The 72089-nt window shown below is 36.4% G+C and overlaps 2 protein-coding genes and 1 non-coding gene across 3 annotated transcripts in view; all 3 read right to left on the reverse strand.

Moving 5' to 3' along the window:
- LOC141647555 (putative serine/threonine-protein kinase WNK5) overlaps positions 1 to 1371 on the reverse strand; it is an 8665-nt gene extending 7294 nt beyond the window's left edge. The window contains exon 1 of the mRNA XM_074455783.1: positions 622 to 1371. Coding sequence (XP_074311884.1) covers positions 622 to 711 — 90 coding nt within the window. The 5' untranslated portion in view covers positions 712 to 1371. The remainder of the gene's footprint in view (positions 1 to 621) is intronic.
- Positions 1372 to 17542: 16171 nt separating this feature from the next.
- Positions 17543 to 26390, reverse strand: LOC141647556 (uncharacterized). Its single transcript, XM_074455784.1, has 9 exons — positions 25562 to 26390; positions 24317 to 24502; positions 23106 to 23198; positions 21838 to 22020; positions 21660 to 21762; positions 21395 to 21580; positions 19731 to 20686; positions 18669 to 19030; positions 17543 to 18117 (listed from the first exon to the last, which is right to left on the reverse strand). The coding sequence occupies exons 1-9, from the start codon at positions 25757 to 25759 to the stop codon at positions 18057 to 18059; spliced, it is 2328 nt and encodes a 775-aa protein (XP_074311885.1). The 5' UTR covers positions 25760 to 26390; the 3' UTR covers positions 17543 to 18056.
- A 4317-nt stretch (positions 26391 to 30707) lies between these two features.
- LOC141650088 (small nucleolar RNA R71) lies at positions 30708 to 30814 on the reverse strand. The gene has a single exon (XR_012546150.1). It is a non-coding gene; the product is annotated as a small nucleolar RNA R71 (small nucleolar RNA).
- Positions 30815 to 72089: the final 41275 nt, after the last annotated feature.

The following is a 72089-nucleotide window of genomic DNA, read 5'->3' on the forward strand; positions in this document are numbered from 1 at the left end:
ATGTGCATAACCATGGTACCATACTACCACCCACTCTATGTCATCATCTTAGTTCTTAAAGTCAAGACATTACAAAAATTCAAACGCATGCCAAATAACCAAACAAATATCGTCCAGGATATTTTCATTGTTCCCTTACGTCCTCGACTTAAAGAGTGCAAGTCAATTTTGAGACCTACATACAACAAACAATCACAGTCCACAACACTATACGGAGTACTATTCTACATAACAATCACAGTCCACCACTCCCTTAGTCCCTATACGACTACTCCATCCAAACTGACTGAGACCACACGAACATACAATTATGAAAAATTCCCAAAATCACGACCATACGAGTCGACGAGTAATTACCAACTAGCATGACCGTAAAGTCAAGATAACAAACTATTGTTTCATTCCAACAACCAAATTCAGCCACAACCATTAACATCATCATTGACAAAACTACTACATCAACAATTGAATTAACCAAACCAAAAGGAATCACCAATAACAAACAATTGAGTGATAAACTAACAGCACCACAATCAAAGTACAGACAATCAAGTGTCTACGGGAAGGGGGTAGGAGATACAAAGAGGCTGTTTCTGAACGACGAAAATTGCATAAACTTACACGTCCATAGCGGCCAGAAGGATCCATTTCAGCATAAGACATGATGGAATTAACTCCAGTATGAGTCCTAACCCTCTTCATCTTCTCCATAACTTAATACCAAACAACAATAAACACAAACAATTGCAAACTAATTCCTTAAAACTACTGTTACAAGTACAATCTTCGTTGTTGTATGTATGTATAAACACTATAAAAACCTGGATTCTCCTTCATGATTTTCATAAGAGAAAGCACCAAACCACAACCAAAATAATCTACAATAATTAATCTTAAGCAAAATCCAAGTCATTTTAACAACAGAACGAAGATACTCGTGATTTTGAGTGATTAAATCAACAAAAGCCATTAATTAACCAAAATAAAAACATAAAAAAGACACAACTTTGTTGTTGTATGGAGTAAATAAGAACAACCCAAGTGATTAAAGTAGAAAACTTTGTCAAAAATGTAAGAATTTAAGGATCAGAAACGAAAAAGGTTTGGTGGGTCAATGCTAAAAAGAGGTAAAAATGCAAGAAAAGTAGGTGAAAATAGTTGGAATTCTGTATTTAAAAAACCTGTGACCTCGTTTAAAGAGTACCATTTGTGTACTAATGAACAAGGTTCAATTTAGAAGATGAACACAAAAATAAAGTTGTGGTTTTTTGAGGGATTTTTTGAGGAAATTGGAAAATTGGGAAGAAATGTTCTGTGGGTTGAAACTGAAGTTGTTGTTGCAGGAAGGTGTATAAAATCTGTAAAAGTAGTAGTGGAATACTCGGACTAGTACGAGTATGTTGAAAACGGCAGGTTGTGGGCTTGTGGCGTGGCAGGTGATTGATGATTTGGCATTTTTTGTGGGGCTGCCTTGCTTAAATTTAGATTTTGAGGCTTGACTTTTGGTTCCTCCTACCTTCAAACCAAACGGTTAATAACAGACCTATTTGGTGAACAGCGGATTATACGCATCACAAAATCTTATTATAAACGGCAATTATCCATCTATAATTAAAGACGGGCCAAATAGCATACCACATTACACATAAGACAAACAACAACTTGCGTGGTGGGGCCCAAAAATGTCACCACTTTAAGAGCAATAGTAATAGAAGAACTTTATATTCCATGTCATATTTGTCTATTTCCAATATTTAAGAATTTTAATCCATAATAGTGGAACTTATTTTCCTTGGAAATAGACAAAGTTTAAATACACTTCACATTTTCTATATCATGGTCATTGGTCATCACATTTTCATATGCTTAGCAACTTAGTTCTTATTTTAGAACTCAATTCTTAAAATTAAGAATCAACTTTATGATTTAGTAAATCAACTCTTTAACTAAAGTTCTTGGTAATAATCCCAAAAATAAGAACTACTATTGCTAATGCTCTAAGGGTATTTGACACGTCTCTTGCTATAGACGGATATATCCGTCTATATCAAGACTTGATGTATAGGCATTTGTGTTGGGATTCACTAATTCCATTACTTAACATATTCATATATGTTCAAATTATTTAGTCATAAAATAAATTCTAGATCTTATGCATGCAAACAAAAGAAAGACAAAAGAAGAAATCATCAATCTTACATTGAGGTTTCGGATATTAGGGCACCAACAAGATCTCCTTCTTGTTAGTTCTTGAGCTTTCCTAATAATGGATGAACAAAAGGTCCAAATTAGAACCTCTCCCAAAAGTGAATACCAAAGAAAATCCCCTAATAACTAATATTATTTTGTACTAGAAATAATATAAGTTTTACATAAAATTTGACACAATAAATTTTGTTCTCTCTTGTATATTTCGGCCAAGAGAGGAATGATTTAGAGAGGTTTTTATTTCTCTAAGTTTTCGCAAGGTTAGAGAGAATTTTATGATAATTTCTTACACTATAAATTATAGTGAAGTAGTGAATAATTAAGAGAGAAACTATTGGCATTTTTCACCTCTAAAACCAGTTGGCAAAGGAGAGTAGAGCCAATGCATGACCTAGTTTTTCTACCCAAGAAAGAATAGGTATGCAAGGCTACTAGTTAGATTTAATCATTTTGTTTTCCACTTAAGATAAAAATACAATATAAATCTTATACTCCCTCCATTATTTCGGCACACTTAAAATAAAATGGGTAGTCCATTTTATTTTGTCATTTGTCAATTTTGTCACATGTTACATGTTACATGACATGTCACAATGTAATGTATTTTTAACATATTAAAAATCAACATACTCATAAAATATGTCATTTACAAAATCGACTAGTAATTCGTAATTACTTGTACCAAAACGGCTTATCAAATTATAAATTACAACGTCTTGTATTTATAATAAATTATTCATTCAATTTCAATTTCAAATTGTTTCGTAAACAATAATTTTATCTAAGTAATAAAATAATTCAATTACTTAGACCGTAATTAATTTAATCGAATTATAATAAGACACGTTAATCTCACTCACAAATCATCCGTCAATTTTAAGCAATTTAATTAACTCATATCGGCATACGATTAATTAAATAATCAATTAAGGGTATTTTCCTATAGGTATGACCTAAGGGGATCAACTGATCACCACCGTCGCACGACAGTAATGTCAAACTCTAGTCAGCCAATCATTACCGATATGTGTGGACCAGTTGACTGTAAAATATTACATCCCACATGTATTCTTAAAATGAGATTTAAACATGTGATCATCATGATCAACAGTTATGATCGCATTATTGTCGGAGGACACATATTCCAACAATCTCCCACTTGTCCTCGACAAGTGTGCGTCACCAATTCTCTTGTCCTATTACTATCTCCCACTCAATGCAAGGTGTCTTTCAGGTCGTACTTGCAAGTGATCATATCGAGAGTGGTTTCCTCGATCTGGAGAATAACTGATTGACCGGAATTATCTACCATAGATACCTTCCGAGCGTGGTCACGCATTTCCAGTTCATTAATCCTCGAGTGGCCCTGAGATATTGTTATAACCCTGACAAGGGGTGGACAATTCCTATCGCACTTATTCCCTTCGACTAGCGACAGCCATCATAACCCAAAATATGCCCATTTGACCCCATTTACGAAGGTCGTAGTAACATAAATCAAAGTTAATCTGAAACTGTGCCACCTTAGGCGAACAGTCTTTAGTCAAAAGAATCGACTCATTAGAATACTATAGTAGCTCTTGCCACGACCAGGCTATATAAATTTGCCAGAACTCTATAAGCGGTCATTAGCCCGACAAAGTGTTCCTAACAGTTTGCCTATGTGATCGACTAGTCATTCTCATATGACTCTATGGCACTTGAACTCGCCATCAATCGCATCACACTCTAGTCACTTCGAGATGTCACCTCATATAAGTGACTATAGGCGAATACAATGCTAATCCGTGTTCACTTTAACGGGGTTCAATTGTCCTTACAACCTGTTTGGATGTAACAATGTATAAGATGAGTTAATAATAACTCAAACGACAAATGTGTGCATCACATTCGGGTAGTCAATACCATATTACCACCTTGTGATGTATATTGCAAGTGTGTAAACACTTAGTCGTTTGCAACATGAGTTTAACACACTATGTGTCCATGTGTTCAACTCTTTTGAATTGCATTTTCCTTTATTTTCATGTTTGTCTCACATGACATGAATCTCACCAAATACATATATAGTTTCCCAAACTAGTTTTAGGTTCTTTATTTTGAAAGAACTTTCTTATTGTTTATCACATAACAACCTTATTATGGTGGACGACATAACTCACACTAGTCAAGTGTTCTTCCAACTCATAATGTACTAGGTATATGTTTTGTAGGATCTTGCAACAATTGTCAAGATGATTAGCCTAGCACTTCTCATAAGTCCTAGCAAATTTTGAAAATACTATTTTTGAGTAACTTCTTACTATAACCAAGTATCTTTCCAACTTCTTATTTCTCTTTAAGCTTAATTAGCTTAGGATCTTCATAAATCCTTATATGTTTTTGAAAACTTCAATATGTGCAACTTCTAATCACATAACGGAGTATTCTTCTAAACACTAGAATAGCTCATTAGTTCTCCTCGAGAATTCATGACGATTCATATGTGGCTCACCAATGACTCATCATGCTCTTAATCATATGATTCATTATAGGACATATGCATGATTATTCTAATGGCGGAAACATTAGTGATCTTTAATCATGTAATCAACCATTCTTAGGTTCAATGAATGACCATGTCTGCTTATGGTAATTCCATTTTCATCGATAAGAATAACCTACGTTTCTCGTTGATTTGATGTGCATATCTCAATGCCTATCCAACATCCCATGATGTGATTGGATTCATCTTAATCCATTTTCATCCAGAATTGAAAATTCAAATACTTCTTTCTGAAGATAGTACTAGCTCGTCATTCTCAATGAGTAATGAGTTATAAATTTTACAAGATGATAGCTCCCACTAAATTTCATGTCTTCACATGATAATTTCAAACTCCCACTCAATTCCACATGTTTCGTAATTGACTACTCAATCGAAACATTTCAAGAATTGAAATACATTTTGCTTTGCCAAGTTATTAAGATAAAACCATATATGCTCCCAACATATCCTTTCAAAATACCCTTTTGAAAAGGTTTCAATCTTAAACTTATGGAAAGAGATTTTAATCTCTAACTCATTCATTTTTATAATGATGCGTAGCAATGTCATTATTTAAAGGCGAAAACCCATTTAATACACATCCTTCTCAAAATACCCTTTTCGGAAGAAGGTTTAACCATTTCATTTTCATAATGAGGTTAAGTAATGACACTAGCGTGGTTAACAATTAACTTAGCTCTTGTAGACATCGACATATCTTTCTTTGCAACTTTTAGTCATAAATCTCATTTATTTTCAAGGATGCAACTTTGTTTCATTTAGGCTCTTAAGTAAATATCAATATTGAAACTCTATTTATATCTAGGTCATAAACTAGCAAAATCTCTTGTTGCGACTTTTCTTTAGTCATTTTCTATCTTCTTTAGTCAATTTTTATCAAAACTTTGTTTTGGTCTCCTCGTGTAGTTATCTTAAGAACATATTCTTTTGATTACTTCACTTGGTCTTTTTTGTCATGTAGATCTCATCTATTCGAGACCTTAGATCTCATCTATTCGTGTATACTATCTATTTAGGTATACAAATCATTCTTTCTTTCGTAGATCTCATTTACTCAAGCATACAAATTATTCTTTGTATTCTTTGTGTCGTCATTTTTCTCCCACTCTATCTGTAGAATAAATACACTAAATATTCAAAGATAACTTATGAGACACAAATAATGATTTTTGAAGTAGAAGGAGGACTATCTCATAGATTGACTAATAGATTTTAGATTTGATGAGTGTACTTGGTAATTGACATCCCTTTAGAAGAGTTCATCAACTCAACATCACTTTATAATTGATCATACACAAGCCTTAAGCTTGTGGACATATAATTAATCCCATCATTATAGTTGTCTATTGGATCACTTTAAGTATATGATCATATGTTTCTATGTGCAAGCATATAAAGACGAATTATTAGAACACATAAATATGATAAAAGAGGTGACTTGGGTTGCAAGCCAAGTCACCATAATCCAAAATACAACCATTGTTTAGAAAGGATCAACCATTTCCATGTCGAACACGGAAATCAAAATAGTTCTAAAAATTCATAACATTAAAATAAAGACAATAAAAGCCAAGCTTCATCGGTAGCTACTCCTAGCTCCTTCATGATTTCTCAAGCTTGCTTCTCTTTTTCTTTGTCTTTGCTTGATGGAGGCCCTATTTACAATAAAAAAAAAGGATACATTATCACAACTTTGTATCAAAATACCATAGTTGAATTAGAAACATAAAAGAAAGGATAGTCATTTACCTACTGGAGTGATCTTTCCAGCTTTGATGTCACCAAGATACTTGGAACAATTCCTCTTCCAATGTCCAACACCATTACAATAATGGCATTTATCAAGAGGACCCTTCTTGGTTTTGGAAGTGCTAGCTTCAAAAGTCTTAGCCTTGGTGGACATGGGAGCTTGCCTCTTACCCTTTTTCCCATTCTTCTTTAACTTCCCCTTACTCTTAGTGCTTATATTAAGCACATCCTTAGGTGGGTTAACATTTAGCCCCATGTCTCTTTCGGCTTGAACAAGTAACTTGTGCAACTCTTCAAGAGACACGTCCTTATCTTGCATATTGAAATTCACCCGGAATTGTACATATGCTTTGACTTTGAATAAGGAGTGAAGAATCCTATCAACAATGAGCTCCTTGGGGATTTCAACCTTTTGAAGTTTTAATGTCTCGACTAGCTCCAACAATTTGAGCACGTGAGGGCTAACCTTTTGGCCCTCCTTAAAATCGAGATCAAAGAATGCCTAGGTCGCCTCATATTGGACGATTCTCGGTGTTTGTGAAAACATTGTCACAAGTTTGGAATAGATTTCATTAGCGGTGCCCATTTTAAAGGCTCTCCTTTTGAGATCCGCCTCCATAGAAAAAATCAACACATTTTTCATAGCGGCGGACTCTTTGTGGTAAGCCTCATATGCTTCCCTAGTGGCGGCACTCGACCTAGCATTAGGTTCGGGTGGAGAGGCCTCGGTGAGGTAACGAAGTTTGTCGTCACCTTGGGCGGCTAATTTGAGTTGGGCATCCCAATCGGAGAAATTTGACCCATTCTTTTCAAGTTTACAACGATCCATGAAAGATCGGAGCCATGAAATATTAGTGAGAGGTGCGGCGTTGGTGTTTGGTGCGGCCATTTGTTATGAGAAATAAAAGTGGTCTACAAAACAAAAATAGAAGGAATAAAACACTTGTCGTTTTAAAATAATAATAACACTCGTAAATTTTTAATTTAAACAAGTTTTATTTGCATTTATCTAGTGACATCTACCCAACTTGATAAATGATTCCAAGACCCAAATTCATATTAACTTAGGCATCGGTAAAGCCGAATACAACCCTCATCAATATAACTCGGTGGATTAACTCTTTAATCAATTCTACTCTTAGAACTCTTGGTCGATAAATTTACATTAATATTTATCTTTAGCCCGAAACACATCTGGCAACCGTCGAGAATACTTTCGTTGAGTTCAACCCAAATTTCGAAAAAATATGTCCATGATCCAAATTTACATCAACTTGGGCATCGGTAAAGCCGAATAACACCCTTATCTTTATAAATTCGGTGGGTAGACATTTATCACCCACTTCCCCTACGTAGCAAGGTTTGTTCCCCGGTAAGGCCGAGTGCACTCCCTCATGAAATAGGTTTTCATGGTTTATAATTTTTGGTAAGGCTAAGTCTCAATTGTTTATTTTAGTGATAGGTCATGTCAATTTATTATCTATCACGTTTTAAGTGAACTAAAGCGATGAACTACGATAATTTTAATTGACACGGTCGATTTACACGATTTAATGATAATGCATGTTTTAGTTATGGTGATTTAGCGATGCATGCAACATATAAATAAAATGCAAAGCATAAATAAAATCCTAGTATGACCTTCCTAAAATAGTAAATCTAATAAACTATTACAAATTCGGAAACCAACTCCTTTGGTCCCTTGAACTTCGGTCTTGGCACGCATTTCAAGGCAACACTTTCTTTGATGGATCGCCTTCTCGAGTGGCACCGTCTTCAAGGTACTCCGGAATAAATAAATTACAAAATGAATTACATAATTTCCTATTATACATTTGTAATTAAAATAAAATAAATCTATTAAATTACAAAACGGTGATACGAGATCACAATAATTACAACCGAATCGATATTCCCATACATTTCGGGTAATATCAATTAAAACTAAGGCCATACTAAGTAAAATTACATAATTCAAAAATTACATAAAATTAAAATATGACAATCATAAATAAAATGCAGCATTATAATATGTATGAACATGCCAAATTTTAAGCTAAATCGCCTTTAAGAGCCAATATCGTATATTAATCGCTTTTTACGGATTTGCGTGATTTAACTTATTAAAATCACAATAATTACATAAATTCATATTTATGTACAAGTTAATTACCCTAACCATCTTAGGACTCAAAATTAGTCTCCATTAACATTTGACAATAATTAAACTTGATTTCTTAACATTGTTCATAAATGGACCCAAAAATACAAAATTTATGCTATAAACTTCAAATTAAATTATAAAAATTTCAAATAAATTTGAAATTTGAAATTTAAACTCATGAACATTCTGGATAAATATCTTGACACTCATAATTTTCTAAACTTAGGTTAAAAATTTTGAAAATTTATCGAGAAAAACAATGTTGCGGTTTATCGATTATAACAATTATGACCATAAAAAATATGAGAAAAATTATTTTTATCAACTTTTCAATTTTATATCTGAAATATATGATAAAATGCAATATGTGACATTTTTCCTTTAGTCATGAAGTATGTTTTAGCATTATTACTAATTATAGTCACTATTTATGTGATTTTTCATCAAAAATTCATAAATCATGCATAAAGACTTCATTATAGCCAAATATTTTACACACATCTTGTAAAATTGCATGTGACAACATACTAAGTTTCCATGACCAGATTCAAAATATAACTCATATTAACCTATTTACCCATTTAAATACGATTTTAACTTGAAAAATCCATATTTCGAGCAATACAACTCATTTTGTCATGAAAATTTACAGGCTATTAGTAGATAATATATGTGAAAACAATCCAAAAACCACTGAAAAAATTGAAGTTTAGCTATTTTTCGTCCAAAAATAACATTTTTATCATAAAAATCACATTTTAATGCCAATATTATATAAAATGAACAATAAAATCCATAAATAAACCAAAATGTCCTAAAAATCACTTAGGACCAGAAACTTTTAACATGCAAGGTTATTTTTAGGTTTATCTTCATAAAACCAAATTAATTTATTTTGTATGTTAATCATATAACTCGGAAAAACTATAAACCGATTTGCATGGAAACAACCTAAGGCTCTTGATACCGCTTGTTAGGATTCACTAATTTCATTACTTAATATATTCATATATGTTCAAATTTATTTAGTCATAAAATAAATTCTAGATCTTATGCATGCAAACAAAAGAAAGACAAAAGAAGAAATCATCAATCTTACATTGAGGTTTCGGATATTAGGGCACCAACAAGATCTCCTTCTTGTTAGTTCTTGAGCTTTCCTAATAATGGATGAACAAAAGGTCCAAAATAGAACCTCTCCCAAAAGTGAATACCCAAGAAAATCCCCTAATAACTAATATTATTTTGTACTAGAAATAATATAAGTTTTACATAAAATTTGACACAAAATAAATTTTGTTCTCTCTTGTATATTTCGGCCAAGAGAGGAATGATTTAGAGAGGTTTTTATTTCTCTAAGTTTTCGCAAGGTTAGAGAGAATTTTATGATAATTTCTTACACTAGAAATTATAGTGAAGTAGTGAATAATTAAGAGAGAAACCATTGGCATTTTTCACCTCTAAAACCAGTTGGCAAAGGAGAGTAGAGCCAATGCATGACCTAGTTTTTCTACCCAAGAAAGAATAGGTATGCAAGGCTACTAGTTAGATTTAATCATTTTGTTTTCCACTTAAGATAAAAACACAATATAAATCTTATACTCCCTCCATTATTTCGGCACACTTAAAATAAAATGGGTAGTCCATTTTATTTTGTCATTTGTCAATTTTGTCACATGTTACATGTTACATGACATGTCACAATGTAATGTATTTTAACATATTAAAAATCAACATACTCATAAAATATGTCATTTATAAAATCGACTAGTAATTCGTAATTACTTGTACCAAAACGGTTTATCAAATTATAAATTACAACGTCTTGTATTTATAATAAATTATTCATTCAATTTCAATTTCAAATTATTTTGTAAACAATAATTTTATCTAAGTAATAAAACAATTCAATTACTTAGACCGTATCTAATTTAATCGAATTATAATAAGACACGTTAATCTCACTCACAAATCATCCGTCAATTTTAAGCAATTTAATTAACTCGTATCGGCATACGATTAATTAAATAATCAATTAAGGGTATTTCCCTATAGGTATGACCTAAGGGGATCAATTGATCACCACCGCCGCACGACGATAATGTCAAACTCTAGTCAGCCAATCATTACCGATATGTGTGGACCAGTTGACTGTAAAATATTACATCCCACATGTATTCTTAAAATGAGATTTAAACATGTGATCATCATAATCAACAGTTGTGATCGCATTATTGTCGGAGGACGCATATTCCAACAATTTGTCATGAAGATTGATTGGGATGTGGAAGTTTTAGGTTCGACTCTTTTTCTGGTAAATAATTCGATTAGTTTACGATTGCTTCTATTAGTTTAATACAACTAGTAATTCGTTATTCAAATTAATAATTCGTTTTTCGATTAAGTTGGTAGTAATTCGATTTTAGTTGTTAGTTTTGATTAGTTTAATTTCATTAGTAATCCGTTGTTTTGATTAGTAGGTTGTTTTTCGATTATAGTTGTTAGTTTCGCTTTGTCAATTTAGTTGTTTGCCGGTTAGTTAAATCGAAGTGTTTGGGGGGGGGGGTGTAAGAGGTATTTTGAGTAGTTCATTAAACTTGTCGACAACAATTAGTAATTTGTTGACAACGAATTGCAATTGAGCAGATTATAACTAGCAAAATTTATTGACATATTTGACTAACAAGTTCAATTAGCAAAATTTGTTGAATGTGTTTGATAATCAGAAGTTTAGATAAAGAGATTAAGTGTCTACAAAATGACGAATAAGGACATGTGTTGATTCTTGCAGTATGTATTTACTTATCTTAGTACATTTCTGACCAATCTATACCCCTCCTATTTCCCTCTCCAATGTACTACATCCAAAATAAAAGGAAAAAACACTAACTAATGTACAGTACACCACCCACCTCACCACACCATACACCCCCGGGTCCACCTTCGGACCACCGTCTGCCAGCCGACTACCACGCCAAGCCATTATCCCTCTTCTCTCATCAGACAAAACTTCCCCCACCCACCGGTCCCTGCACACAACCACCTCATTCACACAACTTCCCCTACTTGTACCCCGAATTCTCGCCAACAGCAACACGTCAATGTCTCCTTGTCATCGTCGGTGATAACTCCTTCTCCCCTTCTTGAACAATCTGCCTCATCCCTCTCCCTCGACTCGTTTTCACTAACCCATGAGCCGCCCTATGACGTTACTACTCTCCTCCACAATGGTCGTACAACAATTATTTTTGATAAACACATACCCTAATTTGAAAAGAATTCAAAAAAATAAATAAAAGATAACATTCATTATTTGTTCTAACGCAAATGATCATCCATAATTAAACAAATTTGTCTGTTAAAAAAAGTGATTGAGAAAATTAGGTTTAAAGTTTTTTGGGTTAGGGGTTGGTAATGGAAAGTAGTATGTAAAAGAAACTGTATTAAGTAAAAAAAAATGTATTGTGAAATACTACGTCATATTTGTTGAACTTTTTTCAAGGGTAAAAAAGGTAAAAGGGAAAAAAAATCCCTAGTTTACTCATTAAATAAGCTTGGGAATAATATATTGAGATAATACTCTCTCAGTCCCTCTCCCTCCCTTCAAATCTACTCTTCCCCTATTCCATTTCGCTCCATTCAAATCCCCTCTTCTATTTCCCTTTTAGGACATTTTTAGGACATACCTGTTCTCATTGTGTTTGTTTATATTTACAAAAGAAGTCATTGTCATGGCTCACTACCATGTACTTATATATTAATATTTAATTGCACTTTGGTTCATTACCAATTTACCATGTACTTCTACTAATATTTAAGTCAATCCATAAATTTTGTACAAAAGGAAAAGTGAAGAGTGAATTTAAAGGGAGGAAGTATATTATTGAAAACAATATACTATACCCCATGTCACTATTTCAATATATGGTTTACTAAACAACCATATAAACATATTTTCCATTAGATAAGTCAATTTTTCTAACATGTATTCTCATAAAAGAAGGGAACGCATTTGTGGGCTTTTGGATATACCTGGTAAACAGGTCAATTGAGTTGGGTGTAGCTCAACTTAGTTCAAATTAATGTCGTTTTCAGGTATGTTGTTAACTTGTTATCAATTTATTTAGGAATAATGGTCAAAATGGGATAATAAACATCTAATAAGGTCAAGCCAATTCGGGTTGTGGTGTCAAATTCGTGTCCTCTATTCGAATATGGATTAGGTATAAACCGGTCAATTTTGTCAAGTCTATTAGTAACCAGTGAGCAGAGACATTATATCTTTCATTGATAAATCAAGTTGGCTAAGTTTAGTTATATAAAAAAATAAATTTATTTAATATTCCCCCTAAACTTGTACTTTGCTTAAACATGGCGATTATGTTCAATTTATCCGTCACTTATATTTTCACTTCAAAGTCAAGCTCTTACAGCATTTTTACATAATTTGAAACCCCTCTTTATATGCTTTTAAAATGTAGCAAAAGGACTTGCTTTCAAAAAAAAATGTAGCAAAAGGACTTAAATAAAACGTAGATGATAAGACTACTTCTCATCCAAATAATAAGCACTAATAAAAACATTCAATAGTTGTGTATCCTATATTAATCATGATCGTTGATTAGACGTTTAAACCTCACTATATCTGCCAGAGAGATTTTATTATCCTCCAAGCCCCTTGTAGAAGATTTTATTACCTTTAAAGAAAAATCAAAAGTTTTGAAGAACAAAATCATTTAATCTTGATCATACATTCTGTCCAATATACATTCAATTCAAAGGGAAAAGAGGAATCTGTTGCTTTTTTTTTTTTTTTTTGGTATAGGGAATTTGTTGCTTTTAAAAGTAGTCATTTATACTACCTACTTTTATAATGTGACACTTGAAAAAAAAGTCTACATATTTTTCATTGAATTTCAATCTAATAGTTTCTTTTAGTAACCGGTTTACGACCATACACAATTCATTGGGTATTTGTTAGAACATATTGTGTTGATGATGCCAAGTCCCCTTTGTTATTTGATTGTTTGCTCTTAGTTGAATGATTAGTGACTGAAGCAATCAAATGGACTTTCAGTCGAAAAATGTAAGAGTAAGTGTAACATTCTCATTTAAGTCAAGTTATGCAAAACCATGCAACAATACGTTGTACTGTGGTTTCTGGTACTACCGTATGGAGGAGGTATTTTGACAAAATGTTTTAAGTGTTAAAACTTTGCAAATTTCAAACCTTAAACATTTGAATTTTCAAAAGCTTGAAAAACAATTTGAAATTTTGAAGTCACAAATCCACTTGACTAAGCTTCTAGATTTGTGCAAACACCTTTTACTAAAATGGTAAGGAAGACTTGTCAAACTTCTAAAGTAAGAAAAGCTTTTTACCATTTTGGTAAAATGTCACATGTTAAGTGTAGAAGCTTAAGTTTTCTGATTTCTTAAGCCCCAAGCCGATAGTCTAACACTTACCATCACTCAAGGCTACTATTTTTATATTGGGTTTAATTTTCCTAAGTTGTACTTACCTAAGATTAAGTCCACTATAAATAGAGTGTCTTAATCTCATTTATTTCCTAAGACTTCCAAAGCATTTATTGTAAAACTTTGCAAATCATTTGTGCATTTAAAGCTTTGTTCTTCAAGTGCTTGCAAAACGTTTTCAGATTTTTAAAGTCTTCAATTGTTTTCGAAAAAGCTGTAAAACCTCCAAGTATCAGTTCGCTGTACTGTGACATAATGAGTTTGTTCCATGATTCTTGTGTTAGATCTTAATTGTGATCTCCATGTTCATTTAGTGAACTCTTGAGATTCAAGATTCTGTAACACCTTGAGATAGAACCCATAGACTCTTGAAGCGGAGTAGCTTTAAGTTTGAATGCAACCGGAGTAGGTTGGCGAGTTATTTTCATTGTAAGGGGTTTAGTAAGTTTGAGTAAATTTCTAAAAAAGCAATAAAATAACGGTTGGACGTATAGGCCTCGGAGTAGAGGTTGAACCAATTTTTAAAATGTCGTTTGTTTGTTCATTTACTTTTACGTTCTTTCACTTTGCTATTTCTCGCATGTACCTAATCAAGTTCTGTGTCACAGTCACCTATATCTTTTGTGACATAATCATTGCATCTTCTTGTGAACTTACATTCAATTAAGTTTCTCAAGTTTTTGTACTTCAATATTCTTAACTTAAGTTAATCAATTTACTAAGTTAAAGATAAAATTTTTAAAAGGTACACCTAATTCACCCCCTCCCCCTCTTAGGTGTTTATCGTTCTTAACTCTTCAGTATTTCAACAACAAAAAAAAAACTTAAATTTAAAATAAAATACTTGAAGGCACTAAACCTTAAATATAAACTATTAGTGTGTCACATGAGGTCATCTATATGTAATACGGCCATACGGGTATACGCTATTAGAGGAACATTATAAAAATCAAGATAGAAGAAATTAATGACAATAAAATAACATGCACTACTTGAAAAAAGAAAATACCAGAAAAGGACAATTTTTTTTAAAACCAGAGTTCACCGTGACAACAGTGCATAATTCCCTCGTCGTGTGTGATCTCGCGAAGAGGTATTCGGCTAGTCAAAGAATTTGTTTCATTTCCATGGATACGAATAAATCTTCTGACCTCACTGTTAAATGATGAGGTGGACAACCATCAGACCAAACCATTTAATTAAAAAAAGAGAATTAATAAGTAGAATGATATAAGTAGCATATAATATAAATGGGATATTCTACCCTTATTCGTGTGCGTAACACAAGAAATGTAAACTAATGTTTAAGATTGATAAATGTGAACTAATTAGATGAATGATTGAGCTACTTTAAAGGTTATCAACCAATGATTTGATGCCATTATCATCACAAAATGCAGTTATCATCTAAAGATTCCATGGTTGATGTTGCCCATTATCAACTTTAGTGATTTATTGAAACGGAACAAACATCTGTTATTTTAATTGGATCACCATTTGATAACGAGAGCGACTCCTGAAAAGACACTCCTTAATTTGACGTCCAGTTGCCCTCTTTTGTGAATCATCACATGATTGTCAATTTATTCTTTTTTTTTGGACTTGCTATTTCCAACACAAAAATTTACTTAATCCTACATACATTTGGGACTTGTTCCAACATTACCCCTCTCACTTTTTTAAACCTAACTCTAACTAAACCCATCTCACTTCTCGAGTTCTCTCTACCCTCTTCTTGATAAACACATAAAAAACTATGCCAACAACCCAACCCACCCTTACCAACCAGCCTTCACCCATCATAGGACCGCCTGCATCGCCCCATCCTCACCCTTCCACCACCCTGCGCCTATGACCGTAGCTCCATCCCACATCCCCTCCATTGCCTATTGTCACGGTCCGGTACTTTAGCCGGATCGTGGCGCGCACTCTTGCCCGTCTCAAGGCAAGATGCAAGCGACAAGGCTCTTCGTACTAGTGAAGGATCGCTCACTAGCACGATACTAGGGTCTCGACAACACTCGACTGGATTGCAACGAGAGCGTCAAGCACTAGTGTTTGTCAAGCACTAGGCGTTCGTAATCGGTCTCGGGTGTGTGAGTCGGGATCCTAGTGTCGATCCCACAAACACGGCTTGTTAGAAAAGTGAAGGCTAAAAGTCGTTCATAACAAAGCAACAACAAGCAATACGAAGGCACAAGGTAGGAAGCATATTTTCATTCACTAGTACTCCCTAAAGAGGAAAATTTGATAGTTACATCCTGGTAGCAGGAAACATTGAAAATACAGAATAGTGATATACCTATTTATGGAAAGAAAAGCTATAAAGAAAAGCTATGCTAATTATGCTAAACTAGTAAAGTATTTACTACAAATGTACAAAGGAAATGAAATTACATAAGTATGAATAAATTTAAGGGTTCGAGTGTGCGGATCGTCACACCTATCCACTTTCGCCACATGTTGTTGCCCTACCAACCACCCTTCACCCACCACTGCAGCGCATTTCCACCCCCACCGGCGCCCAATCCTGGCGCGACATCTCTGCCCTACCGGCGCCCCACCACAGTGCCCCGCCCTTGTACAAACCAAGATTGAAATACAGTGTATATAAATTCAATCGATGGAGGAGTTCGTCAATTATATTTGATCGGCAAAGTTCGTAACTCCAATTCACAAAACATTTGATCGAAATTTATGTAAATCTAATCAATAAAATGAAGTAATTATCTGTTTAATTGACATCTACAATTCATAATTGAAAATTTGGGATAATTTTAATTAGGTTTTGGAAAAGGGGAAAAGAGAGTTTTTTTTTTTAGAGGAAGGGTAATTGTGGAAAAAGTTGACAAAATGTGTAGGATAAAGTAAAAGAGTGTGTAGAATTTAGCAATTACGTTTTTTTTTTTCTAGTGCCAACGAATGATGAATTTTTACGTTAATCGGTGAACAATTGCACATCACTTACTCAATGACATTACCAGTTATATTAGATAACATTTGCAATTTTAATGTATTATAACTAGACTTGGTAAATGGGTAAGTCAATCAATCAGGTGCTGATCAAGTAAATTCGGACAAGGTCATTTCAGACCGGCAAGAATTCGGGTCATACTTGGTTGAGTCGCATCATTACAGTTACAATTATTTTGAGGCATGTTATAATCAAGTTATTTAAGGATAATAATATGCAGCAACAATAAACATTTGGGTTAGATTTTATTCGTATTGATTAAGGTCAAATATACTTACAGGTCAAGTTCGGGTCCTCAGTTTGAGTATCAAGTCGGTCATTTGGGTCGTGTCAATTTGCCAAGTCTAATTGAAAAGCGTCCCATAACAGCTTAAAAAATCTAGGTGCCAAATTGCCAATACCACATAGCAATCTGTTCTTCTAATAAAGGTCATCCAGACAGCAATATTTTGACAGTTATTGATTTTGAGATTACGGTATCACAATTGATATCGATCACAACCGAGAACAATATTTAATACAATGGTTTAAAGCTTAAGAAAATCAAGAGAGTAAAGATTACACGGGGTTCAGTAAAGAACCCTCAGTTCCTCACTACATCGCTAGGCAACAAAAACTGATCCCAGTAGCAAAAATAATACACTGAAACATCCGCGCATTACACTAGCCATCTACTACAAGTTTCGCATTTCGAAATTTATCTACAGACACGAGATAAGATGACTCGAGAAAAAAAAGGTGTTAGAAACATTAACTTAGGTTTTGTATGTGTACTACTCGAAAACTTAAAAAGTATTATAAGTAATATGAGAGCTGGGCACTACAGAACACGGCATGGCGAAATGTACAAAAATGCCTCTAAACCCCTGCGAAAATGGCCAACTATCTAGCTATAATTATGTAGTTTCAAACCTTTCTTCTAGACTAGATGTCTTTCAAGTGCATAGAGGTGGAAAATCCTCGTCGTCTTTTAGCCGAAAAGACTGTACAGAGAGCCTACAAGAAAGCAGTTGAAAGACATGATGAATTCTTTGGCAGAAGAAATGTTAGTCGTTCAATTGTAAGCTGTTTTACTCAACAGTCTAAAAGTGTGTCCTAGTGTTAGACTCGACTGTTTTATAATGGTTTCACCTAAATGAAGTGTATAAGTGTCATAATACCCATGTTACGACTTGGCAAAACAGACCGATGTGAAGTGGCCTAACCCTACCTGAATTACACCCACCCAAAACAACCCAGAGTAGACCCAAGCCTGGCTTAACTGATCTGAAATGACTAGTCAACTAAACTTAACTTTATCCAAATTACAGACGGAAAGCCTTGATGCTAACCACCAAAAATGAGAGACATAGGCCCCGAAAGTGACCCGTACACAACCCCTCGGCAAAATAGCGGACATGAAACCAACCCGGTCAGACATCCGGACCTAATGCTGTAATAGTTTTACCCATGCCTAGTGTTGAGTGTGAGATGCAGGCACGTAAGATGATATGGCAAGTCGGAGTAAAATAGATTGTGAAAGACAAGACTATGGGAGTACTGAGTACCTGATATCATTAACGCCAACGACAGGTGGTGCATCATCGCTTCCAGAAGAAGGATCTGATTCTGGAGACTTGCACGTTTCTGTTTCTTGCATCACTGCTTCAGGTGGTATGTCCAGGGGACGGTCGTACTCAAAGACCTTATCAGGAGCTTGTATAAATCCATTGGTTTCTTTAAAGATCTTTCCCCTTGGGAAAGTGTCATGAAATCCATGAAATTTTGGTCTCCCAAAAGCGTGACGAAAAGGACCTTGCACCGGGATTCTTTCCAGAGGTGATGGACCTCGGCCATTGACACGAGGATATTTGAATTGCCCTTGGTACCTTTCCTTTGGCGAGGTCCTATCAATGTATGAGTGATAATTCTGCCAGATAATAAACAGAATAAATAGCTAAATGAAAAAAGAACATAGAAATGGCATTCTTTCGTTCAAACAGTAAGCAAGGTATAAAGAAGCATGAGAAAACAATGATATTGGAACTATAGCCTTGCACTTACACCTGAAAAACTAACCCAACAGAAAAACACAAATTGAATTGTTCTGACCCAAACCCGTCAAACTCCTGGAAAGAACAACTTGAAGTAGACCAGAAACCCCAAACAAATGACTCGTCAGCATGTGTGCGCAGTTGCAGCACACATTAAAATTTTAAACAGTGCCAAGAAAGAACAACTTGAAGTAGTCCAGAACCCCCAAATTGACCTGACCTAGAAGAGACTGACGCAAATGACTCGTCAGCATGTTTATTGCGCAGTTGCAGAACACATTTAAATTTTAAACAGTGCCAAGAAAGAACAACTTGAAGTAGTCCAGAACCCCCAAATTGACCTGACCAAGAACAGACTGACGCAAATGACTCGTCAGCATGTTTATTGCGCATTTGCAGCACACATTTAAATTTTAAACAGTGCCAAGAAAGAACAACTTGAAGTAGTCCAGAACCCCCAAATTAACCGACCTGGAACAACCTGGCCTGAATGACCTGTCAAGATGTTTGTTGCGCTGTTGCAAAGCACATTTCAATTTTAAACACAGTACCAAGATAATCAGAAAGTGTGCATACCATAACCGGAATAAATGTTCCTAATCCTCGTGCCTTGGGCGACTCATCTACTAATTGTGTTGCTGGAGGGTTACTGGAAAAGAACGCATGTCTTGGGATCATGCCATTGACATTCATTTGAGAGGCAACTTCCTGCCCCAACTGCAATGACTGATTTATTGTATTCCATGAGACATTAGGCTGGAAAATAGAAGGTTGATGTATGCCCATTGCCAATCCCTGATCATACCACCACCGACCATATTGTAAATTGTCCAGATGACAATCAACGTTACCCGCCAAATCAGGAGGAAGTTCTACAGTATCATGTATAGCTGTCCCTACTAAACTGCCATTCTCATACACAGAATGTAAATCTGGCTGAGTCAAACTAGAACTTTTATGTTGCTCCTCATCCAAATACCCATTTTCCATCTTACCGTTCTCCTTGTGGCGAGAAAAATAAATATGAGGTGCATGAAGTAAATCACAAGACGGCAACTTTTCATCGCCTCCTATTGAAGGGCAAGATTCATTATCTTTTTCCATTATTTTACTATCCCGAGTATCATAACTTGAAAGCTCATTTGCATCCCTAGATAGACAGTTTGATTTCTTCACATCATTTTTGTGTTCAACCATAGTTCCTTTGAAGTTTGTTCCAAGTTCCTTAGAGTCACTCATTATAGCATGCTCTGTATCGTCAGAAGTTACCCTATTTTCACGCGATTGGGTATTGAAATGGTCAGAATTTTCTTCATGAATCTGATTTTGATAAAGATCAGGAATAAAGCCATTGCACGTAGACAATTGCAGGTGTTCCTGAACATCAGGTCTCTGCCCAGTTCCATGTCTATCTAGTGTGTTTGTAAAGAACTTGCGGACTTCTTCAGCTATATTTTCCCGAGGCTGCAATAAGATTTGTCCAAGTTTCCGAGCCCCATATGAGAAAGCACTCCTTATGCGAAAGAAGTTGCCTGTACAGAAATGATTGGAAAATATTTTTAAGTATTACATTTATATGGGAGCCGTGTGGACGGAAGGGAGAGTGATAAGCAAACAGCTTGATTTAAGTTAAGCAATTCTCAAAATGGCTTTTCTCAATTCATGCAAAATATCCAAGGATCAAGAATTATCAAGCTCTTCAACAAAATGACATTCTTCAGTTAAGGCACCACTCCAAACCCTCATCAGCCTCGTGTGATGAATTAAAAGCTTCAGAATTTCACATCAAGTCACTCTGGAATGCCCTTGATATTACCCTTGTTTGGATGGAGGGATTTTAGAGGGGGTTTGGTTAGTAAAAATTTTGGGCATAAGAAATACATGTCCCGTATAATCATTACATTTTTTGTGCAGTCCCAGTTAATTTTTTACCTTTCCAATTTAAGTGACTTTTAGGCACGTGGAATTCGAATTTACTCATCCTTACCAACCCCCACCTCCCACACCAAGCCGAGCCACGCCTCAGCCCTCGATCCCGCAATACTAGCGGAACCCTCTATAGGAGCCCCCCCCCCCCCCCCCCCAAAACCACCACCACGAGTCACAACCACCACACATACACACAAATCATCTCCCAGCCTCCCCAGGAGAGCAAAATCAATATAGCAATTACAGACCTCAAAAAGAACCTAAATATGGTACATAAATAAGAAACCTGAATGAAAGAAAATATCTGCTACCTTTGCTGACGCTTCGACCAAGATTATTATTTTCCTTTAGAGGATCAACTATATTGAGATGCTTCATCATAAATGTCTTGTAATTCGCCTCTCCTCCTCTTGAAGGAACAGAGAATTTTCTCACACATTCCCTCATGAAATCATCGCTCAGCAATAATTGGCTGACATTGGTTTCTGGTTTCTCAGCTGAAAAATTCAAACGCCATAAGAATGTGCATAAAAAGGGGGGTGTAACACGTAAGCCAAGCTACAAAAGAGTTCTCACCCACAACTTCAGGCAATGAATCGACATGAATGGGGCCGCTTAAACTAACGCATAAGAGTTCCCAGTCAAATTTGCTGAAGTAATCCAGAAATTTATGTAGAACCTACAACATTCAAAATGATTCAGAATGCAGTACAAGGTAGTGCCCCCTAGTGATGTTAATCCAAAAATAACTTACTGCCAAAGGACCATTCAAGGATGAATGGAAGAGGTGGAATATATACAAAACCAGTGTTTCCAAAGCATATGTAGAGATTAGGCCATGATGTGCACCCAGTATACGGCTTTCATAGTAACACCAGGCCTTGATCAAAATGATACTGCGCTTAAAAAGGTGATCTTTGCCAATTAGACGATCAATCTGTGTGAAAAAAATTCAAGATGAGTGAAACTGAGAGTATCATATGAGACTCAACCATTACAAGGAAAAATAGTGGACAAAGAGATAATACAGCAAGGAAAAAAAGCTGAAAAGATAAAAGTATATAACCCAGTTTGTAATTCGGCATCCTCAATTTTACAACTACATCTCACTGGTAAATCAGTAATAGAGCAAAAAACAAAGTGGTGGTACTGGTAGAGAAAATGGAGTGGTGGAGAGCGTAATAGTTATCCCTGAAGTGCTTCCAAAAAAAAAAATATTTATTTCTGAACAGGGTAAAAAATATCCACCTCTCCCTTAAGGGTGTGTTTGGATTGAGAGTTTTGGAAGGAAAAGAAAGGGAGGGAGAATAAGGGATTTAAAATCCCTTGTTTGGATAACAAATGAGGGTGGAGGGAAATGGAGGGGGAGAGATTTAAAGGGATCCAATTTCTCTCCTCCAAGCCTAATCAAAATCTCTCCACAATAGGCAAGATTTGGAGGGAAATTGTATCCAAACAACCACACTCCATTCCCCCTCCCCTTCCCTTCTCTCCCTTTCTCTTCCCTCCTTCCCCCTCCTCTCCCTTTCCCTCCACTTTTGTTATCCAAACACACCCTAAGAGTAAAAGAACGCCATGTCACCATCTTACTAGCGGATCTTGATATTGAATGTTGGTCAAGACTTGATCTCTTAAAAAAAAAATTGTCTTGGGCAGATATCTTTAATAACACGTTCGTGATGCGGTTGCAGGGGCCGATGATGCAAATTGACAAGTTTAAAAGGAATATTGAAAGGAAAGGAATTACAGTACTTACCATGGAGCAACTCAAGAGGCACTTGATAAGTTTTGCAAATAAGCTTAAATTGAGAAGAAAAAACACATGCAAGTATACAACCTTTTAACTTATGGAGCACAGAATATGTTTTTAAACAGTAATAAAACATCCATAGTGTAATATCTTTGATGACCCTGAAGGTCTCACAATTTTATAATAACCAGATACACTCTTTTCTGCATAATATCATTTTAAACCATCTAAACTTTTTGCATATCTCAAGGATTGATTTGAAAGTATCGCACCTCCTCAAGAAAACAAAGCGTGCACAATCCTCCTATCTGATTGAAAGATATGTCTACAACGATATTTTGCACCAGGCATTTTACAAGCTTGACCTGCCAAAAAAAACCTTCAATGAGATCAATCTATAAATAAACCATGGGAAACGGACAACAACAACAAAAACAAGATTGCCCCAAAGCCTCAATGGGGTCCTACAAATTGTGGGATAAGAAAAGGGGGGGGGTTATGTACGCAGCCTTACCCTTGTGTTAGCAACACAAAGAGGTTATGAAAACCACATGAAACAGAAAGAAAAATATTTATGAAGTACAATATCACTTGAAGTTCTAGTTCTCAAAGATTGAAATACTTGAGGTTGCACCATTAGAGGAAAACCACAAATCAGATTATCAAAACCAAGATATGTAGATTTACCCACAAACACGGAGTTATAATCACAATAAAAGCATAGTCATGAAACATAAATCACAGGTCATCATTACCGTAGTGCCTATAAAGAGACTCCCTTTCAAGACGTTGAAAGGGTGGTTGGATGCACGCAACCTATCCCATGCGATAATTAAGAGGTGTTTCCTCGTGACTCTCAATTGAAAATAGGACAACCAACGACCATTTGACACTTCATGGAAAAAGCACAGGATTTTAACTTTTTAATAGCCATTTTGAGTAGGTAACATCGCACAGATAAAAGAAAGAACTTTGGGTATCTAATGACGGTGAACAGATTACTCGAGATGGTCAGTCTTGGTGAAGAAAAATATTGCGCAAAAATTCCCAATTATTCTGCATAATAGTGGTCTCAGTTTTAGTGAGCAATTTGCATTTGGCTGATAACATCCAACTGATCAATGATTGACAACATAAATCCAATCTAAAATTGATCACAAACAAGAGTGCAAAAGTTTCCACTTTCAACAAAAGTCAGAAATTCAGATTCACAACGGTGAAATCCAACATGAATCAATGAACCATGATACACAATATTCAGCAACAGAAAATATATGAAAGTAAGCTGTAATAGCAACAGACAGAAAATTCATACTTATACTAAGCTACAAGTACCCTATTCTCCCTTAAGCCTAACAGAATGGAGGCAAAACCTCAAATTGTTACATGATTCAATGTTCTGGGAAGTGAGCGAAGTACAAACAACTTCTCGCATGTGTAATTAAAAATTCATACATATATAAATAAAGGTCAGAAGATAAACCTCCGCACAAATATACTGCACGTCTTTTACAACAAATTTGGCAGCTGGGTTACGATCTTCTGCTGCTAGGACAGAGTATACCTCATTCGCAAAACTTTCCTCAAAGTTGAAACCACAAAATGCAGTAAGATCAATGTCTCCATCAGGAAGATATGTCTTCAACGGTACCGAGCCAAAAGGGAAAACCTGAGAAAAATGACACACATAAAGCATAATATTTGTAACTGAACAATGGCACCAAAAAACCATATAAAAAATCAACCCGAAATTAATAATTCCATGACCAACTAGGGAGAAAATCTTGTAAAGCCACTTGTGATAACAAAACCATAGATGATCATATAGTTTTAGCCAAATATATTCTGAACTTGTAACCGAACTGTACGTTATGGTATTTATTTTTAACAAGAGATATGCTCTTGAAGAAAATCAGGAGAACCTTTTCAAAATCAAGCATCAAATGACTTTATTTTTTGTACTCTTAACTTAAAACCAGGTGCAGAATGAAAAGCATGAAACTTTTATAGCTGTTTTTATATGACAGGTGTACTCAATCGATCAGATAATCAAAAGACTGTCAAAAGAACTTCGTAAAGAAATGGCGAAATACCAATCACGGGAAAATTCACCCTTCCTATTTAATCAGCTTGCTACACACAATCTACACTACATGAGCAGTCATTCGGTGCAAACTGCGCAATTACAACACTACTTTCATCAAGGGTAATTCAGAAACAATCTATTTGATTTAGCATAGGGTGTAAGTCTGCATAAATCTGATACCCTCACCCCACCATCAGTAAGAGGCTTTGAGATACTTGAGTAACACTGTTTTGTCATTGTTGCTACACACTTTATCTACTAGAGAAACATTCGGATTAGTATGCCATCAAGTCTCGGTAACTCAAACTTATCCAACAAAGTACAACGACAAATTACATAGCTATAATACTTGAATCCATACTGGTAGCGATAAGTCGATAACCATTGTTGTTGTCTATCAATCAATACATAACCATATCAGTTGCCAATAACCAAATCCAGTAATGCACAACTAATATACTGATTCTCTACATATACTAATAAAAATCTTCTACAAGCACCTTTTTAACACACAATTGAATAAACAAAAACAAATACACTAGCTCCAGTACCAAACTAAACTACAAATCAACCAAAACATATCAAATACAGAATGAAATAAACCAAAAAAAAAAAAACATTACAACCAATTAAAAATCTCACCTCACAACCAAGATATCCTTTTAAAAGCCAATGAACATATTCAATAACATCTTTCCTCCTTTCCTCAGAAACCACAGTTGGCTGCACCCTCCTGATTATCTCCCCCGTCGCCGCCTCGGCAACTTCCCACACTTCCTGGCCTATACAAGGCAGTTTTTCCTCTAAAACGACGCCGTTTGTTTCCCTAAGATCACCCATTTAGTACCTATCTCTTTTCCTCCCAAAAACTTCACACAAAAGCAAAAATTCCTCAAAAAAAACTTCACCCAAACACAAATACTAAGTTACAAAACTTCCCATCAAACTTTATTCCAACCAAAATTAATCAAATGGGTCTTCCCAAAATCCAAACTTTTGAAATGGGTTTTATTCAAAAAGTTGAAATTTCACCAGAATCGAATATGGGCACCAATTTGTTTCAACTTAAAACACCCAGAATAAAAAGATGGAATTTCGGAATCAATAAAATTGGGGAATTTCTTCCCTTTTTTCCTTTCTTTTTAATCAGTAGATGCTATATTCAAGCTCATCAACACCCAATAAAGATAGCGAATTAGAAAAATCAATTTCCAAAAATCCACCAATTTTTTTCTCAAATTGTAAACCCTTATTTTTTTAATTTTTTTTGCCCTTCTTCACTCTTCTCAATTTGATTTTTTTTTTTTAATTTTATTTCGTGGGTTTTGCTTAGGGTATGTAAATAAGTAATTTGTAACAGATGATGATGAGTAATAACTGTTTAATTAGGGCATCTGTTTTGTTTCGTTGTCTTACCAAATACCAACCCCATCCTTTTTCGATATAATTCTTGTTTCGTATGTATGGGTCCTTTTTGGGTTAATATTTTTCCAATTTTATATTGTTGATGTGTGATGCCTCCATCTGCTATGGTCATAATTCGTGGGATGTTGACGGATCTAATTAGGTTTACATTAAAAGTCCATACCCATGGTTTGATAATACGGAGTAATTAGATTGGATTTGACTTATTAGTTGGGAGTTCACAAGTGACAAAGGAAGAACCCCTCACTTCTAGATTAATTGATAAACGCTGTTATTTCGGGTAAAAATTACACAATGCTCAAGGTATATTATGCGAGACTGATGATAATGAGATTATGCTAAGATAAGACTCTTGATTGATTTTGTACGAACGTGAGATTGTTGTTTCTGCTCCGCCTCTTTAAGGAGTCCTTTACCTGCCTCGTCTGCCCCATTTCCCCGATCGTGAATCGGTCGGGGATGAGTTCTATAATTAGTAAGTTGGGATGAGTTAACGAGTACATTTCACCAAAAGGGACGAGTTTGACGAGTATTAGTGACTCTTAAGGCTATTTGAGTCGAGAAAGACGTAGGGCCCTGAAGTCTTTGTAAATCTTATGGTTTTGGAAATTTTCGAGGTTGTGTTGAGTGCTTGAGATAAAGGAATAACGTTATACTTGAGTAATATTTCCACCCTCGGGAGTCCGTAAGATGTGAAAGGGTAGAAGAACTTGGGATCTAGTCGATTTGTCGTGTATAGGTGAGTGTGTATCTTTTCTTGAAAACTTGTGATATAGTGATTCATTTCAATTGGCCTTTTTTTAAGAGTAATAGATCGACTTGTCATCGTGCTATGTTTGTAAATAGGACTCTTGTGAAATTGTAAGGGACTTGTTTTGGGAATTTAAAGGTTTTCTTTTAATTTAAGATCTTGTATTTGTTCACTCTTAGCTTTGTTATCCTCCCAGGTTTTCTTTTAATTTAAGATCTTGTTGCGTTGTTGCTTCCTCTTTGGGATTTCTTAACATTTCCTTTCCTCTAATGGAGTGGCTGTCTTGTTCGCTAGGTATGGAGAGTTAGTAAAATGTGTTTGAGGATTATTGAAACTTTTTATTTACCTATCTTATCTTATATTCTTATATATATATATATATATATATATATATATATATATATATATATATATATATATATATATATATATATATATATATAAAAATGGGTTGAAACGTTGTGGATGCGCCACGTGTCATATACAGCCTTAATGATAAGCATTAATTACATCTAATTATTTAATATGAGCATAATAAATGCTGTATAAATCTCAGCAAGATATTAACTATAGTTTAATAAATTTATTATAAAATTATATAAATAAATAACGGTAATTTGATTCTAAATTCAGTAAAAAATTATTTTGATAAAAATTCTAAAATGTAAATAATTACGTTCATTGCGAAAAATGCTTTCAATTGAGTATAATTTTGATTATATTTATTGAAATATTTTGATATGTAGAGATGATTAAAGTGAGTGTCTCATAGTATTTTACATTTATGTAAAAAAATATTTTGAGAAAGTGATAAAACTTAGACTATTAAATCTGGCAAGAAAAATATATTTGGGAGAGTCATTGTGTTTATTAAAAATAGAACTTAAAGAAAACTACTAACAGACAAGTTTTTATAGTGTGAGAATGAAAAAAATTATATTGCAAGAAATTGAATACATATGAGATTTTGATAACTTTTAATAGTGTGATAAGGAGTATGTATGTATGTACACAGTAACACATTGATCGCGAGTACATTTAAATAATCAAAACAAAAGTAATGATTATTAAGTAATATAGTATTATAAACGATATGAAAAAGTAGAAAATACGTTACATTTTTCTTTAATATCTTCAATTAAATATGTATGCGTCAACTATAAAATATTGATTATGACTAACTAAATATTACTTTTAGTTAAATATTTTATATGTTATCTTTTAAATACTTTGAAGTTAAACCTCAAAAAATAATATTTGAGAAATTTCAACCTATTTTATTTACATGTAATTTATTAAACATCATTGTAGAAAAATAATATAATTGATAGCTGTCTAAAAAAACAAAATGTGCAAATTTCTTATAGATATGTTTGACAAATAACACTTGCAACACAAAATCAAAAGAATTGAATAAATTGAGTTTGGATGATATATGTTTGATACATAAATATCACACGTTATACCAAAAAAAATATAAATTACATAAAATTGTATTCACATCATTTGAACAAATATTAACTGATTCGGGACATAATGTATCGTTAAATAATATAATTTTAGAACTCAATGTTAATCGTTGCGTTATTCGAATAAATTTTATTTTAATTAATATGATATTAGATAAGTAACAAATCTATTTATAAAATGATGATCATGCATAATTAATTATCACTTATTAGTTTTAATAATTAAAATTGTATGTATTTTATCTTAAAACATTGAAGTTAAACCTAAACAAATTAAATTTGAGAAAAATTAATTTTTTTTATAAGTAAAAATATTAAAGATCACATATGAATTATATTATTTTACTTCAATTATAATAATAATAAAATTTTAAAACAGGCCGCGCGAAGCGCGGGATACTACCTAGTTGATTAAGTGTTGGTATCTGATTACGTAAGATTGAGGTAGGCGGTAAATGGAGCCCTAATGGATGTGATATACTTTCTTGATGGTTTTAGGTTTACTGACTTGAAGTGTTATTTTGAGGTTATATTTGAGCATGAGGCTAGTATGACTATTATTATACTTTTGGTTAGTAAAATAATTGTTACTTTAGAGCCATTACATGAATCACTCGATATGAGAGTCTTAGTTAAGACTTAACTTTACGGTATTGAGTAGTGGTCAACTCAGGTTGTGGAAATTGTTGTAAGTGGAGGCCGGCGAATTTTGAGACAAGTTAAGTTAGATAATCTGAATGGTTGTCCTATTTCCCCTGTGCGATCAATGTGTTACTGTGTACATACATACATACTCTTTATCACACTATTTAAAGTTATCAAAATCTCATATGTATTCAATTTCTTGCAATATAATTTTTTTCATTCTCACACTATAAAAACTTGTCTGTTAGTAGTTTTCTTTAAGTTCTATTTTTAATAAACATAATGACTCTCCCAAATATATTTTTCTTGCCAGATTTAATAGTCTAAGTTTTATCACTTTCTCAAAATATTTTTTTACGTAAATGTAAAATACTATGAGACACTCATTTTAATCATCTCTACATATCAAAATATTTCAATAAATATAATCAAAATTATACTCAATTGAAAGCATTTTTCGCAATGAACGTAATTATTTACATTTTAGAATTTGTATCAAAATAATTTTTTACTAAATTTAGAATCAAATTACCGTAATTTATTTATATAATTTTAACCGGGGATTATAATTGTTCTTTATTGAGGTATTAAGTTGAAACGTCATAGAAATTCGAACGTATAGCTTGTTGCAAAATTTTGACAGTTGATCTTTAACCGGGGATTTTATCATATTGAGAGGCTCCTAATTTGATGTTAGTGGGAGATTAGTAACTTTGATCTTGAGATTTGTGGAAGATATTTGTAGGGGTATAATGAGTGGAAGTTGTTAAGTTATAATTGTGGTTTGTGGTGAATGACAATGTCTTGGGGACTAGTTTATAAATAGAGTTGAAGATATTTCACTTTGGAAAAATTCATGTTCCTTGTATGCCCAAACGAACTTCTCACAAGGAATGGTTGCCTATATATCGATCCCGAGATTAAAAGGACATTGAGGAGGCTTCGTAGAGTGTTTAGAGATATTGAGAAAGGTTCTACTTCAACAACGGAGGGACCTAATTCACTTGTAGTAGACAATTTAGTTGAAGTGGAAGTTGAGCAAGTTGAAGTTGATAATTTGGTAGAGCATAATGAAAAGTTTGTGAATCCATTAGTTAGTCAAGAAAGTAGAGCCAACCCTATTCCTAACTTGATTCCCCCGAATCAACCAAAGATGCCGACCAAAGAGACTCTTCCTAATGGATCTCCTATACCCGTTAACCTCACCGGAAATTTCATAAAAAAATCCGCTTTTATCCTACTAGTTAAGAGAGACCAATTTGGTGGGATGCAAAGTGAGGATCCCCACCAACATATGGAGACCTTTTGTGACTATACGATTACTCAAACGAGAGTGACGCAAGATCAAATTCGTTGGGTCCTATTCCCATTATCACTAATTGGAGCGGCAAAACAATGGTTAAAGAGCCTCAACAAGGCAATCCTAAGGATTGACTCATCATGGAAAAAGTTGGCATTTGCATTGTATCAAAAATTTTATCCATCAGAAAAAACCAATATGTTGAGAGCTCAAATTATCGGATTCAAGCAAAGTGATTATGAAACCCTTTATGAAGCCTTGGATGGTTTCAAAGCAATTTGTAGATCATGTCCCCTTCATAGCTTAAGTGAATGGTCTCAAGTCCAACAATTTTGGAATGACCTTTATGAAGAATTAAGGAGCATCTTGAACACGGTTCTAATGGAAGGTTTACCAAGGTGGATGATGACCAAACTTAGATTCGAATTGAAGAAATGGTGGTTCATAACACTCACAATTTAGCCGACCAAGGGAGCCAACTGAAGGTACTAGGCCCCTAATTAGACACTTCTAATTAGTTACTAAATTACTTGTTAATTTATTCTTAATGATCTAGTTACATGCAACCTTACAAGATGACTAAAATGATATAAGAAAAGTATTCCTTACAATGCTTAAGGAAAAATTTGGGCACAACACAAGGACTCCTTCCTTGTATTGTTCTTGAGCATAAAACATCATGGATGATCCTCCATCTTCAAATTTCCATAATAGGAAATCTCCTCTTAGTTGCACTCAAGATGTCACCCAAAATTCTACTAATATTAACTAGATATTATGTAGAATATTACCTTGAAATAATATTACAATTATTATTACTATAATAATAATTGATGTTTTATTATTTATATGAGTTTTGGATGAGTAATATGTGTAAAAATAAGAAGAGAAAATGAAGAACAACTCCTTGTTCTTAGAAGACCAAAACCGGCCCAAATGAGGAGAAAGAGCCAATTTTTCTTCTTATTTTTCTAACCATAAAAAAATGATCAAGTTAGGGGGTATATATAGTCCTCAAATGTAAACAAGTGAGAGACATTTGTTAGTGGGACTTTCCAAACCACATGTGATGACTATCATCATCAAAAGTGGCGGCACAAGTGTAATTATCGGGTCCATTTCGACTTCCGACATTTGTCCCACAAATGCTTATAAGTCGTATATTTAATTATCTTATATAATTAAATATTAATTTAATTATTTAACACTTAAATAATATAAATTAACAAATAATGTACACCCAACTTTGAAGTATTATTAGACCATTTTATCAATATAAAATGTGTCCCACAAAACTCTATTAGCTAATTTTACAATCTCTTGTAAATTCAATTAGCTAATTACCTTCGCCTTAAACTTAATAAACTCATAGTATTAAAACTAATACTTTATTAGTAAATAATACTAATTTAGTCAATTAACTATTAATTACTAAATTTTTATCTCATTTAATAACATTAACTAGGTTTGTGACCCGTGAAATTCACGGGTTTATCTGTTTTAGTTTTGATATTTTTATCGTATTGTTAATATTTGTTCGAGCAATTAGTTGTTGATCCATTTAAAAATATACAGTCTTGAAATACATAGAAATCAGTTAGTTAATATCTAATTTCTTTGACAATTTTGGTTTATTTTTTTAAATCGAATTCTGCAAGTGACAATGTGGTAGCTACTAATTTTGAGAAACTTGACAACGGAGCAATGACAAAGACGACTCATTATATATACGTGTGTTTTACTCCGCAATATAATTGTGGACAGCGGGGGCCCACGGGGGCGCTTGAGAGGAAAGAGAAACAAGCGTTTGCATTTTTGTATGGAGTCGCCACCAATTTTTATGGGAAATTGGAACCGTTCGAATACCTCGTGTCATGTCAAGACACAAAGTAGAGACATGAACACTAAGCAATCGTTACCCTTAGCATTCTATGTCTAGAATGACTCTCGTGGATGCCAATGAACACGGGTGTTCACGGAGATCTGGAGTAAGGGGTGAGGGTACGTATTAGGAAGCTCTTTTGATCGAACACCTAATCCCGCCCGCCTCGATAGCGGCCTCTACTAATGATTAGGGAAGTTGTCTATACTCGATATATCGTCGATTGTATGCATGCAATGCAACATCCAAGTTTTGATCCTAACATGTGAGAATTAATACTAAGTCGGTGAAACATGTAGTTTAGCAAACAATTAAGGTCGAAGTAAGGATTTAATGCTCAATTACATGTGAAGACATTCAAGCAATAAAAGAAATACGATAATTATAAATTACAATAATGAAAATTACAATAATTACAACGGATTAGGCGATTTATGTCGAAAATACCTTTAAAACGGATGTTTTGGAAAAAAGAATAAAAGAATAAAATTACGAATAGATCAGAAGGTGATAATACGGTTAATAGTCAATTATACGTAAGCTAAATAACTAAGTCAAAGCAACAACGGAGTTCAGAGGCAGAAATCAACCAGGAACAGGCGCAACAGAGCTGCGTCCTTTGGAATAGGCGCAACAGTTGCTGCGTCTGTTCCCTGGCTCAGTTCTGGTTGTGAAGCCGGAATTGCAAGTTATTAATATTCGTTGGTTAATTTAACGATGGATTTAAATTATTTACTCGGATGGAAGTGATTAATAGGTTATTGAACATATGAATGGGTCATGAAAACAGTAAAACATGGGTGAGACGGAAGTAAGACGGATTAATTACAGGAGTGAACGATATTAACAAACTAAACAAATTAATTGGACTAAACTAAACATGATGAATTAATGAATAACATATGACGAATATGCGATGAATATGACAAAAGACAGATGAAAGTATATCAAAGATCGAATTCCAGAAACTCAATATGAACAAATTGAATTTATACAACCCGGATTGAATTTAATGACGAAAACCCGCAGATATGAGATTATAAGGGACTTAAGTCGGATTAATGACGAATTATATGCTAATGAATGATGAACAATATACATATGAGATTATTAGACTATTATGACGAAGAATTAAAGAACAAACAAATAAAAAGCAAGCAACGGACGAGTTTACAGAGGACGAAGGAAGAAGAAAGGAAGCGAGAAGCTGCGGCCCTCACGAAGAGGCGCAGCAGTATCTGCGCTCCTTCAAGAGGCGCGGCGATTGCTGCGTCCTTTCTCGACGGTTAGTCTTCTGGAAATCCGTAAAAAAGAGGTTTTAAAGCATGGTTTAGAAATCGGTTTTAACGAGGTATTTTCGACATAAACCTTACAATTGTGATACAATAATTAAAATACAATAAATAAAAGAGAGATTATACACCCTCAGACTTACATGTTGACGAAACGAGAAGGACTAAGATATCGATTAGTGATGCTCGACGCGAATGCAAAGAAAGTGCCCTCGTAAGAGGAAAACGATTAAGTTAATTAAGTTGATTGATGTGGAGTTGGTCAAATTGGTCGGTCATGCAAACGAGGCTGGTACTCAGAAGGATCCGAGCTTACGTGGTTGAATGTTCAAGCACGTAGACGCCAAAAAGTAAGAACAAAGGTCTAGAATGCAAAGGGAGAAGAGAAGGACGGACACTCGCGTGAGAAATATGAGGAGAGAAGGCTCCTATTTATACTAATCACGTGGAGGAATTAGGGTTTCGGAGACTCTTTGGAAGTGAATCTCGGAAAGATATGAAAAAGATACGAGAAATACGCAGAAAAGGGCCTGGGAAGAGGCGCATCAGCCACTGCGTCTCTTGGAAGAGGCGCAGCACCTGCTGCGTCTGTTCCCAAGTGGTTTCCTCCTGCGGAAGAAAAATTTTCGTGTTTAAGTTATGGTAGGACGGAATAATTCGGTTTTCCTTAATATCTTATGTGAATATTACGGGAAATTGTTTACCAAAAGATAAAGATTGTGAAATATGGAATAGAAATATCCGGAACATCCAGAACATTCTGACTCGGGATTTTAACGGTTATCAGAAAATGAAGACGGTTTTAGGCCCGGACTCCAAATGTACTCTAATTACTGTCAAAACGACCGTATCGGGACGTAGATGACAACTAAGAGGTAGACATTAATATTTGAGCAATCACTTGACGATAATCTTACGAATTGTCACAAATCATTCCGCGTAGCAAACATGCGGCTCAATCATCACCCGGTGGTTTGCGAGAGGTGCAGAAACGAGGTATCTACAGAGCCCCCACTTTGACTGAGGCTTGGACAAGGCGAAAGTCAAAGTATAGCCATCAGGTCAATCGAAAATTACAACCTGACGACTATGGCGACGCGAGGCGGCTCAAGGGGTCTGAGCCAAGGACCTGTCGTCGGGAACATTTTAGAGTCTGTCGACTATCGGGGAGGGTCGTTTAAAGTCCATTAGACTACGTAAGGAGGCTCGCCAGCCATAAGAAGAGACCATACCTGAGACTTCTTCTCGAGATGCTTCCGGAGGCGCGTAGGAGCTAAGGTTAAGCATAGGAGCTAAGGTTAAGACCTAAAGGATATATAAGGATTGTGCTAGGGTGTGGGACCCTAAAGGAAAGCATCGACGGGAAGGAGGCCAAAAATAAGTTCAATTTAAGGGTAACTAAAGCTTGGGTATAGGAACTCTATTGGTTTGGGAACTTCTGGAGAACGACACCTTTGTCGAACTCCGCGGGGAAACACGAAATATTGTGAGTAGCAGGACACAAAGCGGGAAGCTGGCCGAGAGAAAACTCGCTTGGGTAGTCTTCGAGAAATAATTGCGAGTAGCAGGACACAAGCGGGAACTGCCGAGGGAAGTCTGCTTAGGTAGATGTTAATCCTCATGTCTTGAGAGGGACAGTACGTCCGCTTACTCTCGCTGGAGACGTGATTGGGAATTATTCTTCATGTCATGAGAGGGAAAGTGTATCCGCTTACTCTCGTCGGGAAACATAATGAAGGCGTGTCGAATTCTGTGAAGGAATAAATGCTCGTTGCGACAAGAAAAAGGTCTTGGAAGAAATAAATACTATGCGACAGTCTGCTGCTGGCTTGGAAATGCGGGTCGGAACGAAAGAAAATCGTCAAACGGACCAAAAGGATAAAATAGCATCGGGGAAGAGGCGCACCAAAGATGGGCCCACAAATAACGAATTCATAACGAATTTTTGAAAATACGTATGGAGGGAACACAAGGAAGAGGCGCAGCAAGATCTGCGTCTCTTGGAAGAGGCGCAGCGCCTGCTGCGTCTATTCCCCAAAGTGTTATTTCTGCGTAAAAACGCGATAATCAGAGGCTTATGTTCATTATTTCGAAACACAAATCACACAATTTCTCTCTCAAATCTTCACCATTTCCGCCAAGATATGATCCAAAAGCTTGTATTAATTATGACTAATCGAGGTATGTGTCTCATTCTTGCATTAATCGTCTATATTTGTCCAATTTTGAGCCGAAAAAATTAGGGTTTATGACCCATTTGATCGAAAATTTGGGGCTTTTCCCCCAAATGCATTTGCCTTGTCAAATTGACATTAGAAATGGATAATTGGTAATATTAGGAACATAACCATGTATTTGTCTCGAATTTTCGTTGAGTTTTGAGCCTTTGAATGAAATTTGAGACAGGTTTCTGACTAAGCAGTAAATTGCTTCGAAAATAGCCTTAGGATTGCCCATTTGCGATGAAACTTGATATTTGGGATCCTTGAACGATGGGTAAACTTTCTACCATCTCGGAATTTTGGTTTGTGATAGCTTTTTCAGGACACTTTTCTAGGGCATAATCGCTGTTATAACGAAATGCTGCCGAAATTTCGACTCGAACCCGGAACTTGGCTTCACATTAGGCTTGATTTGACCCAAATTACCACATGAGTGATCGGGTTTATGAGAATATGGCCAAAGATGGCGAGAAAAGAGCGATTTTAGGGCTTCGAAAGCTCGAAAATCCCTTAACCAAGGCTTGTCGTCACGTGACGCGGCCTAAATTTACTTTAATGTTGCAGGTGATGAGGCTTCTACTTCTGGGAGAGCTCCCATGGAGATAGACGCTGCTACTGTCGAGGAGGCTTTAGAGCAGGCCTTCACCGCTGCGGTGATGGCTGCTGGGGACGAGGTCCATGAGGAGGAGGCTGCTGAGGAGGAGGAGGCGCCGAGACGGGCCAACGTTTGGTGAGGAGGTCGTCAGCTGAGAGGAGCTCCTGCGTCGGCTGAGACTTGGGAGAGCAGGCACCTGCTGTGGGCTGCAGAGGGTCACCTGTCCTACAGGACGGTGAAGAGCTTGGTAAATAGGAATTCACTACTCATTACTCATCCTCTTTCGTTCATTTGTTCAAATTTCTTTCAAATTTTATTCAAAACTAAAGATAGCTTTTGTTTCAAATCACAATAGGAGGCCGGGAACATCAGGTCGTTCTCGGGTTACACGACAGCGATGGAGCACAACGAGCGGCTGTCGGCGGAGGAGCGGGCCATGATCGAGCGTGGAGCGTTCGGTCCTTTGGTGCAGGTCTGGAGAGATATCGCGAAGAGGAAGCTGTGGGCTAACCTTAGCCTGGTCCGCGCTTTCTTGGACCGATTCTGGGATACGACTTCCACGTTTCACATGCCTTTCGGTGAAGTGGGAGTCACTCTGGAGGTACGGCATGATTTCTGGTCTGCCGTGTGGGACCGAGGAGGTGGAGTGGCCAGAGACTGCCATGAGGGTGGACTCGGCCGAGGCGAGGAGTGTAACACCCGCCATTTTTGTAATCTATTTTCGTAACCGTATTTTATTTACGATTACGATTTGATTTGTATGACTCGGAATTTATCTGTGAGCCATTTCTTTTCTTCCTTTGAATTCTTGAGTTCTCTTATGTCTCGAATATTTCCTTGTTTTCGAGAATTATTGTTATTTCTAACTATTTCAGCTTCGCCTTATTTATTCATTTTATTCGTATTCTAATTCTACTCCGAGTTAATTTGTTGGAATTCGGAATTTGTTCTTTTGAACTCCTTTATTCTCTTTAATTTCTAATCTCATATATTTTATCTTTATTAATGAGATTTAATTTTATTCCTTAATCTATGGTTTTGATTTGATATTTTAATTAGTTACTTTTTAAGTCGATTTTTAGTCCAATTTCATTTACGGACCGACTTCTATTTAAATGGTGATTTTATTCTCCATTTTCGAAATTGCCCTTGGTCTTTTGGTGCGTGTGATCTATACATTTTGTCACACTTTTCTTTCTTATTTATTTGCTAACCATCTTATCTTTTGTAACCACTTTGACCTATTCCTATTAGCATCTTATGTTAGTGTTTTAGAAGACTCAAGTCTCCTTATTTCTTTCTCACTTGAACCGTGAAGACTGAAGAGGAGCTATTCATAACTTCTCTTTTACAAAAAATAATAAGAGCAACCCTATCGCTTCGCCGTTCTTCTGCAAAAATAAAATTTACGTACGTGCTTACCTTCTTGCTTCTTTATTTCCGTTTTACAAATTAATCTACGTACGCGCTTGCCTTCTTGCTTCTTTATTTCGATCGACCTTTCCTCATCATCCGTTCATCCTTTTCTAAGGGTTTGTAGAGGAGATATTAAATGCTAGCATATGTGGATTCGGATTCGTAACAAGGTAACTACGACGTTACTCGGTATTGCATTGATTAATTGTTGTAGTTGTATGTATTATTGCTTTTTTGTGGTTTTATAAAGATTTATTGATACATATGATTTTCGAAACCTTTACTTTCTGATCTCTTGATATCCATAATCTATTTTGACTATGTATAAATTTTATTTTGTCAATAGGAATTTATTTTGGTTGATTTACAAGTTTTATGATCAAATCGATGGTTTTGATATTAGGGTTTTAATAATTCGTTTTTATAATTTAAACTGATGTAAATTTTTTTTTTTCTGGAATTAATAGTTGATTTTAAGATACCATGAATTTTCGCGGTAATTATTTTGGAGTTTTAATATTTATTTCGTAATTTAAAGTATTGACGCAGTTTCTGCGATTATAGCGATTTGTTCAGTTTTAATTATGTTAAAAATATTAAATAAAATTGTAAATTTACAATATTTTAGTATATGGCAGAGACATGGAGCATTAGGTTGTGTATAAATTTGTAGGTCTTCAATCATTATTTTCGATTTATGGTGTATTTTACAAGTTTGATGGAAACCGTTGTTAAATCTGTCAAATATGTTCGTCTGTTTGTAAAAATCATATCACCTGTTTATATTTCGAATTTGCAAAAGTGTAAAGAATAAACTCCTGTTATTTTAAAGTGTAGAGGCTGTATAAAATTTTTCATAAGATTTAAACTTACAGTTTGGTCAGAATAAATTATTTGTGAACAGCTCAAATCAGAAAAACGCGTTTCTGACTTCTCTCAAAGATTCATTTTTAAAAGATATTTTGCTTTTGATACAGTAGCTAATCTTTTTCTCAATGAAGATTTATCATGTTTAGTTATGTTTAAAATTATGCCTTGCCTTAAAATGTTTTCTAAAAGTAGATTTATGAACTGAAACATTATGGGTGACGTTTTCTGACAGTTTTTAGAAATGCATTTTTAGACCCCTGATACGTTCCTAATTTAAAGTTTGTCAAAACATGAAAGTTGTAGATAAAAGCTATAGGAAACCATGAAAATTGGCCTTGCGTCATTTAGATTTTTCTGTAATTAATTATAAATTTTACAATACTGCTGTTCAGTTTTATAAACTAATGTAGAGCTCCGTCTCATTAAAGCCTAAGTAATAAGTCTTTACTAAAGTACCTTAAGTCAAAGGATGGTCTTTAAAGTTTAATTTCAGTAACTTAATTTATTTAAAGTCCTTAAATAAATTTTATACTTTTGGTTTTAAGTTTAAGTTTTCTAATTCGAAGAAAATAAAAGTGTAGTTCACTTACGAACCATTTGAATAATATACTATATCACTTGGAATACTTTTAAGTTTGGAATAATGAAAGTAAAGGCAAAGAATAATAAACTAAGGCATACGGGTTCTTATACGGCTATAAGATTGGGTATCCTGCGGGCGGTCGATGATTGTCGTAGAGTCATGTACATGTACTTAGACTAGGACTTCGTACTGCGTGGTAAGACGTGTCCTATTATAGCTTGTTGTCTAGTGAGCGAACTTGGAGTTGGTCACCTTTGCGTGACACTGAGTTCCCGAAACTAGTGTAAGATCTTTGCGGTGTCAAGGAGTATAGCTAAAGTGAATATCTAGCTTTGAACTATATTATTTCCATTCTATCATTTGAGGAATTTTGCTTTTAAGCATGCAGCACGTTGGTTAACGTGATTTGGTAATCATATTTTGTTACTTATGTTTTATAACATTTCAATTACTTTGATATATTATTTGCATCTGTAACATTTATATCATGTGATATGGCTGGGAGAACGTCGAGTTACTCCCCATCGATTGTAATTTCATTATGTTTATAACATGACGGTATTAGCTTTTTTGGGATTCTCTGTGTGAGCTAGCGAGTAGTTTGAGATCCTACTCTGTTTTTTGCTTTCTTTTATGGTTTTTAGTTTTAACACTTTTGAGGAATTTTATTTTCGCCCTTTTTATAAAAGTGGCATTTGTTTAGACTTAACCATTTAATTTTATCCTTGAGAATTTTATACATTCTCAATTTATATGATTAGAACTTTTATCTTTGTGTATTTAATCCCATTCGACAGTGTTTCGCCACTTTGTTTTGCACTAGATTTTATAGGGGATTACGGTTGGTATCAGAGCATCATTGCTCCCGACGCTCACACATTGATCTTTAGGAAAATGCCTAATAAATGATTTGACTAAATAAATGATTTAGTGAGAGATGGGTAGAAACCATAAGGACTTGAATGTTAGTTTATGTGTTCTTGCAAAATCAATGACTAGCATTGAATCTATGTTTTGTTTTTATTTCCTCCGACGAAGAAGATGAAGGAAGGTGGACATGGACGTGGTGTTTTCCGGAATTTAACGCGATCATGATGGTGATATTGAACTCGCTCCACAACCTAGTGAACGCCACGAACGCGTGGAGAACTTGATGCCACAAGGAAGGGACAATGGTAGTTTTATCTCGATTCGATCTGCTCAAGCTATAGACAAGTTGGCCAAGAGAGGACTCAAGTTCCATAATGGTGCAAGTACACCCGAGAGATGATTACACTTTGTGGATCCGTCGGATGGAGCGACCCAAGGCGGTGTGTTTGTTTTCTCTACCGGAAGATGGAGCGACCTAGTGAGCCCTCTTGAAACTCTAGAGCCTTAAAAAGTCCTTCTCGATCTCGAGACCTTGTTAGTCTATGATCATCGTTCTTCTTCCTTTACTTTTTCGGCCTTAGCCGCTTCCTATATCCTTGTTATAAATCTTCATCTCCTATTTCGATGAATAATCCTTCTTTGTGATTCCTCCACATTGGTATCTATTCTCTTGAGATTCATTGGTTAAAGCGACTCTTTCTTGGAGAAATGTGATGGAAGTTAAGTAAGTTTGAGGTTTAGTAAAGTCTTGTTACTTATGGTTTGAGGATAGTGAGTTTTATCCTTAATGTTTATCTTGTAAGGACTGTTATTTCTTAAGGATTAACTTGAATGGTGAGTAGTGGATTATGGAGTTAGAATTTTGGCGTAGTTAATGGTTTAGATTATAGGTAATTTACATATTTTGGACTGGAGGTGATTAAGGTTTTATAATATCCATGTGTCATTTTTGGTTGATCTAGATTAATCTCCGTTTCTATTCTTATGGATTTAGATTGTTGAGTTCTGAGGTAAGGTTGTAACCTTGGAACTTTTGGTTGTGTGACTTATCTTTATTTGGGTTGTTTAGTGTTAACCTTGGAAATAAGGAGTGTCTTAGCTCAACTGCAGTTTGGATTGATTATATTGATTTGAAGAATTAAGAACCTGAAGTTGGGAATTATGCATACCTATCATATCTTAATGTCTTAACCTTAGTATCTTGGTATTTCTCGGAGGAATATTTTGGTATGAATTACCTTAAAGGAAATTGTTGTTTGATGACCTTATATGATCGAAATTGTTGCTTGGTTGAGTTCTTAACCCCTAGTTGTTGAAGTGTTATGATGGGGAATTTAATGAACTTCTAAAAGACTTTGATGGACTTCTAAGAGAGCTTTATCTTTTTAGATTGTACTTGTGGATATTAGAGGCCTTGTTGCTTTTAGTGCAAAGGAATCATCAGAGCTTTGTTAGACGATGTTTTCTGTTTGGTGTTTCGAGGAGTCTTATGGATTTGATAACTTGAGAAATTTAGTTAGTCGGTTGGATGTTGAAGTACTTGATGTATTTTTACCATGATGTTTTGACGGGATGATCGATTATGTAAGGATTTGAGATGGGAGTTGTGTTAATCGATAATCTTGGAGGATGTAGACTAGGAAGTTTGGCAACTCTGAGCTTGACAACTTAGTTGCCTAGTGTTAATAGCCTTGGTTTGTTTTCGATGGAAATAGAAAAAGCTTGGGTTCTATAGAGGAGTCATACCAAGAATCTTGAGATCTTTAACCTCTTCTGTAATCCTTGAGATAGCTTTGTATAGCTCTTGAATCTCTCATTCCCACTTCTTCACCTGAGCATCTGTTACTACCTTAACCTTGGCTTAAGTTTGAAAACTTTTACCTTTAGTCTTTTTCCTCGAATATTTCTTTTTATACAAGGTTTGACTCCAAAGTTTTGATTATCTTGAAAATTTATGATTTCAAAGTGTTAAACTTCTATTTTCGTTTTACTCTTAGTTAGTATCTAAATTTTGTCTTGTCTTGAAATTTTTTTTTAAAAACTCGTTTGAAAGTATTTCAGAATTGTTTCCAAAATTTTTGTTTGGATGCTTCTAAAACTTTCAAAAGTTATGTTGTATTTACAAATTCGATTTGTAAAAAGGTTTTAAGTAAAATTTGCACTCCCTCTTTTGAATCTCGAGATGTTTATCCCCTTTCATAATCCTTGAGAGAGTTATATATGACTCTTAAATCCTTCTCTCCCTTGCTTTAGTTTCAAAACTTTTGTCTTGATTTACCGTTGACCCTTTTTCTCGGATATTTCCATTTTATACAAGAGTTTCGGCTTTTACAAAGTTTAGTTCTCGGATATTTAAATTTTGAGTTATGATTTAAAAACTTTAATTTCATATTTAATGTTACTCTGGATTAGTGTCTAAACTTGGTTTTGTTTCAAATATTTTAAAATTGGTTTGGAAATATACCGGTATTGTTTCAAATAAAGTTATTTAATGCATAAAAAAAAAAACTTTCAAATGTTATGTTGCATATACAAATTTGATTTCTCGTTAACTTTTTTTTTGAGAAATTCCATTTACACAAAATATTTTGACTTTTATGAAAATATTTTGATTATCTTGGAAATTTTGAATTATGACTAGCTTCAAAGTTTTGAACTTCCCTTTCTCTTTTAGTTTTGGGTTATCATTTAAATTTGGTTTTGTTTCGAAATAACTTGAAATTCGTTTGAAAATACTTCAGAATTTTGGTTTTCAATACTTTGGTGCCTTTATAAACTTTCAAAGTGGTGTTGTATTTTCAAAATTTGATTTGTTCAAAGGTTTTAAGTAAAATTGGCACATTTACTTTTGAATTTCGACATTGGTGGATGCTAGGACTTGTCATTAAAGACGTCTAATGACCGGTTCAGTACTTGCTGATGCATGGGTGTAAGATTTGATTTTTCCAATGTTGACTTACCCTTATCTTGGACGCATGAGAATCCTGGTTCGCGAAGTATTCCCTCGTTCCATGAGATGAGACAAGTGATTTTTAATAGTTCAATTTTGAAAACTGGTTTAAAAATTGTATGACCTCAACGATGATTTCTCGAATTTAAGTGTCAACTGAAATGATTTAAAAAAAAAAAAAATATCTTGTTCTTTAAATTTTGTTTTCTACTTTTAAGTTTCGAGGACGAAACTTTTTCTTAGTGGGGGAGGTTGTAACACCCGCCATTTTTGTAATCTATTTTCGTAACCGTATTTTATTTACGATTACGATTTGATTTGTATGACTCGGAATTTATCTGTGAGCCATTTCTTTTCTTCCTTTGAATTCTTGAGTTCTCTTATGTCTCGAATATTTCCTTGTTTTCGAGAATTATTGTTATTTCTAACTATTTCAAACTTCGCCTTATTTATTCATTTTATTCGTATTCTAATTCTACTCCGAGTTAATTTGTTGGAATTCGGAATTTGTTCTTTTGAACTCCTTTATTCTCTTTAATTTCTAATCTCATATATTTTATCTTTATTAATGAGATTTAATTTTATTCCTTAATCTATGGTTTTGATTTGATATTTTAATTAGTTACTTTTTAAGTCGATTTTTAGTCCAATTTCATTTACGGACCGACTTCTATTTAAATGGTGATTTTATTCTCCATTTTCGAAATTGCCCTTGGTCTTTTGGTGCGTGTGATCTATACATTTTGTCACACTTTTCTTTCTTATTTATTTGCTAACCATCTTATCTTTTGTAACCACTTTGACCTATTCCTATTAGCATCTTATGTTAGTGTTTTAGAAGACTCAAGTCTCCTTATTTCTTTCTCACTTGAACCGTGAAGAAGGCGAAGAGGAGCTATTCATAACTTCTCTTTTACAAAAAATAATAAGAGCAACCTATCGCTTCCGCCGTTCTTCGCAAAAATAAAATTTACGTACGTGCTTACCTTCTTGCTTCTTTATTTCCGTTTTACAAATTAATCTACGTACGCGCTTGCCTTCTTGCTTCTTTATTTCGATCGACCTTTCCTCATCATCCGTTCATCCTTTTCTAAGGGTTTGTAGAGGAGATATTAAATGCTAGCATATGTGAATTCGGATTCGTAACAAGGTAACTACGACGTTACTCGGTATTGCATTGATTAATTGTTGTAGTTGTATGTATTATTGCTTTTTTGTGGTTTTATAAAGATTTATTGATACATATGATTTTTGAAACCTTTACTTTCTGATCTCTTGATATCCATAATCTATTTTGACTATGTATAAATTTTATTTTGTCAATAGGAATTTATTTTGGTTGATTTACAAGTTTTATGATCAAATCGATGGTTTTGATATTAGGGTTTTAATAATTCGTTTTTATAATTTAAACTGATGTAAATTTTTTTTTTTTTCTGGAATTAATAGTTGATTTTAAGATACCATGAATTTTCGCGGTAATTATTTTGGAGTTTTAATATTTATTTCGTAATTTAAAGTATTGACGTGATTTTGCGATTATAGCGATTTGTTCAGTTTTAATTATGTTAAAAATATTAAATAAAATTGTAAATTTACAATATTTTAGTATATGGCAGAGACATGGAGCATTAGGTTGTGTATAAATTTGTAGGTCTTCAATCATTATTTTCGATTTATGGTGTATTTTACAAGTTTGATGGAAACCGTTGTTAAATCTGTCAAATATGTTCGTCTGTTTGTAAAAATCATATCACCTGTTTATATTTCGAATTTGCAAAAGTGTAAAGAATAAACTCCTGTTATTTTAAAGTGTAGAGGCTGTATAAAATTTTTCATAAGATTTAAACTTACAGTTTGGTCAGAATAAATTATTTGTGAACAGCTCGTCTGTAAAACGCGTTTCTGACTTCTCTCAAAGATTCATTTTTAAAAGATATTTTGCTTTTGATACAGTAGCTAATCTTTTTCTCAATGAAGATTTATCATGTTTAGTTATGTTTAAAATTATGCCTTGCCTTAAAATGTTTTCTAAAAGTAGATTTATGAACTGAAACATTATGGGTGACGTTTTTCGACAGTTTTTAGAAATGCATTTTTAGACCCCTGATACGTTCCTAATTTAAAGTTTGTCAAAACATGAAAGTTGTAGATAAAAGCTATAGGAAACCATGAAAATTGGCCTTGCGTCATTTAGATTTTTCTGTAATTAATTATAAATTTTACAATACTGCTGTTCAGTTTTATAAACTAATGTAGAGCTCCGTCTCATTAAAGCCTAAGTAATAAGTCTTTACTAAAGTACCTTAAGTCAAAGGATGGTCTTTAAAGTTTAATTTCAGTAACTTAATTTATTTAAAGTCCTTAAATAAATTTTATACTTTTGGTTTTAAGTTTAAGTTTTCTAATTCAAGGAAAATAAAAGTGTAGTTCACTTACGAACCATTTGAATAATATACTATATCACTTGGAATACTTTTAAGTTTGGAATAATGAAAGTAAAGGCAAAGAATAATAAACTAAGGCATACGGGTTCTTATACAGCTATAAGATTGGGTATCCTGCGGGCGGTACAGATTGTCGTAGAGTCATGTACATGTACTTAGACTAGGACTTTATGACTGCGTGGTAAGACGTGTCCTATTATAGCTTGTTGTCTAGTGAGCGAACTTGGAGTTGGTCACCTTTGCGTGACACTGAGTTCCCGAAACTAGTGTAAGATGCTGCGGTGTCAAGGAGTATAGCTAAAGTGAATATCTAGCCTGAACTATATTATTTCCATTCTATCATTTGAGGAATTTTGCTTTTAAGCATGCAGCACGTTGGTTAACGTGATTTGGTAATCATATTTTGTTACTTATGTTTTATAACATTTCAATTACTTTGATATATTATTTGCATCTGTAACATTTATATCATGTGATATGGCTGGGAGAACGTCGAGTTACTCCCCATCGATTGTGGTTGTTATGTTTATAACATGACGGTATTAGCTTTCTTTGGGATTCTCTGTGTGAGCTAGCGAGTAGTTTGCGAGATCCTACTCTGTTTTTCTGCTTTCTTTTATGGTTTTTAGTTTTAACACTTTTGAGGAATTTTATTTTCGCCCTTTTTATAAAAGTGGCATTTGTTTAGACTTAACCATTTAATTTTATCCTTGAGAATTTTATACATTCTCAATTTATAACAGTTAGAACTTTTATCTTTGTGTATTTAATCCCATTCGACAGTGTTTCCGCCACTGTTTTGCACTAGATTTTATAGGGGATTACAAGGAGATTGATCGGCTGGAACTTGTCGCCGAAGGCTGTCACAGTGCCGGGTTTGATACCCAGTTCCTACGTTCGAGACTACTTTGCGGGAAAGATCCCGGCGCTGGTGACGATTGACGGGAGGGAGACGGCTCCTCCTCCTGTCTGGTGCCGAGCAGAGGGCTCGTTTGTGGCTCGGTGGTTTTGTCTTCGATTTACCTCGGAGACAAGGGCGAGAGGCTGTCGACGAAGCTTCTTCCCTTCCTTTCTGACCTGAGTTCCCTAGGGCGTTGGGACTGGGTCACTGCTGGTTTTGCGGTCCTCATCCGCTTCATGAGGGCCATGGTTCGCCCGGAGTTGATGGAGAAGGGGATTTTTCCTGGCGCTGTCGGGCCTGGACTACTGCTGGAGGTATGAACCTTCCTTTAGACCAAAGTAAATTCCTTTCTTTATCAAATCATGAAAGATCGTTATTGATTATCTTGCTTTACAGGCGTGGGTGTACTCCTACTTCCCGGGCCTCGCGCCCAAGAGGACGGAGCCGCTGGAGAAGGCCTATCCCATGGTGAGGGATTGGGTGATGTGCAGGACGAAGAGCAAGCGTTCTTCTCACAGTGTCTACCGGCGGGACGTGAACGCTCTTCAGCTGGACAGCGTAAGTATCTCACATTAGTTTGTGCTTCTTATATTGTCTTTTAATTGATCATAGGAATGATCCTTGTTCGTCTTATCACAGTGGGTGCCCAGACCTTGGGCGGAGTACGCTGGAGCGCCTCCTTTCGTGGCTGGGGTTCTTCGACCCAGGAGCTCGAGTCAACTGCTGTTGAGGACGTCGATGGGTCCTGTGTGGTACTTGGGCGAGCGCCTGGCTCGTCAGTGCTCTCGGGACGCGTTGACGGTTCCCGTCGATCCTCCCAGGACGATGTTCAGGGAGCCTTCTGAGGCTGAGAGGGAGGCGGACTTGGCTGGTGCCAGTGGTGACGCCCTCCTTCTTCCCGGCGAGGACTACTCGGCGTTCCTTTACGGGAGGTTGGCGTACTGGCCGGTAGTGGTGAGGATCTTTACTCTTCCTCTTTGACTTGATTTTGAGAATTATGATGAAAGATCCTCGATTAATGAGAACCATTTGTCTTTGCAGGAGGTCAAGGCGGCGGGCATCGAGCCCCCAGAGTACCCTGAGACCCTCGAGTACACTAACGCGACCGGGAGGACGACGATCTCCGAGCTGCGTGACTTTGACGCAGCTGTGACGGATGCTGGCTTGGACGACTGGCAGCATCTGATTCGGAGGGTAAACCCTATAACTTTGCGTAACTTTTGTGTAAGAACACATTTGATTGAGTTTGTTCAATTGTTGAAAACTTCTTTTTGAAAATGCAGGTCGCGCCGTCTCGGTTTGTTGCGTTGTGGAGGGTGGCCAACCGGCTGCGAGCTACTGCCGTCGAGGCACTTGTCGGCGGTCGAGGTCGTCAGGTATGAACCTTATGCCTATTCCATTTTTGATTTTTGATTTTCCGATTTTGCTTGAAACGATTGACATGAGCCAATTTGGTTGTTTACAGGGTGACCGCGATCTGGAGCGAGAGTTGACCCAGTCTCGAGAGGAGACAGCTCGCTTGTTGAGGGAGCTCGAGGTTCGGGACGCCGAGATCGCCGTTCTTGCGGCAAGAGTTGCAGAGTTGGAGGGCGACCAGCAGTAGTTTTGTGTAGCTTTTGTAGACTTGCACATTTGGACATCGATTTGGACATTTTTGGACTTTGTTTGGGGCGAGAGCCCCCAGTTTGTTGTACATTTCCTTTGTTTGGTGTATATACGACGGCCTGAGTGCCTTTGCTGCTGGGTTGCGTTGCTTGTATATGCAGGTTAGCTCTGAACAGGTTTGGTAGATGACGGTTTACGCCGTCATGCTGCCGAAATTTACATAGAAAACACGCAAAACATGCATTTGTATATACATATGGCCTTAATTAGCGCAAAACGAAGTGACTCAAAAGAATGCAAAAAATGCAAAAATTTTGCCGGAAATGATCGGACGGTAGGGAGGGTTACCCCCTAAAAAAAGAAAAAAAAGAAATCTATAAGTTAGAAATGTATAAATGAAATTAAGAAACTGAAATTAATATATACATGCTGAAATTCGGTAAATTGCGAATTATTTTCTAAAATAAATGAATTAAATGAGAAATGTAAAACTAAAAATGAATGAAAGCGAAAATTATTCCTTAAAATGAAAAATGAAAATTACTTCCTAAAATGAAAATATACAAGTGTGATGAAATGACGAAAATGTCGATGTCGCCTCGAAATGCGTGCCCGCGAAATTAGGAAACCTGAAACATGGTAATCTTCTCGTATTTACCAAAATAATAACCCGTAGGAATAGGAAATTATTCGTCATGGAATTAGGAAAGATCCAACGCGGAAAATCACGAAGTGAAGGCGAGGAAGAGCGCGCAAAGATGAGCCGCGTCCCTTTGAAGAGGCGCAGCAGGTGCTGCGCCTGTTCCCAAGGTGTTCTACTCTGACGAATTTTTGGAAATAGAAATTAGTATAAATAGAACGTCGATGGAGCTTTTATTCACACAAATCTTCCGTCTCTTCTTCGTCTAATTTCATAAAATTCTCAAAATAATTTTCTCATCCTGAATACTTTGGAGATCCGCTTGAAGGAATGGACCAACGAATTTTCGAATATGGAGAAACATGATATGGGCTCTTATAATTTTGGGTCTTTGACTCATCAAGATTGTTAAACCGTTCCTGGATGCTTGTCTTGACTATTGGGACCCGAATTACCATGTTTTTGCGTTCCCTGGAGGTGATATTTGCCCGTTTCCTGAAGAAATTGCTGCTATTGGCAGGTGGGATCCCGAACACTTGCCTGCCATTCCTTCTACTTCACAAGGGTACAAGAGCAAATTTAGAGACTTGCTTGGATTGACTAGACTTGAGGTGGACCGTCTAGTGACCTCGAAGGGCGTGAGGATGTTGGACTTCATAGATCGATTCATCAACAGGGCCGACCCCACCGTTTCTCATGTTGCTAGGCGGAGGGCATTTGGCTTTTGCTTGTTGCATGTGTATGTCTTCCAAGGGCATGTTGATGAAGACTTGAGAGGTGACCCCCGTCTTCTGGGCCTTGTTGAGCAAATGGAGCTGCGCAGGAGCCCAGCTTGCTTATGCTTAGGAGAGATGTTTTTTGGCTTGGATAATAGGAAATACAACCGCGATCTAGCGTATTTGGGAAGTCCCGTCATTCTGCAGGTAAAAGACACGTTCTTTTTTTTTTTTTTCGTTTTTGTTTCGTTTTTTGGTCTAATACCCGCTTTTAGTAGGTTTGGCTTATGGAACGGCTCCGATTGATCGAGCCCCCAGTTCATGTGCTTTCCTATCATGCCCGCTCGATTGCGATGAGGACGAGGTTGTACATGGTGGACTTTACTCGGGTCTGTGATTACTGGAAGAACAAGCTGAAGAGCGACGATGGTCCCTTGATTAGGTGGGTTGTACCGTGGTGGCACCTCAAATCTGTCACTGGAGTGTCTTCTTTGGATCCTACTAGGTCCGTGCGCATTCTGGATTGGAGTTTATGGTGTGCATCTTCCGGGAAAGGCTGATGAGACAAGTTGGGCTGAAACAGACGATCCGGAAGCTTGATACCGTCCCATGATCGCTATGGCGCTTACTACGGAGAGCCGGAGAGAGTGGGCCATTAAATGGGCCCAAAGAAACATGTGGTTCTTGAATTTCTCTGCTAATGCCTTGTGGGTGTCGGATTCTTATCTGCGATGGAGAAAGGCTACTACTCCGGAAGAGCGCGAGAGATTGAGGAAGCGCGAGCCCGTTGACTACAAGGTACGCAAGGTAGAGAAAGAGAAAGAGAAGCATCTGACAGAGGGAGAAGAAGAAGCCGGGTTTCAAGTTGTTCATCCTTCGAAGAAACCAAAGACTACTCCTGTCGCGGAAATGGTGATTGGCAAGAATGGAAAGTCTAGGCCTCGAGAAAGACCTTTGGTGATTAGGTCTGAAGTGGCGCAAGAGCGTCCGGCTCGAGGTCGTGACAAGAAATATGACAAGAATGACAAGGGCAAGGGGAAGATGGAGGAATAGCCCGAGTCTTTATTTATTATTTGATTATTATTATTATTTATTGTTGTAATAAAAAAGGTGGGGTTTTTAGAATCCTAGCCTATTCTATTTTTATTATGTAGCGTACTATTATTATTAGAAAATGGATGAAATAAAAAGGTTAAATGGTTATGAAACCGTTGTGATTTTCTATTTATTATTCTTGTCGAATTCCAAATGCAATGCAAATGCCCTTCTATTTACATTTTAGATAATGGGTTGAATCCTGCGAAGGATTGCCTACGTATTCACTTTAAAAAAAAATGAAATCAAACCCTTGCGCGTAGTTCGAGTAAATGTAAAAGAATAATTGTTCTAAGCAAGAGCTTGTAACGAACTTAGAAAATAAGCATGAGCTTTTTGCTTACTCCGAAGGTACAAATTTAGTTTATTTGATGATACGAGGATGACAAATTTGTCAAAATGCAAGAGCACAGTGACATTAGCTTATTTCAGCTTGGCCAGGAGCCGTTTATTTAGTGCCACAAGAGCGACACGCGGGGTTACGCGAGACGCGTTTTCGTTCCTATTCTAGGCATAGTACCGTTTTAGTTGGTCAAGGTTTGTTGGGTTCGAAAACTCATTCCCATCTAGGTCTGTGATTCTAACCGCACCCCCTGGGAGTATGGACTTGACTAGAAATGGTCCGGCCCAATTAGGTTTGAATTTTCCCCGTGGGTCAACAGGTAGAAGAGCTCTAACCGATTTGAGCACTAAGTCTCCTTCTTTGATGTTTCTTGGCCTAACTCTTTTGTTGAAAGCTCGTTTGATACGTGTTTGATATGTTTGGACATTATGCAAGGCACGTAGCCTACGTTCATCCAGGAGGATGAGTTCTTCATATCTATCCCTCTTCCAGTCGGCTTCCGGGATTTGACTTTCGAGTAAAATACGCAAGGATGGTATTTCTAGCTCGACTGGTTGTACAGCTTCCATGCCGTAGGTCAAATAGAAGGGAGTAGCCCCAGTGGGCGTCCTAACAGATGTACGATACCCCCACAAAGCAAAGGGTATCTTGCTTGGCCAATCTCTATAGTTGTCAATCATTTTCTTGAGAATCGTGACAACATTCTTGTTTGCCGCCTCTACCGCGCCGTTAGTCTGTGGTCTATAGGGCGAAGAGTGGTGATTCTTAATCTTGTATTTGGCTAGCAATTGCTCGGTCTCAGCTTGGAAATGTGATCCGTTATCGCTAATGATCTCATGTGGGCAACCATATCGACAGATGATGTTGTTTTGTATGAACTTTGCCACATTTTTAGCTGTAAGACTAGTGTAGGAAGCCGCTTCTACCCATTTGGTGAAATAGTCGATTGCTACTAGGATGAAACAGTGACCTCCTGTTCCGGCCTGGGTTATCTTCCCGATTATGTCAATTCCCCATGCAGAAAATGGCCAAGGGGATGTCATTGTATAGAGCAATGAAGGAGGGACATGTTGTACATTCCCGAAGATTTGGCAATTGTGGCAATGTCTTACATATTTGATGCAATTGGATTCCATTGTGGTCCAATAATACCCCAAACGTGTGATTTTCTTCGCCATCATGGGCCCACTCATGTGAGGACCGCATTCTCCATCGTGGACTTCTTCCATCACCTTTCGTGCCTGTGAATGATCAAGGCAACGTAGGACTACACCAAGAGGTGTTCTTTTGTATAACTCTCCTTGCATGAGAACGTATTGGGAAGCTAGTAGGCGTATAGCACGTTGTCCCCTCTTGTCCGTATCCAGTGGATAAGTACCATTAAGCTTGAAATTCAGGATTGCTTGGAACCAGGGTTTCTGCGCGATTTCCTCTTCATCGGTGATTTGGTGGACATAAGCCGGCTCTGACCGTCGTTCGATGCACAAAGGCATTTCCACCATGTGATCTGGCATATTAATCAAAGATGCAAGTTTCGCAAGAGCGTCTGCAAATTGATTTTCTTCCCGAGGTAGGTGTAGGTAGGTTACGTGATCAAAGAATTGAGCGACTTGGTCTATTCTAGCCTGATAAGGTGCGAGGCTTTCGCTGCGAATTTTCCAAGATCCTGTAACTTGGTTGATGATCAGTGATGAATCCCCATGTACTCGGAGGTCTTTAATGCCTAAGCTCACTGCCGCTTGTAGTCCAATGAGACAAGTCGATTCTGCGGCGTTGTTTGTCACCTCGAAGTCGAGTTTGACAGCGATTGGTGTATGCTCGCCTTCAGGAGAAATGAGCAACACTCCTATTCCAAATCCTCTTAAGTTTGATGCTCCATCAAAGTAAAGGTCCTAGGAATCTACATCAGTTTGGAGTATATCCTCGTCTAGAAATGACCAAGTGTCTATCGTTTGTGCGTCATTGATGGGATTTTCTGCGAAAAATTCGGCGACGGCGCGACCTTTTATAACTTTCAGTGGCACGTATTTGAGGTCGAATTCTGAGAGCATCAGGGTCCATCTTGCTAGGCGTCCGTTGAGGACGGGTTTCTCGAAGAGGTATTTGACTGGATCCATTTTGGAGTATATTTTGACGGAGTAGCTAAGCATGTAATGGCGTAGCTTCTTTGTTGCCCACACAAGAGCGAGGCATGTCTTTTCGAGTTGTGAGTATTTGCACTCGTACTCCAAGAACTTCTTACTAAGGTAGTAGATAGCTCTTTCTTCACTTCCTACTGTTTGAGCCAACATGGCTGTTTCGGTTACTGTGAGATATAAACCAAGAGGTTGATCTCGTTGTGGTGGCATGAGCACTGGTGGTTTAGCCAATATCTCCTTGATTCGGTCAAATGCCTTTTGACAATCATCATCCCACATGGTGTGGTCCGTTTTCTTGAGTTTCTTGAAGATAGGTTCACAAATCATTGTAAGTTTCGATATGAATCGACTTATATACTGCACTTTTCCCAGGAATCCTCTGACTTCTTTTTCTGTTTGAGGTTGTGGCATTTCGATCAGAGCTTTGATTTTGGAAGGATCTATTTCTATACCTCTTTGGCTAACAACGTATCCTAGGAGTTTGCCAGACGTTACCCCGAATGTGCATTTCTGAGGATTGAGCCTCATGTTGTACTTTTGTAGCCTTGCGAAGAACTTGCGAAGGTTCGCAATATGCCCCTATATTTCCTTGGACTTGACAATCATGTCATCTACGTATACCTCAACTTCTTTGTGCATCATGTCATGCAAGAGTGTAGTTGCGGTGCGTTGATATGTAGCTCCGGCGTTGATCAATCCAAACGGCATTGCCGTATAGCCATAGGTTCCCCATTGGGTGACAAAGGCGGTCTTATGCATATCTTCCATGGCCATTTTGATTTGATTATAACCCGCATACCCATACATGAAGGATAGTAACGCGTGGTCAGCAGTATTGTCCACCAATATGTCGATGTGAGGTAGTGGGAAGTCATCTTTTGGACTTGCTTTATTCAAGTCCCTAAAATCAACACAAACACGGATTCTGCCATCCTTTTTGGGTACAGGTACTATGTTGGCTACCCAGTCAGAATACTCGGAAACTTTGATGAACCCGGCTTTGAATTGTTTGTCAACTTCTTCTTTAATCTTGAGAGCCCACTCTGTCCTCATTTGTCGAAGCTTCTGTTTTACAGGTTTGAAACCTGGCTTAATTGGAATCCTATGTTCGGCGATATCCTTGTCGATACCTGGCATGTCTTTGTAGAACCAAGCGAAAACGTCTTTGAATTCATTTAGGAGGTCTATGAAATCGGCCCTTTTGGTAGAGCTCAAGGTAGTCCCTATCCTAAGTTCTTGGGGTTCTAGTTCGGTTCCTACATTGATGGGTTCTGTGTCTTCTATTACTGGTCCCCCTTCCCCTTCCTGCAGTATTTATTTGGCTACATAGGGAGGTATTTCGATCGAGTCTGGGTCTTGGTCATCCTCAGTATCATCGTAAACAGAATTGCACTCAAGATAACACAAAGAGTAAGCAGAACCTGATTTATTCATATTAAAATTTGAGTAGAGTTGAAACAAAGAAGCCAACTGATCCATGGTCAGTGGCGGCAAAGGGACAGTGGTTGGGGCATTTCCCGAACTATTGTGACTACTTGAGGCTAAGCTAGGAGAAACAAAGGGAGTGGGGATGACGACATGAGTAGACTCTCTAATGACTTCTCTAGACTCCGACTCTGACTCCGACTCCGACTCGAACTCATCGTCTTCTGGTTCTCCTTTGAACATCTCTCCTTCTCCAGTGGTGAGCTTGAAGAGTCTTCCTTGATTTTTGGTCCACTTGATTGATTTTCTCCATCCTTTCTGCTGTCTTGCGTTGGTTTCTGTGATTAACGCGGTGGGGTTGAAGCGATCGTCTTGAAGTATCATGGTAATGATCTCATCCTGTGCGGCCCTAACAAATCGATCTTCTCCGAACAATAGGCTAATAGCTTGTTCGTCTAAGCAAGGTGCTTGACGGGTTTTGACGGTAGGAACCGTTTCTGGAGGGATAAAGTAGCAATCGTGAAAGATCTCGATTCCGGCTAGCTTCCTCTCGAGATAATGCAAAGGCTCGGGAAATCCGTGAAAGAGTTCTAGACTTCATTCTTGAACAAAATACCCATTTAAAGTAGGGAGATAGGGTCTCATTTGGACTCCTACATGCTTGCGGTTTTGGACTTGAGCGAGCATTTCGAGAACTTCTTCTTTAGTGGGTTTGTACCCTAGTCCAAGTGGTATCCTCTTCGAGTTGCCTTCCTTGTATGGTGCGAAGGTGTTTCTTCGAGTAGGGTTTAAAGGCATTCCAGGAAAGTATCCCTGGGTTTTGAGCATGTGGTTGACCACCAAGTTAGAGTAGGGATCATAGTATAAGGGTGCCAACTCACTTTCTATGACGCTTACACTTTGGAAGCCCCCAAGTTCGTATACGGGATCTGCAAGGACTTGATTGTTCGACTGTTTTTCGATTATTGCCTTGATGGGTGACGAAGTGATCGTCACTACTTTGCCATTTAGTGGGATTTTGATCTTTTGATGAAGGGTGGATGTTACCGCTTTGGAAGCGTGAATCCACGGCCTTCCCAGAAGTATGTTGAATGAAGCTTCAATGTCCACTATTTGGAAGTTAACCTTTCGTTCAATTGGCCCTGTGGCTATGGTTAGGTTAACAAGTCCTACCACCTTTCGTTGTGTACCATCGTATGCACGCATACCTTGATTGGTAGGGGTCCAATCCGACTCTTTCATGCCTAACTTGTATGCCGTTTTGAGGGGTATGACATTGACCGCGGAGCCATCATCTACCAAGGTCATTGGCACGTTCTTCTTTAGACAAATGACAGTGATGTAAAGAGCTAAATTGTGACTGGCGCCAAAAGGTGGCAAATCTTCGTCTGAGAAAGTAATAGGATTACTTAGCTTTGGTGATTCTTGGAAGACCAAGTTGACTACATCTTCAGGTGTCGAGTTATGTGCTACTTTTAATTTGGCCAAAGCTTGCAGTAAAGCTTGGCGATGTGGGAATGAGCTTGCTACTAATTGCCAGACTGAAAGATCAGCCTTCGTCTTCTGTAATTGCTTGAGCAAATGGTCAGTGGAGTCCTCTTCGTTATCATTTGGTGTAACAATGTTGGTTGGACCGTTTTGAGTAGTGCTTTGATATGGACGACCCGAGCGAGTTAGGTGGTCTACATCTTGGTCTTCACCATTTTAGACTATTTCTTTGACTAGGGAGTTTTCAATGAGATACTTGTCCTCATCATCGTCGGCCCAAACTCCATTGATTGCAGTTAGCTCTCTCATTCTCATGATTTCATCTTCCAGTCGTATGATTTGGTTAACTAGTTTATCAACCACGGTGACTACTTCTTGCATAGTAGCATTTTGAGAGAAGATTAGTGGCACATGTTCTTTGGGTGTTGCGTGGGGATTGCGTAAAGTTGCCACCATATTTTCTAATTCCCAAACTTGCCCATCTACACTCCTTGCCCATATGATGAAGTCGGAAATGGTAGGGGAGATAGTAGAGTAGAACCTTTCATTCTCGATTGCGTAGACTTCATTTTCGATTGGAGAAATGAGGTGTGAGCAATCTAAGGTAGATTCATCACTTGTGATCACTAGAACTCCAAGAGGATTCTGAGTGTTGTTGGGTTTACCTCCTGGTGGTATTGGCAATCGACCATCTTCAATCATGTCTTGAAGCACGTTTTTCAACTTGTAGCTTTTTTCTGTGTCATGCCCCTTGCCCCTATGGTATTCACAGTACGAGTTCTCGTCCTAGAATTTGGATTTCTTTTCGGGTTCGGGAGTAGGCTCAATGGGTTGGAGTTTACCTTGCTTCTTTAACCTTTTTAGAGCGTTGGAGTAAGTGTCCCCAAGATTTGTGAATTTCCTTGGTGGGGTACTTTTCTTGGATGGCTCAAGAAGGTTAACTTCATCGGTCTTGCTAGTAGAGCCGTATGAACGACTTGTTGAACCCTGATATCCTCGACCTACCGTTTTGGACAAGAGTCCTTTACGGATGTCATCTTCGATCCTTGTCCCTAGTACGGTCAAGTCCTTAAAAGTTTTGATGTTTTGGTACCTCAAATGGTTGGCATAGATGGGTTTGAGATTATCCACGAACTTCTCCACAAGGGTAGCCTCATCCGGGCGTTCAACTAATTGGGTACTAGTCTTCCTCCACCTACTTAGGAAGTCGGTGAATCCTTCTTTGTCATTTTGGGTAAGAACCTCTAGAGTACGCATGTTTACTTGGATCTCGGCATTATCCGCATATTGTTTAGAGAACTCGATTGCGGCATCTTCCCACGTAGCGACCTTCTTGTGATCTAGGGAGTAGAACCATTGCTTCGGAATGGTGTCAAGAGATGAAGGAAAGATCCTTAAGAACATCTCAGGTTTGATGCCTTTGATAGACATATAATCCTTGAAGGCACGGATGTGGTTCAAAGGGTTCTCGTATCCCTTGAATTTAGGGATATCCGTCATATTGAAGTTGGTTGGCAATTTGGAATTGACGGCCTTATACTTGCGATTGTTCTCCCTATAAATGTCATCCCCCTTAAGGTACATCAATTGCTCCTCTAAGTATTGGAGTCTTTTCTCGCCTACTGATCATCCCCATGAGAGGATTTTCATCCTTGGATTCATTATCAGAGTCACCTATTACTTCACTTTCATGAGGGGGCAACCTTCCCTCTACGGCATAGATACGGCCTTCGATGAGCTCAAGGCGGTCATAGACTTGATCTTGGGTAACTTGCATTTGGGCTAGCGTGGCTAGGATTCGATCATTACCATCTTGAAGTTGGTGGAGGTTTGTTTCGCTGGATCCGGGCATCTTGAAAACTGGATAAGAGATCGGCGACGAATCAAAACACGATCGGCCATTCCAACACACTTGCTAAAAGAAGAAATGTTTTGACTCGTGAAGTGGGTGTGTGCCACTTGTGTTGAGTGAGCTTTGAAGAAAGACAAGGTTTTTGAAAATGTGTGTCCTAGTCAACTATAGTGTAGTTGTAGGAGTGGACTCGAAGTGAGGTTTTGAAATGGGCTTGTGGCCCGAATTTTGACACGACAAACGGACAGAGTTTTGACCGGATTTTGCGCTAATTGAAGGCCTATTTCGAAATTTTGGTTAAGAAAAGGATTTTGATTTTTGAAAAATCGTCATGATTTTGTTTAGAAATGGTGATCACGTAAGGTACAAACATTTATACAAGCATTATAACGGGATGCTGAGTGCATTTAAAAGGGTTTTGGTTTAAAGGATGGGTATCCATACCGAACCATCAAAACCGAAGTCTGTGGAGAGGCTCGTACCAAACAAGAGTAAGGCCGATTCCTAGTCCATTTCCTCAAGTAGTGAAGGCCCTTGATACAAACAAGAGTAAGCATCATGGTATGGATGACGTCAATCGCTATCCATCCTTAGGCCCAAATAAGAATTAGGACTGTTTAGACGGGACGATTGGTCGAATGGGTTGGGTTGGGCCTAGGAAGGCCGAATAAAACGGTCTAGGAAGACCGAGTTATGAAAACCGACAATTGTCTTGTACAAACTATTCCCTAACCTTGTTCAAGTTTCACCCTTGCTACACGTAAGTGTATTATCCCCAGTGAGTCGCCAAAGCGTGGACAGCGGGGGCCCACGGGGGCGCTTGGGAGGAAAGAGAAACAAGCGTTTGCATTTTTATATGGAGTCGCCACCAATTTTTATGGGAAATTGGAACCGTTCGAATACCTCGTGTCATGTCAAGACACAAAGTAGAGACATGAACACTAAGCAATTGTTACCCTTAGCATTCTATGTCTAGAATGACTCTCGTGGATGCCAATGAACACGGGTGTTCACGGAGATCTGGAGTAAAGGGGTGAGGGTACGTATTAGGAAGCTCTTTTGATCGAACACCTAATCCCGCCCGCCTCGATAGCGGCCTCTACTAATGATTAGGGAAGTTGTCTATACTCGATATATCGTCGATTGTATGCATGCAATGCAACATCCAAGTTTTGATCCTAACATGTGAGAATTAATACTAAGTCGGTGAAACATGTAGTTTAGCAAACAATTAAGGTCGAAGTAAGGATTTAATGCTCAATTACATGTGAAGACATTCAAGCAATAAAAGAAATACGATAATTATAAATTACAATATTGAAAATTACAATAATTACAACGGATTAGGCGATTTATGTCGAAAATACCTTTAAAACGGATGTTTTGGAAAAAAGAATAAAAGAATAAAATTACAAACAGATCAGAAGGTGATAATACGGTTAATAGTCAATTATACGTAAGCTAAATAACTAAGTCAAAGCAACAACGGAGTTTAGAGGCAGAAATCAACCAGGAACAGGCGCAGCAGAGCTGCGTCCTTTGGAATAGGCGCAGCAGTTGCTGCGTCTGTTCCCTGGCTTAGTTCTGGCTGTGAAGCCGGAATTGCAAGTTATTAATATTCGTTGGTTAATTTAACGATGGATTTAAATTATTTACTCGGATGGAAGTGATTAATAGGTTATTTAACATATGAATGGGTCATGAAAACAGTAAAACATGGGTGAGACGGAAGTAAGACGGATTAATTACAGGAGTGAACGATATTAACAAACTAAACAAATTAATTGGACTAAACTAAACATGATGAATTAATGAATAACATATGACGAATATGCGATGAATATGACAAAAGACAGATGAAAATATATCAAAGATCGAATTCCAGAAACTCAATATGAACAAATTGAATTTCTACAACCCGGATTGAATTTAATGACGAAAACCCGCAGATATGAGATTATAAGGGACTTAAGTCGGATTAATGACGAATTATATGCTAATGAATGATGAACAATATACATATGAGATTATTAGACTATTATGACGAAGAATTAAAGAACAAACAAATAAAAAGCAAGCAACGGACGAGTTTACAGAGGACGAAGGAAGAAGAAAGGAAGCAGGAACTGCGGCAGCCTCAGGAAGAGGCGCAGCAGGTACTGCGCTCCTTCGAAGAGGCGCGCGATTCTTTGCGTCCTTTCTCGACGGTTAGTCTTCTGGAAATCCGTAAAAAAGAGGTTTTAAAGCATGGTTTAGAAATCGGTTTTAACGAGGTATTTTCGACATAAACCTTACAATTGTGATACAATAATTAAAATACAATAAATAAAAGAGAGATTATACACCCTCAGACTTACATGTTGACGAAACGAGAAGGACTAAGATATCGATTAGTGATGCTCGACGCGAATGCAAAGAAAGTGCCCTCGTAAGAGGAAAACGATTAAGTTAATTAAGTTGATTGATGTGGAGTTGGTCAAATTGGTCGGTCATGCAAACGAGGCTGGTACTCAGAAGGATCCGAGCTTACGTGGTCGAATGTTCAAGCACGTAGACGCCAAAAAGTAAGAACAAAGGTCTAGAATGCAAAGGGAGAAGAGAAGGGCGGACACTCGCGTGAGAAATATGAGGAGCGAAGGCTCCTATTTATACTAATCACGTGGAGGAATTAGGGTTTCGAAGACTCTTTGGAAGTGAATCTCGGAAAGATATGAAAAAGATACGAGAAATACGCGAGAAAGGGCACTGGGAAGAGGCGCAGAGACCATTGCGTCTCTTGGGAAGAGGCGCAACACTGCTGCGTCTTTCCCAAGTGGTTTTCCTCTGCGGAAGAAAGATTTCCGTGTTTAAGTTATGGTAGGACGGAATAATTCGGTTTTCCTTAATATCTTATGTGAATATTACGGGAAATTGTTTACCAAAAGATAAAGATTGTGAAATATGGAATAGAAATATCCGGAACATTCCAGAACATTCTGACTCGGGATTTTAACGGTTATCAGAAAATGAAGACGGTTTTAGGCCCGGACTCCAAATGTACTCTAATTACTGTCAAAACGACCGTATCAGGACGTAGATGACAACTAAGAGGTAGACATTAATATTTGAGCAATCACTTGACGATAATCTTACGAATTGTCACAAATCGTTCCGCGTAGCAAACATGCGGCCCAATCATCACCGGGTGGTTTGCGAGAGGTGCAGAAACGAGGTATCTACAATAATAAAGTGAGTTTTTTAAATATTAAAAGTTGAAACCATCGTATATAATAAATTCCGTATGGAAAAATCTTCAATGACGCCTTATAAGGTTGTAAACTCAATACCTCAGTATAGTCATCTCCAAATTATTTCCAGACCTCTCCATTAACCCTCCCATAGAAATATCTTTGAAGTCTTATCACCACGTGCATGCTTAAAATATTATTTACATCCGAAAAACATTTATTATACCGACAGAAAATATTAGATACGATTCAACGGTGTGGTCGGTATATACTCCATGTATTACGAATTAAATTTTCATTTCAATTGCTCAATAATCTAAAAAACTATATTCCTTAAATTCGAATTCCAAAAGGTTCATTAAATTTTTTTAGTTCCTTATTAATATTTCAAGAATTTGATCCATCTCTTGTTATACTTATGTCCACGATCCTATATAAAAATAAAATTAGTATTAAAGACTATAAAATAATCTATTCCGGTTTTGAAAAAAAAAAACACATAAACTTAAAAATATACGGATTAGAATTTAGAAAGCATACTATTTAATATTTATCTGAAGGTTCACTTTCGCTTCCTTTTAGTACGCTTCCTTTTAGTACATGCCTTGATAATAGTTCATATGAAATGAAAAAGAAAAATATTTGTTAGAGATGATTATACTCATGAATACAAAAATACAAATTCAAATAGGTTGATCGGGAAAGCATAATAGTAAAATTACACAACAATATACGCTTAATAACAAATTTACAGAAATATTATAAGATTTCCATTTTGAGATCAACGATCATCTTATAATGGTTAAAAAAGCATAAACCACTTAAAAAAGTAAAGTAAATTTTATAGAAAAACAATCAAAAGGTAGGAGTTGGAGAAAACTTAAGTTGGAAGAGGAAATGACATAATTAAAATGATTAATTATTGTCATGATGGTTCAAAAAATAAATTGTGAAATTTTAAATTTTTTTTATTCAATTATTTGTACTTATTTATTTACTATTAATTATGAGAGTAGGTTTTTTTAAAGGAAATTATGAGAGTAAGTTTTATGTATTATTCCTGTTTTGACAAAAAAAAAACACATAAACTTAAAAATATACGAAGTAGAATTTAGAAATCATACTATTTAATATTTACCCGAAGGTTCACTTTCGCTTCCTTTTATTACATGCCTTGATAGTTCATATAAAATGAAAAAGAAAAATATACGTTAGAGATGATTATACTTGTGAATACAAAAATACAAATTCAAATAGGTTGATCGGGAAAGTATAATAGTAAAATTACACCACAATATACGTTTAATAACAAATTAAAAGAAGTATTATAAGACTTCTATTTTGAGATCAACAATCATCCATTACTTATCAGTTTCTACCTTACGTTTTTTTTACCTTTAATTTTACCTCAATTTCGTGCCTTTTGTATTTCTCCCCTCTTCAGATTACCCACTTGATGGTTTGCCTTGGTTGCATTCACATACGTTTCATGGTGCTTTAAAGTTATATAAAAAATACATTGACCAAAAGATAAAACATCAACTTGACAAAAATTTGACAAACGAATCAAAACATTGTCACATGTAAGTCACTTAAATTAAACCAACTGGAAAACATGAATTCAAATATAAAGCAAACGATTCATAAAACCAACAACATAACAAATTAAAATATACAACAACAATACTCAACAACAATACTCGACAATAATACTCAATATAATCAAATAAATAAACTAAACCATAAAATACAATCTACAACTTAGAAACTCATGATAAATGGGCATATTTTAAATAAATAAAGTGAATAGAAACTATTATAGGTATTCTAGGTTTTATAGTCATTACACAACCATAAATTCCCATAATTTAATTTAATTTTTAATTTATTTTGTGGTATTATTAAATTAGATAATTGATTGCCGAGGACCTCAAGAGATGAATTAAATAGGATAAAATGTTAATGAAGATTGTGGGTGTTAAGTAATATAAGGAGTTTTAATAAAATTATTAACATATTATATTACAAAAATTAATTAAATAGGAAAAACTTTTAATTAATTTGGTGTGTGTTAAGTATTATGAAGAGTTTTAATTAATTTATTACCATGTTTAATTAAAAATAATTAAATAGGAAAATGTTAATAATGGTGGGTGTTCAGTAATATGAAGATGTTTAATTAATTTATTAACAGGTTTTATTACAAAAAATTTTAAAACAATGAATTAAATAGGAAAATGTTAATAATGGTGAGTGTTTAGTAATATGAAGAGGTTTAATTAATTCCTTAACATGTTTTATTACAAAAAATTCAATTAAAAAGTCTATTTTAATTATAAATTATGAATTTTATTAACATGTTTTATTACAAAAATTTCAATTAAAATGTCAAAATTAATTATAAATTATGAAATTTGATGTAAATTTGTAAGGGTTATATAAATTTTGGAAGACAATATATTTAACATACAAAATTAATTTAAGAATAATTTTTATATCCTTTAATATTATAGATATAAGTGAATTAAATTAATTTATAGATAAATGATTTAAATTAATATCATGTAATAATAAATTGATAATCACTACTACAAATACAGGCAACTACAACGGCCCTTTAACAACGCTTATTCACGAAAATCATCAAAACACGTTGTAGAATTGATGCCGCGAATTTTACCAAACTTAATTACAACGGTTCCGTGTTGTTAACCGTTGTTATTGGTTTTAACAACTGGTCATACTTGAAACACCGTTGTTAATATAAAAACTAATAACAACGGTTGAATCTGTAATACATTTTAACCGTTGTTAATAATTTGGCGCAAAATTAGTGAAAAGTAATCACAACGGGTATATTAGAACCCGTTTTTAATACTTTTTAACAACGGTTGTAGACTCAATAACCGTTGTTATTAATGTTATGAAAATCTTAAAAACAACAGATTGCTTTATTCTGCTATACGCTACAAAACACAAACACAAGCTAATACTGCTACTATATCATCCTCCATTCCTCCCTGATCGTCTCTCTGTCTCCATCTCCGTCACTGTTGTCACCGTCTTCTCTCCCTCATCGTGTTTATCAATCAGGTATATATATGTTTCTTAGCAACGCTTATAGATATAGGATTTTTTGGCTTATTATCTAATTTGTTGATAATTTAGCTTAATTGCATTCCTGAATTTCGTTTATTTGTTTGCCTATTATTGTATTTTCTGAATTAGTTGCCTATTATTACGAATGTAGAATAATGACTCGAACTTGGATGATTGATGCAAATATGAGTGACCGCACCTACAAGGATGGTTTAGCTGAATTTTATGAATTCGTTTCGAACAATTTGAAAGGTTCTTCTAGTATTGCATGTCCTTGTGAAAGATGTGGTAATATTAGCTATATGGCTTTTCCGGACGTTAAAATACACCTAGAAAAGTGGAGATTTAGTCGATCCTATACAGGTTGGATTTTTCATGGGGAATCATTAGAGGAAGAGAATAACTCTGAAGAATATGATGTTGAGGTACACGAAAGGCTAATCGATGATCCCGAGTTTGCCGAGTTTTTGAGTTGGAAGAGTTGGAAGTAGAGAAGTTGAATGTTGGGTCTATAGATAATGAAGAGAATGATGATGAGTCGATTGCTTTTGAAGATGTAGGTGATGACACTAGTAATTGGGATGACCTTAACAACATGTATGAGAACTTGTGTGAGTCCGAAGCACCTCTCGTATCCTGTCGTAAGTTCACAAAAATGTCGGTACTGTGGTGAAGTTGTATAATATCAAGGGGGCAAATGGGGTGAGTGACACGTGTTTCACTAGTTTTTAGCCTTGATAAAGGAGTTGCTTCCCGATGGTAATGTTCTACCTGTTAAGACATATGAGGCGAAAAAACTAATAAGAGGAGTGGGTATGAAATATGAGAAAATACATGCATGTCCAAATGATTGCATATTGTATCGGAAATTATATCAAAACTTAACCAATTGCCCTAAATGTTTGGAGTGGCGTTATAAGGATAAGGAAGGGATCCCGGCTAAGGTGTTGTGGTATTTTCCATTGATACCAAGAGTCATAAGGATTTATGCGAATCCCGGTGATTCAAAAATGTTTACTTGGCATGAAACAGGAAGAATAAATGATGGAAAGCTAAGACACCCGGCAGATGGTATGCAATGGAAATCGTTCGACGCTAAGTATCCCGAGTTCGACAATGGAAGACAAGAACTTCGTCAACCTCCTAGAATTTTGAGTGGGCATGAAGTTTATCAGAAAGTAAAGCATATTGAGATAGATTATGGGAAGAAGAGCGGCTCTAAATTGTCTACTCGTGGGTATAAGAAAAGATCCATATTTTTTGATAAACTTCCATATTGGCACGATCTGCGGAGGTCGAGGCATTGCCTCGATTTCATGCACATTGAGAAAAATGTCTGTGATAATATTATCAATACCCTTTTGAATGTTCCTGGTAAAACAAAGGATAACGCCGCAACTAGGGAAGATATGAAAATGATGGGTATTAGGCTAGAGTTGGCACCACAGAAGAGAGGTAATCGTACATTTTTACCGCCATGACTTATACCCTTTCACGGAATGAGAAAAAGAGTTCGTGCATGCTTGAATGGAATTAAAGTGCCACATGGTTATTCGTCGAACATCAAAAGCCTAGTGTTGATGCAAGACCTAAAACTCACAGGGTTAAAGTCACATGATTGTCACACTTTGATGCAACAATTACTACCTGTGGCTATTCGTTCCATTTTACCTGAAAAGGTAAGATATGCTATAACTAGATTCTGTCTCTTCTTCCAGTCCATATGCGAGAAAGTCATCGATCCCGATGACACGGATTCATTGCAGGACCTCGTTGTAACCTCTCTTTGCCAGTTGGAAATGTATTTTCCACCCTCTTTCTTCACTATCATGATTCATCTGACCATTCACTTGGTTAGGGAGATTTTGTACCTTGGGCCCGTGTACTTGAGATACCAGTATCCTTTCGAAAGATTGATGAAAGTCTACAAGGACTATACATCTAATCGGTATCGTCCAGGAAGGTTGTATTCTTTGAACGCACTATTTTAGACGAAGCTCTTTCATATTGTTACGCTCATCTCTCCCCTGAGGAGTTGATTGGCGTTCCTAAGAATCGTCATAGTGACTGGATGACCGGAAAATGTATTAGGGGCCGGGTTGAAAAAATTGTGACACGTGAAATGTTGCATTTAGCACACACGTACGTGCTAAACAACGAAGATGAGGTGCAACCTTATATTCAACAACACAAAGATGAGCTCAAATACGATCACCCAAACAAGACCGAGAAGTGGATTGCGAACGAGCATACGAAGACGTTTGCAGAGTGGTTTAGGAATATTGTCTTAGAGTGTACGGATCAAACTGGTGATGACATCTCTCCTAGGTTACTACGTCTTGGTTTAGATCCAAATGCCAGGGTCACCTTTTACAGCAGTTTTGCCATTAATGGATATACTTTTTACACCCGCGAGCAAGATGAGTTGAGCACAATGCAAAATAGTGGTGTGAGTTCTGAATTTGAGGCAATGCACTTTGCTACTTCAAAAGATAAAAAGCCTATTTGGGGAAAATGCCTTTATTATGGTGTTATTCAAGAAATATTGGTACTAGATTACATTGATTTCACAATGCCTTTGTTTCGATGTAACTGGGTTGATAACAACCTTCATTGTGTCCGAAAGGATAAGATGGGATTTACGTTGGTCAATCTGGGTAAGGTTGGCAATAATAAGGATGATCCTTTCATAATGGCATCCCAAGCTAAACAAGTGTTCTATGTCACCGATCTTATGGATAAGAAGTGGTGCATTTGTCTTGTCTATAAGGAGTAGAAGGAGTAGTCCATCCGATAATAGTGATGATGATCAGGATGTCGTTTTTGAGGGAATGGATCACTCTACCACTTTATCTTATTTCGACGATGTTGACACTGATCATGAGGACACCTAAAGCATCTATATGCGTGATGACCATGGTGAAGGTATTTGGGTTAACGAAGAAACTATGACATCCAAGAAACGCCCCGATCCCGAGATAGTTCATCGAGGACACGGTGATATGGACGACCAACATTTTGAGTCATTTTCGGACCAATAATTTGATGGTTTAATTTATTGGTAAATCAATAATGGTCATTGTTAAATAAAAATTCCCAAATTTGCATGGCATGGTAAATCCCGTAGCTTAGATATGCAAAGTATGCATGCATCTTTGGTGTTGTCTTATTTTCTTGATCTTATTATTAGATGTGGATCTTTGGTGTTGAAATTCTTTGAATAATGTTTGCAAAGATATGGTGCTTCTCAACATTTATTAGTATGTATTGTTACAGTTTGGTGTAATGGAATTACGATAATTTTTTTTTTAAAAAAAGGTTCAACAATAACAACGGTTATATTTAAATTACCCGTTGTTAATACTTTCAACAACGGTTATAGTTACATTACCCGTTGTTATTACTTTCAACAACGGTTGTAGTACCTCTACCCGTTGTCATTGATTTTTCTGACATATTTCATTTTGGCGCAAATTTGGTGAAAATATATTACAACGGGTATATTTTAACCGCTGTAATAAAGTTTTGACAACGGTTGACTTTTATTGACCCGTTGTTATTAACATATAACAACGGTTTTGCTTTGAGAACCCGTTGTCAATAGTTTGTCTTAATAAAAAACTATTTTACAAACACATACAACATACCATACACAAACACACACAACACCAGTTCAACCGTTGGTATCCTGAGTTTATTCTTCTCTCTTCCTCGCTTTCTACATTCTCGTCGCCGGCCGTCACCCAGTTTCCGACGCCCAAATTCCGTTGACTTCCCTTATCATCCTGCTCGTTCTCTTTATCATCATCATCATCATCATCATCATCAGGTATGTTCACTTTAATTTTGTGTTTCCTCATTAGGGTTTTAAGACGATCATCTTTTTTCTTTTTCATGCATCTGTTTGTTTTTCGTCTTCTTTGTTATCTTTATCATCCCGCATCATCTACTTCACTCCTCTTATTAGGGTTTAGGATTTTAGAAGCTCAATCTGTTATTTTAAATTTTCATTCCTATTAGGGTTTAGGGTTTTAGATAATACTCTGCATGTACGTTGCTAAGTTGTTCATTTCCTATATCATTCATATTTGGGTTTTAGGATTATCATGGGTGAAAAATGGAAAAGAAGTCAAAAGAATAATAAGCCTGGTGAGAGGGGTGCTACGAAGTGCCCGAAAGCCCTTGCAGCTATAGCCGCTAAAGACCCGATGGAAATAACATGGAGCTCGAAGGGTTTCCCTACTGGTCCAAATGCGGGTTATTTATCCAGTTGGATTGGATGTTGCACAAGACAGTTTGTGCCTATCCATTTAGATGATGTTAGAACTTTGAATCCAAAATTGGCGGAGTTATACTTGGTTCGTGTAAAGGAAGCATTTATTATACCCGATGAAAGCCATGATAAGTATTTAATGCATAAGGCAGCGGATGTCCACAGGAAGTGGAAGTGTGACGTTGCTAGGGATTGGTTGTATGTGGACAAGGCAACGAGGGAGATGCGTAAGAGCCCACCGGCAAACAAGTGTCCCACCATCAGTCAGGAACAATGGGATCTTTTCAAAGAGATGAGAACTACTGAGAAGTTTCAGGTTAAATATCCTCGCCTTTTAACGATTTACCTATCATTTTTTTAATTAATGAGTCCTTTATATAATCTTTTTATTATCTCATCTACTTGCACTTTTATATAATTATTTGAAGGCCGTTAGCAGACGAAATCGTGCTAACATTTCATGCAAGAAGGGGAAATGGTATGGTTCTCGAGGCGGTTACAGAAAGATAGAAGAGAACCTTGTAAGTAGCATGCATTATTCCCTGTGAGACTTTATTTTTTTAATCACACTTGGACTTGCATTGATACACATTTACATGTATAAATGTTACCATGTTAATGTGTAGGTGGCAAAGGGAGTGACCAACTTGGATCGGCATGTAACTTATAAAGAAGGGCACACGCCTAAAGGATCCCGGTCGCGTGACAAATATGATGAGGAAGTGTTGGCCAACATAGTAAGCATTATTTTATTAAGACGAGTTCATTACTAACTTTATTATTTTAGTCACAAATATAATTTGAAGTTTATTTAATATATTATAGGACAACGTATTGAAAGAGGTAGAAGAAGGGAAATTCACTCCCAGTGGTCGTAATGACGTTCTTGCTAGAGCGATCGGCCGACCCGAACATCCAGGTCATTTGAGGGGCGTCCGGTTACAGGTTGGAGTAACGAAATATTATGGGACAACTGCCCCGATAAAGAAGAAAAGGAAGACTAAGTCTGAGAAGGCTGACATGGTACCATTTATTCTATTATTTTCATTTAAGTTTAATTCACATGTTATTGTTGGGATAAAAATTGCTGACACATTACATTCTTGGCATGCGGACTTGATTAATGGCATCCGTACTACTAAAGTTGAATCTTTGGAGGCAAGCTTTCCGAAGAAGAAGTGAAGATGATGGAGGATGTCATTTATAAAGGGGGTAATAAGGTACAACAGATTGGTCAAGAGGCCGCTACTACCTTGGCAATACATGAGAAGGAAGTATCGGTCAACGAGATTCAGAAAGATCAGGTACCTAATGCTTCTGAAGTTGTAACAACTAAAGCCGATCAGGTACCTAATACTTCCTTATTTTTCTTTTCTTTTTTTTGGGTAAGATCGGGCGTGTTCCTGCCGGCTCTAATGCTATAACCGACATCGTGCCATTGGTTAATTTTATTAGGTAAATAATGGGTCCGAAAAGGAGATGCAACTTGAGAAGACGGCTGATGGAAAACAAAGATACATCCCCTTCAAGTCGGTTCCCTGTCTTGATAAGGTATGCATGAAGTGTTTAATTAGTTAAATTTATATGAATTCTATTAAATTTTGGGATATAATAATGTATGTGTATATTCTTGAGGCCGTAAACAAGAGGCCGATTATTCTTCGACCCTAAATTCGAAAATCCATATGTGCGTGTTGGCGGGGTCTCGTAGAAATGCACACCAAATCATCATGGAATCGTAGTAGTTCATGGCGAAAAACTTTTGCCGAATCATAGAAAAGTAGAGATAACTACAGTCTTTCCAGGCCATGAAAACTTTCAACTGCCTGTCCCAGTTCGTGACGACATTACCATTCTGGGAGATGCGGTTGGGAGTTTCATCCAATGGCACGAAACTCACATCTACTTGGCTCGGTCGTCTCGCCTCAAAGAAGCCGAAAGCGAGTTGGGGTTAGAAGAAATACCTTTATATATATGTTACATTTTTAATTGTTGAATGTTTTTATATGTTAAATTTATATGTTATTTTTTTTGTAGGGAACAAAAAAGCCGGCTTTGGCGGATAAGCCTAATGTCCGGGGACTTGATGAGGTATTTAATTAACTTCTCCATTTTTATGAAAACCTCCCTTTAATTTTTTTTGTTTCTGTATTTCTAAAAAGCATGGAAATTTTTTGTATGTAGGGAATAGAAAAGCCGGCTAAGGCGGATAAGCCTAAGTCCCCGGACATGCCAACTACCTCGTCCAGACAACAACTTGATGAGGTATTTAATTAACTTCTCCATTTTTTAAAAAACCTCGCTCCCTTATATTTTGTCTGTATTTCTAAAAAGCATGCATGGTAATTTTGTGTAGGGGACAAAAAAGACTGATAAGCCTAAGTCCCCAGTCATACCTGCTACTACTGCCTCATCATTGAAAGAGCAGGTTGATGAGGTATTTAGGTAAGTACGCTTTTATTTTTATTACTCCAACTAGGATATGTTACCTTTGGATTTTTTATTATTTTAATTATCTATATGTGTAGGCTGGTGGTAGTAGCACAAAATCAAAGAATCATTATTTCCCCGACCTGAAAGAAGTTAGGAGTTTAAACGACTCACAATATTCTGGGAAGGATTACATGCAAAAAGTAAGAACGGTGACGATGAGGAAACTGCATGAGGAGGCTGGCCTTCGCATAGCCAACGAGCAATTGATAGTTATTCCACTCGAGGAGGATATTCTAGGGGTTGAGCGCGAAGCACTTATGTCATGGGATATGCTAGCCATTTGGGCTGGCCTAGACCAGATTGATGTCCAACACCTATTTGTTTGGATGAAGTAAGTTTCTTAATAAATAATTTCATATTCTAATATTCTGACTACTAGATAGTGTTTTAAATACCGGAATTAATACCGTAATAATGTAGGATATTGAAATTGAGAGTGATCCCCGAGAAGAAGATTCCATCTGATCAATACGGATTCCTGTGCCCCTATGTTTTATCTTTATTTATTCCGGAATTCTCGTTCGAAGATCGGGTAGATTATATTGCTCAGCAATTGGCGACAACCAAGAAGCTGATTTTTACCCCTTATAATGAAAAAGGGTAATAAACAAATTAATATTACGTTTCCCCCTACAATTGCATTTTCATAAATAATATATGTACTTGTTAATAATGATGATGTCTCTTGATGTAGGACTCATTGGGTGCTAGCAGCCATCATGCCGACAAAGAAGAAAGTTTTTTGGTTGGACTCTTTACATAATCAACCAAGCGAGACTTTTAAGCGCTTGATTAATAAGTAAGTTTATAATACTGATTTATTTATAATAACATTAAGTTTCAATTTTATTTATAGCAAAAAGCTCATTTTTTTCCCCTAAAAAAATGAGTTTCTGCCTCCTTTTTTTTTTTTTTTTAAAAAAAAGGGCCTTTGAGAAGAGAAGAGCTAACGATCAGGATCAATCCACGAAAGATTCTGATGATGGCCCTGATTTTATTACGATAACAGGGGTACGTGCTCAAATACAATACATTAAGTGCAAAAATCTATGTTTAATACTAATACAATACCTAAAGTTCAAGATTCTGATGTGAGCTTTCTCTCGTCTGTTTGTTTTTATGTAATAATAGGCCCCTCGCCAGCCGGATAACATACAA

The sequence above is a fragment of the Silene latifolia genome, chromosome 3 (genome assembly GCF_048544455.1).
Source record: "Silene latifolia isolate original U9 population chromosome 3, ASM4854445v1, whole genome shotgun sequence".
NCBI lineage: Eukaryota > Viridiplantae > Streptophyta > Magnoliopsida > Caryophyllales > Caryophyllaceae > Silene > Silene latifolia.

What these genes read in the sequence shown, in the direction of transcription:
- LOC141647556 (XM_074455784.1), bottom strand. Translation starts at nt 25,759, where the DNA reads ATGGGTGATCTTAGGGAAACAAACGGCGTCGTTTTAGAGGAAAAACTG. An exon ending in TTCATTGCCTGAAGTTGTGG is followed by an intron (nt 21,581 to 21,659) that starts GTGAGAACTCTT and finishes TGAATTTTTCAG; the next exon opens with CTGAGAAACCAGAAACCAAT. An exon ending in GAACATTTATTCCGGTTATG is followed by an intron (nt 19,031 to 19,730) that starts GTATGCACACTT and finishes ATTATCTGGCAG; the next exon opens with AATTATCACTCATACATTGA.